At 47.4% G+C, this 55,000-nt stretch overlaps 1 protein-coding gene across 1 annotated transcript; it reads left to right on the top strand.

Annotated features, from left to right (window-relative positions):
• The first annotated feature begins 17,355 nt into the window (after positions 1–17,355).
• On the top strand, positions 17,356–19,343 carry LOC137543907 (E3 ubiquitin-protein ligase TRIM21-like). The gene has a single exon (XM_068264978.1). It carries the CDS (start codon positions 17,365–17,367, stop codon positions 18,970–18,972), a length of 1,608 nt encoding a protein of 535 aa, XP_068121079.1. The 5' UTR covers positions 17,356–17,364; the 3' UTR covers positions 18,973–19,343.
• The last annotated feature ends 35,657 nt before the right edge of the window (positions 19,344–55,000 follow it).

Below are 55,000 nucleotides of genomic sequence, written 5' to 3'. Positions count from 1 at the left end.
GGCAGAGGATGAATCTTTCGTACCCATGGGGTACCGGGAATTCTCCATATTTGCCCAGAAAAACAGGAACATTAAACAGGGCCACCGTTCAGGAGGCATACTAATCTGGTATAAGGAGGAGCTCACAGAGCACATCAAAGCAATCAAACGAGGAGACAGCCACATCTGGATCAAAATAAACAGCTCCATCCTCACCTCTCAGTCTGACATGTACCTGTGTGCAGCATACATCCCCCCAACAGAGTCCCCTTACTACAAACCTGACATCTATGAGGTCCTACAAAGAGAAGCCAGCCACTTCCAGTCTCAGGGCAGAGTGCTCATCTATGGAGACCTCAACGCTAGAACAGGCACAGAGAAGGACTATCTGACCTCTGAGGGAAACACATACATACTTGGAGGAGAGAGCTACTACCAGGAACCAATGCAGACAGCAAGAAACAGCTATGACAAGACAGTAAACAAAAGTGGGAAAGCCCTGTTGAACCTGTGCCGGAGCCTCGGCCTATACATAATGAATGGGCGAACCAGGGGTGACTCTCTTGGGAGATTTACTATGAACTCACATGTAGGCAGCAGTGTGGTAGATTATGCTGTCACAGACACAGACCCCATAAATATCAATGCCCTCATAGTCACCCCTGAAACACACCTGTCAGACCACAACCAAATCCTGCTGTACCTGAAATCCACCGATAAACCAACCACACAGCAATCTCACCAGAACGGTCTCTACAAGCTGCCACCATCCTTCAAATGGCCCAAAGAGTCTGCCATCAAATTCACCAACATGACCAACACTGCCAAAATCCAAGAACTGCTGACAAACTTTCATACCAACCTATATGAACCAAACAAACAAGGTGTCAACCATGCAGTGAAGGACTTCAGCAACATCTTATATAACATGGCAGTACTCGCCGGCCTCAAGCAGACCAACTTTAAGAGATCCACAAATAAACAGTCCAAAAAATGGTTTGACAGTGAGTGCAAGGCTCTACGTAATTCTCTAAGGGCAGCCTCTAACCAAAAGCACAGAGACCCCAACAACCAGGACCTAAGGGAAGCCCATGACCACCTACAGAGACAATACAAAGACACCCTCAGGCGGAAAAAACAGAGCCACATCTCCCACAAACTCCAACAGCTGGAGGACTCCCTCCAAGACAACTCATTCTGGGAGACCTGGAACCACATTGGGACAAAGCCCAAGAAAAGCCCTCTACACATCCAAAATGGCCACATCTGGCTCCACTACTTCAGGGACCTCTACAAAGACATCCCAGAAAATGCCCAAACCCCGGAACAGAAACAAATAGCCGCAAAGCTGAAGGACATGGAGGAGACAATCAAGGACTTTCAAAACCCCCTGGATACACCAATCACGATGGAGGAAATAAGAGAAAGAACAAAGCTGATAAAATGTAAGAAGGCTAGCGGTACCGATGGCATCCTGCCAGAGATGATCAAATACAGCCCCCCGGACATACATGAGGCACTCGCAAGACTTTTCAACCTTATCCTGAGTGCGGGCTCCTTTCCTCAGGCCTGGAGTGAAGGCCTCATAACACCCATCTACAAGAATGGGGACAGATACGATCCAGCAAACTACAGAGGAATCTGTGTCAGCAGTACACTGGGGAAACTGTTTAACAGCATCATCAATAAAAGGATCCTCTCCTTCCTCACACAGCAGGACGTACTCAGCAAAAGCCAAGCTGGGTTCATGCCAAACCACCGCACAACCGACCACATCTACACACTGCACAGCCTCATCATACCCATGTCCACAGCTCACGCGGCAAAATACACGCTTGCTTTGTTGATTTTAAGAAGGCGTTTGACTCGGTGTGGCACCCAGGCCTTTTCCTAAAACTCCTAGAGAGCGGAATAGGAGGTAGAATCTATGATGTCATCAAGAGTTCATATACTGGGAACCAATGCAGTGTGAAAGTGGACGGGAAGAGAAGCGCGTTCTTCAAGCAGGGTCGAGGAGTCAGGCAGGGCTGCAGTTTGAGCCCAACGCTCTTTAACATATTTATTAACCAACTGGCTGTAGCCCTGGAATCCTCCCCAGCACCAGGCCTCCTTTTGCATGACCACGAGGTGAAGTTCCTGCTGTATGCAGATGATCTCCTGCTGCTCTCCCCAACAGAAAGGGGCCTACAGGACAGCCTGGCAGTACTGGAGAGTTTCTGCACCACATGGGCACTGCCCATGAACCCAAAGAAGACAAAAGTGATGGTGTTCCAGAGAAAAAATCTAAAAATGCCCACCTCCTCATTTATATTAAATGGCTGCCCACTGGAGACCACCAACAGTTACACCTACCTGGGGCTGGAATTAACCAAACTGGGAGCTTTAAACCAGCAGTAGAGGCCCTGAAGGAAAAAGCCTGCAGAACGTTTTATGCCATCAGAAGGCAACTTTACCACCTAAAACCATCGGTGAGAGTCTGGGTAAAGATATTCAACAGCATCATCACCCCAATCCTGCTCTATAGCAGTGAGGTATGGGGCCCGGTCACCTACCCTGACCAATCAAAATGGGACTCCAGCCCAACAGAAATCTTCCATCTAGAGTTCTGCAAGTATCTTCTCCAAGTCCATCGCAGCACTTCGAACTCAGCTTGCCGGACAGAGCTAGGCAGATTCCCACTATGGCTGACTATCCAGCAGAGGGCGCTCTCATATTGGGCGCATATACAGAGCAGCAACCCCAGCACTTACCACCATAAAGCCTCACTGAGCCAGGGTGGGGAGGCCATACCACGCTCTCTGAAACAAAACGTCAAGAGCCAGCCCAGCCAAGACCACCAACACAGGCTGACAAAAGCCCAAATAAAAGGAATGATAGAAAGCTGCAAGGACCGATACATAGAGGAATGGAGAAGTGACATAAAGAACTCCCAGAAACTCACTATCTACCAATCACTACAGAGGGAGTACACAATGGCCCCATATCTGGAGAGGCTACACCACCACAAAGATAGACAGGCCTTGAGCCTGTACCGTCTGAGCGCCCACAACCTGGAGATAGAGACAGGATGACACAGACAGACATGGAAGCCCCGGGAGGAGAGACTGTGCAGGCAATGTGACCAGGGGGTCCTGGAGGATGAGGCCCACTTCCTGCTACACTGCAGCAAATATACACCGTTGAGGACCGCCCATTTCCAAAGACTCTCCGCCCACATTGCAGATTTCACCTCCACAGATGAGGAGAGGAAACTCTATATCATACTGGGGGAAGAGGAAGAAACTGTGCAAATAGCTGCCCGATATGTCACGGCCTGCCACCAACTGAGAGGAACATGATAACACATGGACTGTATAACCCCATACTCCCCTCCCCTATGGACTGTATGCCTATACCCCCCTCCCCTATGGACTATATACCCCATCCCCCCCATACCATCCCGTACATCCTCCTATGGACTGTATACCCATGTCCTTCCCTTATTCCCACAATCCCCCCCCCCCCCCACGTTAATGTTCTATTTTGCTTTGGCAATGCTAAATGTATTTGGTAGAGAGAGAGAGAGAGAGATTTTTTGGGTGTCATTTCGGGGCACCTAAGGCTACCTAATACTAAGGGGCACCTGTAGCTACCTATGACAGGCAAGGGAAGTAAGGGAGAAGTGAGAGCTGAGTCAGCCAGCACACTAGTGGTGCAGTTCGGGGGTTTGTAGGTTCAGGGAGGGCGGAGTCTAGGGTGCCAGGATATCTGTGCCTATAGGGTACGGGGGTGAGGTGAATCCAGGCCTGAAACTACAGGTTTACTTTAAAGGGAAACTGCAACCAAGGATTGAACTTCGACCCAATTAGTAGCTGTTACCCCCTTTCCCATGAGAAATCTTTACATTTTTTTTGCGATTAGATTATCAGGGATATCTGTATGGCTGATATTGTGGTGATACTCCTCCCCACATTGTGATGTCATGACCATGGCCCTGACAGTTTGGTGTCTGTTGCATATTGTGGGAAATAACGGCTTTTCCAACTGCCAAGCAAGCATTGCCTGCCTCTGTGCATAATGAACATTCTGTACAGATCACCTGGCAGAATTAAAGATGCCACCACCAGTGATAAATGTCAGAATGTAAATCAGGGAAAGGAAAGATTGTACAATGGGCAAACACTGACTAATAATCTATAAATTCATATTGTAAAATATAAGCAATTTGATTCATTATCATTATGTTATTTTCACTACAGTTCCTCTTTATGTATCTCAAATAAAAAGGGTACAAACTGGAATTTTCGCTGTTATAATGATCTGGGATACATGTGTACAAACATTGTTTCTATTAGTTGTATGTTTGTATGAATCAGGTAACTGAATAAAATGTATGGTTTTATGTAACTGACCAGACCATGAGTCCAGAAGGCATCACTCTTATCTTTAGCCATTGTTGAATTCACATTTTTCTTCAACTTACAAAATTCCCATGTTGAGCACGTTCTTCTTTCTGTAACCTGTTATACTGGCCGGGACTTGGGCAGAATACATTGCACAGAACACCACAAGCAATCGCAAGTCCCACCACACATGCGTGCTAGACCTCGCTTCTGTCATCCCAGACCACCTGATCTTTAAGTGGACCTCTGCTGTAAATTCCCACGTGAAAAAGAGCAGAATGACACTATTGTCCTTTTTTTTATTTAATGCAGCAAGGCCACACTATGAGGCTCCTCCCACCCACAGTTGACACAATCACTTAGCAGTCTTTGGTAGGGCGGAAAACTGCCATGGCAGGTTTTCAGAAAGGGGGTGTGGCACATGTTTTCAGACATGTTTACCTGCTACTCTGCTATAACTTCTGTTGCCTGAGCTGATAGTGTGGGTATTGTTTTTACACCTATGGTCTGCTTTAAACTGAGAATAGGAATGTGGGACTCCAGGAAAATCCTAATGGCCAGTTTTTAACCTCTTTGCGACCGCCTAACGCCAATTGGCGGTCGCAAGGTGGCAGCCCCAGGGCACAGTGGCAAGCATGGGGGTGCAGCACAGGGGCAGGCATGATGCCCATGGTGCTGTGGCACCCACGGCACGAGCCATGCCTGCACCCCTCTAAATACGCCTCTGTATGGCACTATGGATGAAGTGTCGGTGTAGTGAAATCATGTGGTGAGGAGGGATATGTACAACCTGTCACACGCCACTGGTGGCCGGACTGCACAATGCCTTCCAATGTATTTCAGTACACAGACCGTCCAACCTCTGGACACAATCTACGAGCTGAAACCATTGGAATTTTGGCAGCAGATAGACTAGAAGGAGGCGTGCAAACTATATAACCAAAATACTAGGCTGCCACCATCTCTTTTTAAATGGGAAAGAGAAGCACACTCCGACTGACTCTAAGACCTGTGGATAAAACGGTTAAGACACACTCTATTTTATTTGGCTATCTGAGCAGTAGTAGCGACTCTTCGGAAAGCTAGGAATCGTTCTGTGTGGCTGAATAGTAGGTGTACCCGAAAAATCAATTACTTTTAGAAGTCTTATTAAAAAACTAGTAGAGCCAAGCCCGTTTAAAAACAGGCTCTAGGGTCTGTTTCTCGCCGCCACCCACCGCCTGTTACCGTGCGTGCACCTGGTGCACCAATGCGCACGCGCGCACCTGCCACACGCACACCCGGCCTCTCGTTCGCTCACACGCCCGCCCGGCTCCCTGGCCCCGTCCTCCTGTCTCTCTGAGGCTGGGTCCCTTCTGCGCACATGTGCAGTAGCAAAAAGCATGGACCAGCTACACAGAGACACAGGGGTTTTATTATAGAGGATGCATTATAAATAATTAATATATACAGAAAATCATTAAAATCAACAATTAAAGAGCCAAGTAAGCCAGTATAAAATAAAAAAGGGAAGAAAATACGAATACTTAAGTTTCAGGTGAAATATGTCCGCTTTGGAAAACAAGTTAAAGTTCTTTGTCCCACATTGGAAGAACTGAGAAACAGAGAAACAGCCCTCGGTCCTCCAGCTTGTTCTGGTCAGGATGGAAAATGGGAGAACTAGGGAGGAGTCCACGTCGAGTTCTTTTACATTATGCAGGAGAACAGAGGCGCCAAAAGGATAAAAGGAAGCTAAATGAGCTTAAAGACCAAATTCTTTGTAAATAGAGGAGGTAGCGGTGGACTTACCTCCTCCAAGTAGGTACACAACCACTGTAGTAAAGACAGTCAATATATTTTATTTATGAACTCCAAATATGCAACGCGTTTCGCAGGCTTGATCCCGCTTCATCAGGCAATAACAATGGAGCAACAGCATATGTGGTCAGTAGAAGAGTCAGGAACTTCTTCTACTGACCACATATGCTATTGCTCCGTTGTTATTGCCTGATGAAGCGGGATCAAACCTGCGAAACGCGTTGCATATTTGGAGTTCATAAATAAAATATATTGACTGTCTTTACTACAGTGGTTGTGTGTCTACTTGGAGGAGGTAAGTCCACCACTACCTCCTCTATTTACCAAGAATTTGGTTTTTAAGCTCATTTAGCTTCCTTTTATCCTTTTGGCGCCTCTGTTCTCCTGCATAATATTGAGTCCACCCTGGGTGGAGGGTTGAACCCCCTTTTTCTCATTTACAGAGAGCGACTTATTCCTGAGTGGGGTCAGGAAAATCCCCCCCTACCTGCCTTTACAGTGGTTGCCTAATGGTAACCCTGGTTTGTGAGTATTAATATTTACTCTATCTAGTAACCATTTACCAGTACATATTACACTATTGGGGCTCTTTGTGTTCCTTGTTTTTATAGAGTTCTTTTAAATGACCCACATTTTTGGGTGGGGTCTCAGGATCAGCCCCTGGGCTGGACAGGGTGCAGTTAACATTCTGAGTGGGACGTTTGCATCCACCAAAAATATGACATTTTCATATTCCAGCTCACGCTTCCCGCACACAAATATCAACCACAGATTCATAGTCCTCAGCATATGACAATTCTTATGATATCAAACTTGGATGGCGTCACATGTTCTGGCACCAAGCAGCTGAATAACTTGGTGGCTGAGTATGTCAGTGCCACCAATTTAATATTAAAATATTCACCAGATACGGACCAGCAGAATGATATATTTTTCATATCTCTCATATAAACGGTATTCCTTAAAGAGACACTGAAGCGAAAAAAAAATATATGATATAATGAATTGGTTGTGTACTATGAATAATTACCAGAAGATTAGCAGCAAAGAAAATATTCTCATATTTTTATTTTCAGGTATATAGGGTTTTTTCTAACATTGCATCATTCTATAATATGTGCAGATTACACGACACTCAGCATTCAAAATGAGTCTTTCAGAGCAGTCTGTGAAGTAATGAACTCTCCTCTAGCAGAGAAAAAGAAAACAGTTCAATTACAGTTGGGATAATAAAAGTCAGATAACAGCCCTCTCCACGACTAAGGTAGTCGGAGAGCTTAATAGCTTTTTTGCATAGAGATAACAACTGGAGTTTCTCAACACTTCCTGTACTGGAAACAATTAGACTGATGTATCTGATCTTAATTTTTTTTTCTTAGCTATACTACACATACAAATCATAATATCATCAATTTTTTTTTCGCTTCAGTGTCTCTTTAAAGGAGTTGTCAGGCAAATTTGAATAAAATAAACGCTACTTACGGGGGGCTTCCTCCAGCCCCAAGCTCCCAGGACCTCCCTCACCGCAGCTCTGCCCACAGCCGTTCGCCAGAGCTCCGACCCGGTCCCCGGCGATGACGTCAGAGCGACCTGGAGGTCGCTCTGTACTGCGCCTGCGCGATCGGCGCAGTCAATAACCGACACGTGGGCCGGTGCGGACTGCGCAGATGCAGAACTACTACCAACTGCGCAGTCCGCTCCGGCCCACGTGGCGGTGATTGACAGCGCCGATCGCGCAGGCTTAGTACAGGCCGATCTCCAGGTCGCTCTGACGTCATCGCCGGGGACCGGGTCGGAGCTCCGCAGAGCTGCGGTGAGGGAGGTCCTGGGAGCTTGGGGCTGGAGGAAGCCCCCGGTAAGTAGCATTTATTTTATTCAAATTTGCCTGACAACTCCTTTAAACAAGCAAAAATCATATGCTCCATGTATTCCTAAGGCTGGTTGAACGGCTCCGGTGTGTCTGTGAGAGACCAGATTCTGAATAGAGTGGGGCTGAACCTCCGATTTTAGGTTCGCGAACCGGGTTCGCGAACTTCCGCGTAAGGTTCGGTTTGCGTAAAAGTTCGCGAACCGCAATAGACTTCAATGGGGATGCGAACTTTGAAAAAAAAAATTATGCTGGCCACAAAAGTGATGGAAAAGATGTTTCAAGGGGTCTAACACCTGGAGGGGGGCATGGCGGAGTGGGATACATGCCAAAAGTCCCCGGGAAAAATCTGGATTTGACGCAAAGCAGCGTTTTAAGGGCAGAAATCACATTGAATGCTAAATGACAGGCCTAAAGTGCTTTAAAACATCTTGCATGTGTATACATCAATCAGGTAGTGTTATTAAGGTACTGCTTCACACTGACACACCAAACTCACCGTGTAACGCACCGCAAACAGCTGTTTGTGTAGTGACGGCCGTGCTGGACTGGTGCGCACCATGGCGAGAGTGCAGTGGTGGGTTCACTGAACAGGAATACAGTGGCGGGTTCACTGAACAGAACAGGTATGCAGTGGCGGGTTCACTGAACAGTACAGGTATGCAGTGGCAGGTTCACTGAACAGGTATGCAGTGGTGGGTTCACTGAACAGAACAGGTATACAGTGGCAGGTTCACTGAACAGAACAGGTATGCAGTGGCGGGTTCACTGAACAAAACAGGTATACAGTGGCGGGTTCACTGAACACAACAGGTATGCAGTGGCGGGTTAACTGAACAGGTATACAGTGGCGGGTTCACTGAACACAACAGGTATGCAGTGGCGGGTTCACTGAACAGAACAGGTATACAGTGGCGGGTTCACAGAACATGTATGCAGTGGCAGGTTCACTGAACAGGTATGCAGTGGTGGGTTCACAGTACAGGTATGCAGTGGTGGGTTCACAGAACAGGTATGCAGTGGCAGGTTCACTGAACAGGTATGCAGTGGTGGGTTCACTGAACAGGTATGCAGTGGTGGGTTCACTGAACAGGTATGCAGTGGTGGGTTCACAGTACAGGTATGCAGTGGTGGGTTCACAGAACAGGTATGCAGTGGCAGGTTCACTGAACAGGTATGCAGGTATCCAGTGGGCTCACTGAACAGAACAGGTATGATGGGCTCACTGAACAGAACAGGTATGCAGCCAGGAACAAGCTAAGCCTAACTAATCTTTCCCTATGAGAGACAGTCTGCAGCAGCTCGCCCTACTCTCACTAACGCAGGCACACGAGTGAGCGTAATGGCCGCCGCTGCCTGCCTTTTATTAGGGGGGGAGTGGCTCCAGGGGCTAGTGTAGCCTAATTGGCTACACTGGGCCTGCTGACTGTGATGTAGAGGGTCAAAGTTGACCCTCATGGTGCATTATGGGGCGAACCAAACTTCCGCAAAAGTTCGCCTGTGGGACCCGAACGCGAACCACTGAAGTTCGCATGGAACCGTTCGCAGGTGAACCGTTCGGCCCAACTCTAATTCTGAATAGGCCCCCTGCTGTGTTTATCATGTCCATAAAGGAAGTCAGCAACACTTTGCCATTTGGGGTTGCTGGTCCCTGAAGGAACTCCTTTTGAACCAGATAATTAAAACAAACATGCCTTATCAGAGAGCAAACTTGTCTCATGAAAAGAGCTCTGCTAGCAGCTGAGATGGCCAGATTTCACCAAAGGAAAAACCCCAAGGCTGCAGTCTGCTATACCTAAACATACAATTTTGATCTAGCCTGTTAACGACAATTGGTGCAGAAAAACCGATTGCGATTGCGTTTTCTCATGGCTCTTCCGACAGGTTTGCACGTGGCACTTTGCACTTTGCACGTGTTTGCACTTTGCACGTGGCACTTTGCACGTGTTTGCACATGGCACTTTGCACGTGTTTGCACCCTTTTTAAAGCAATTTAAAGGGCACTTCCGGTTTTTCTATCCAGATATCCGAATCCGGCCAGATATCCCGGATACAGGGGTCGGATATCCGATTCGGATTGGAAAATTTTCAGCTCGGATATCCGACCCAGATCGGATATCTGGGTATCCGGATCCGGATCCTACCCGGATTTTGAAAAGTGGTGTCCGAGCACCACTGTTGATGTTCAAGCGTCTTGATATAGAAGCAAAAAATAGTATGCGTCACATCATCACAACTGAGACGATAGTTCTTCTGCCTTTGGCTCTACAGGATTGTACTTCTGAGTGCAGAGACTGTGCAAATCCACATTTTCATGAAATCCTCAAAAGTAACTGTCATTGGATACGTTTCTTGTTAAAACCACACACACATAAAAGTTGGGGCAGCCAACAGATGGCAATGATACTGTTAGTTTTAGTGAAAGCCTTGTTTACATTTTTATTTTCTACTATTTTTCTATGATTGTTTTTGGATTGCGGAACAAATCACTTGAATATACATTAGTTCTTATGGGGAAATTTGCTTTGATATAAGAGAGCTTTGGATTACAAGCAAGTTTCTGGAACAAATTATGCTTGCAAACCAAGGTTCCGCTGCATATGGAATAGGAAACCTTTGCAGGTGTTTTACACAAATTAGCTGAATAGAGTCTGAGAATATTGAACATTTTCACAATATTCTAATGGGCTGAGTTTTTGATTTTGGGGTTCTCATAAGCTGTAAGCCATAATCATCATCATTATAACAAATAAAGGCTTGAAATGTCTCGCTTTAAATGTAATGAGTCTATTTCATATATTAGGTTCACCTTTTAAGTTGAATTACTGAAATAAATGGACTTTTGCACGATATTCTAATTTTTGGAGTTTCACCTGTACAAACGAGCTTCAAAAAAACCTTTTATTAAAATTCTCTTAAATGTATTACTGTTCAATAGCCAAATTTATTCTTATTATGATGTACCGGTAAATTTTTAGTGGGTCATGAAAATACTTTCCCACTCAACCAGGTGTTAGACCCCTTGAAACATATTTCCATCACTTTTTTGGCCAGCATAATTTTTTCTAATTTTTCAAGTTCGCCTCCCCATTAAAGACTATGGCGGTTCGCGAACATTCGCAAGTTCTCAAACGTTTGCAGAGGTTCGCGAACCTAAAATCGGAGGTTAGGCCATCTCTACCTCTTACACTGTAGTTTCCTCGATTGGTTTTGGTGTTCCGTATCCATTATTATGTATAGAGTGCTTGGGGGGCCGCAATGCAAAACTTGCACTGGGGCTGTAAGAGAGCGCGGAAAAGCCACCACGTGTACTGGCGGCAAGGCGGCTGATTCCGCGTCCAGCGCGGCGGTTTGTCCGCAGCAGCATGCGTCCAGCGCGGTGGTTTGTCCGCAGCAGCGTGCGTCTGGTGTGGCTGGGTCTGTTAGTTCACATAGACTGAGGAATACGCGCGCGCGGAGAGGCAGAGCCTTTATGACAAACAGAGAGGGATCAGCTGACCAGGTTGGTCAGCTGACCTCAAGGCAGGTGGCTATTGGTTGATCACATAGGGGTGGCTCAGAGAGCGCTGCTCTATATATAGTCACTGCTGGTCAGTCTCAAGTTGTCTGTCGTTGCGAACACTACGTGAAAGCACTCAGACCTTAGTCAGATCCCACAGTGTGTTAGAACCAGGAGGACCTGGGAATTCACACTGAGCCAGATTACTTCTGTGTGTTATTGTATTATCATTCTGTTATACTTCAGACTAGTTCCAGGGTGTTGAGACCACGGACCTCACACCCAAGACTAGGGACTCTGTGTTATCATTCTGTTATACCTCAGACTAGTTCCAGGGTGTCGAGACCACGGACCTCACACCCAAGTCTAGGAATACTCTGTACTGTCATATTATACTCCAGACTAGTTCCTGGGTGTAGAGACCACGGACCTCACACCCAAGACTAGGCATTGTTGATATCCCTTAAAGATTAAACGTTCCGCACCATTACATCACGCTCGCTGGTTTGACAACTCTATAAAGGAACTAAAGAAACAGGGACGCAGACTGGACCGAAGGTGGCGCAAACATCAGTCTCCTGATGACAAACTTTCCCTAATTGCTCACCTGAAAAAATATCAAACGATGATTAACAAAAACAACAACAACAAATAACATTTGTAAAGCGCTTTTCTCCCGTGGGACTCAAAGCGCATAAGCATGGCTCCGACCATCGTGGTACAGGGGAAGAATTTTATAAATCTGGAAATGCCAGGCTAAACAGGTGGCTTTTCAGTCTGGATTTGAATAGCTCCAGGGATGGTGCTGTCTTTACTGGGTGTGGTAGGGAGTTCCAAAGAGTAGGGGCAGCATGACAGAAGGCTCTGTCTCCAGATTTTTTGAGGTGCACTCTGGGAGTGACCAAGTTTATAGAACTTGCTGATCTGAGGTTGTGAGGGGTGTGGTGCAGCTTCAGCAAGTCCTTCATGTATCCAGGGCCCAGATTGTGCAGGGATTTGAATGTCAGCAGTCCAATCTTGAAGAGTATTCTCCATTCTACTGGTAGCCAGTGCAGTGAGCGAAGGATCGGTGTAATGTGACAGTGGCGAGGCTGGTTTGTTAGCAATCTGGCAGCAGCATTCTGCACTAATTGCAGGCGACGCAGGTCTTTTTTGGGGAGGCCAGCATAAAGGGCATTGCAGTAGTCCAGCCGTGATGTGATGAAGGCGTGGACTAGGGTTTGAAGATCCTCTGGGGGAATCAGATGTTTAATCTTTGCAATGTTCTTCAGATGAAAGAAGGAAGATTTAACTACAGATGAAATTTGGTTTCTGAAACTCAATTCCCCATCGATTAGTACGCCAAGGCTGCGCACAAGGTTGGAGCTGTTTATGTCTGAATTCCCAATCCTGATTGGTGTTGCTTTAGGATAGAGCTGTTTTGATGGCGAGCACTGGCTTTGGACAAACAGGACCTCAGTTTTGTCAGCATTCAGTTTCAACCAGTTATCATTCATCCATGCCTGAAGCTCAGCTAAGCAAGAGTTTATTTTTGGGGTAGGGTCTGTTCCACCAGGTTTGAAGGACAGGTATAGCTGTGTGTCATCGGCGTAGCAGTGGTACGTCAGGCCATGTCGTTGGATAAGTGTACCGAGTGGCAACATGTAGATTGCAAACAGCAGAGGGGATAGGATTGATCCTTGTGGCACTCCGAATTGTAGAGGTGCAGGTTTGGACATTATAGGTCCTAGGGATACTCTCTGTGTTCTGTCAGTCAGGAATGATCTGAACCACTGGAGGACTGATCCACTGATGCCACAGTACTCCTGCAGTCTGTTAAGCAGGATTTCATGGTCAACTGTATCAAAAGCAGCTGAGAGATCCAACAGGATTAGGATGGAGCATTCCCCTCTGTCCCTTGCCATGAGCAGATCGTTGCAGACTTGGATGAGGGCTGTTTCACAGCTGTGGTGTTTCTTAAAGCCAGATTGTAGAGGGTCCAGGATGTTGTTTACTGACAGCCTGGTTTCAAGTTGCAGATAGACAGCCTTTTCAATAACTTTACCTAAGAAGGGGAGGTTGGAGACAGGTCTGTAGCTGCTCATAGCATCTGGATCCATGGAAGGTTTTTTGAGAAGGGGCTTGATGATTCCTTCTTTTAGAGAGGTAGGAAACCTCCCTGCTTGCAGAGAGCAATTTACTATTTTGTGAAATGCTGGACCAAGCAGGTCAGGGCATTTCAGCATATGTTTAGTTGGTCCAGGGTCCAGGTCGCAGGTTGTCTGGCGGAGACGACAGAGGGTGTCTGAGATCTCTTCCTCACTAATACTTTTGAAATCAGTCCAGGGTGTTAGGTTGTTTTTGCAGCTATTTCCATTAGTTGCATGAGTCTTGGGTGCTGTGGACTGAATGAGAGACCGAATAGAAGATACTTTGTCAGCAAAGTAGCAGGCAAATTTCTCACATAGCTCCTTTGAGGGAGTTATAGTGGGTTTTAGACAGGATGGATTACATAGTCTATCAACTGTGCGGAATAGTTGGGCTGGTCTGTTGGCGGCCTTTGCGATCTCCTGTGATAGGTAGGAGGATTTTTTCTTGGTGATCGCATTTTGGTAGCTTTCGCGGTGAGAGACAAGGGTGTGTTTATCTTTTGAATTCTGAGATTTTCGCCACTTCCTTTCTAGTCTGCGCACTTCTTTCTTTAGGTCCTTTAGTGAGCTGTCAAACCACCGTGCATGGTGAAGTGGTGTAGATCGTTTGATGCGAACTGGAGCGAGGGCGTCATAGGCAGATGACACTGCATGGTTGTAAATCAGGACCATGGAGTCTGGGTCTGCGCAATGATTGGTTAATGCGTCGAAGTTGAGGATATTCTGAACGTGCTGGGGTGAGACATCTTTCAGTGAACGGTATTTTATGAGTTCTTTCCCTCTGTGTTTTATCGCTGGTGCTGTCAGAGAGAAGTGGATGGTGTGGTGGTCTGACCATACCACTGGGTTTATATCCATGTGTGATATTAAAAGTCCGGAATGAAATATAAGATCCAGGGTGTGCCCTTTCGTATGGGTGGGGAGGTTGATAGCCTGAGAGAAACCCAGTTCATTCATTATGAGAAGTAGTTCACTTCCTAGCTGTCCTTATTCCTGTCTCACGAAATTGCAAATGCAGCCAACAGACCTGCCCAACTCTTCCGCACGGTTGACAGTCTCTGCAATCCATCTTGCAGGAAATCCAGCATCAGACCTTCACAGGAACTGTGCGAGAAATTTGCCCACTTCCTCTCAGACAAAGTTTCCTCCATAATATCTACCATTCAATTCACAGCCCCAGAAACCCATGCAGAGCCATATAACAGGTGCAAAAATAGCCTACCACCATGGTCTGATTTTAAGGTAATCACTGAAAAAGGCATCTTGGATATCCTCTCAAACCTTCGCCAGACTACCTGCGATCTGGACCCTGGCCCCACTAAGTTCATGTTGAAATGCCCTGAACTATTTACACCGGCATTCCACAAAATAGTCAACGGCTCCTTACAAGAAGGGTGGTTTCCCTCTACTCTGAAAGAAGCAATCGTCAGGCCTCTACTCAAGAAACCATCCTTAGACCCAGATGCTCTAAACAGCTACAGACCTGTCTCAAACCTCCCCTTTCTGGGAAAAGTTATTGAAAAGGCTGTCTACCTCTAACTTGAAGCCAGGCTCTCCAGAAACAACATCCTTGACCCTCTTTAATCTGGTTTCAGGAAATATCACAGCTGTGAAACAGCCCTCACCCAGATTTGCAATGATCTGCTCATTGCAAGAGACAAGGGTCAATGCTCCATCCTGATTTTGCTCGACCTCTCAGCGGCTTTTGACACAGTCGATCATGAAATCTTACTCAACAGGCTACAAGAGTACTGTGGCATAGATGGCATTGTTCTCCGGTGGTTCAACTCCTTCCTGGCTGGCAGAACACAAAGGGTAGCCTTAGGGCCCTTCCTCTCCAACCCTGTACCACTAAAATACGGTGTACCTCAGGGCGCAATATTATCCCCTTTACTGTTCACCATATACATGCTGCCACTTGGAGAAATCATACAAAAACATGGCCTGACATATCATTGCTATGCTGATGACACCCAGCTATATTTGTCATTCAAACCTGATGTCACAGACCCTACTCCACAAATAAACGCATGCTTAGCTGAGCTTCAGGAGTGGATGAATAATAATTGGCTAAAACTTAATGCTGACAAAACTGAGGTTCTTGTTATCGAGGGCCAGGGCTCAACAGCAAAGCAGCTCCAGTCTCAACCAACACCGCTAAGGATAGGGAGCTCAGACCTGAACAACTCAGACTGTGTGCGCAGCCTGGGAGTACTGATTGATGGGAAATTAAGCTTCAGGAATCAAATCTCAGCTGTTGTGAAACATTCCTTCTTTCACCTAAGGAATATTGCAAGGATTAAACACCTAATTCCTTCAGAGGATCTTCCAACCCTAGTTCATGCCTTCGTCACATCAAGGTTAGACTACTGCAACGTCCTCTACACAGGCCTGCATAAGAAAGACTTACGCCGCCTGCAATTAGTACAGAATGCCGCCGCAAGGCTGTTAACGAGCCAACCCCGCCATTGCCACATAACACCAACCCTGAGCTCACTCCACTGGCTACCGATAAAATGGAGAATTCTGTTTAAGATTGGCTTACTGACATTCAAATCCTTGCACAACCTGGGCCCTGGATACCTGAAGGACTTGTTGCAACTACATCACACCCCCCAAAATCTTAGATCAAAAGGACGTAACACCTTGGTCACCCCCAGAGTCCACCTCAAAACCTTTGGAGACAGAGCCTTTTGTCATGCTGCCCCTACACTTTGGAACTCCCTGCCACACCCAATCAGGACAGCCCCATCCCTGGAAGCATTTAAGTCTAAACTGAAAACCTACCTTTTCAGTCTGGCATTCATGAACATCTGACTATCTCCTCTGTAACACAACCCAGCCTGAAACCCTGTATTAATCTGAGACACAGCTATGCGCTTTGAGTCCTATGGGAGAAAAGCGCTTTACAAATGTTATTGTATTGTATTATATATCTGTTATGACCTATTGCATTCCTGACTATCCCTCTGCTTTCTGATTCGGTACCTCGCATATCTGATTTCCTGTTGCCAAACCTTGCACGCCTCGGATACCGAATCAGTCTCCTGTCTTTGTACTTTATCTGTCTGTGTGTTGCTGACCTGGCTTGCCCGACCTCGAGAGCTATCTCCCTGTTTATGAGATAGTCTCCAGACCTGGTAGTGACGTCCACCTTCAGGTGTCACTCATTCACAGGTCCCGCCTACCTTTACCCTGGGACTCCACCCCTTTGGAGTTCACAGGCTATTGGAAGGCCTCTGTACTTTCCAAAAGGCAGTATCGCCCGTACTGCCAAAGACCACCTGCTCCTCGGGTGGTCTTACTCAAAGTTATTACTGTTGCTCTAAACACTCACACTTTACAGGTGTCCAGAGGTTAGTTATACTTGGATTATCGGTGATTCTGCAGATCATCAATAATCAGGTATATATCTGTATTCTTGGTGATACTGCAGATCACCAATAATCAGATTCTCTCTGTGTGCTGACACCGATCGTTACAGGGGCCCATAGCTTCTTAGCTACGCCACTGGGTGATCATGAAAAAAAGGAATGGAAAGGGTTAAAGAGTGCCATGGAGCAAGTATGATTGATATATGAGGAGTCAGGCTTCTGGGTTGGGAAAGGCTCTCAGCCAGTTCTTAGCCTCGCCTTCACAGGTATCTGTGATAACAGGTGGACTTTGACCGCCTACGATGTTTGCTCTTACATCTGTCTTCTGCTGTCAGCAATGGCTTCTGCTGATGTGAGAGCGGAGCTGAAATGTTCTGTCTGTCTGAACATTTATACAGATCCTGTCAGCCTGACATGTGGCCACAGCTTCTGCCGGGTCTGTATTGACCATGCGCTGGATACACAGGAGGGTTCCAGGAGTTATTCCTGTCCTGAATGCAGAGCAAGGTACCGTGAACGTCCTGCACTGCAGAGGAACTTTGCTCTGCGAAATGTGGTGGAGAATGTCCGGTCTACCCAGCCAGACCAGGAGGAGAATACAATCTTTTGCACTTACTGTGTTGACTCTCCTGCACCTGCTGTGAAGTCCTGTCTCTTCTGTGAGGTTTCTCTGTGTGATAAACACCTGAGGGTCCACAGCAAGGCTCCACAACATGTTTTATGTGACCCCACCACCAGCCTGGAGAACAGGAGATGCTCCACCCATCTGGAACCCTTGAGATATTTCTGTACTCAGGATTCTGCCTGTATCTGTGTGTCCTGCAGTCTGGCTGGAGAACATCGGGGACACCAGGTGGAGACCCTGGAAGAGGCCTTTAAGAAGAAGAAGAACAAACTGAGAAATGATCTACATAGACTGATCAATGAAGAGGGAGAGATGGAGGAAAAAGTGCAGAGTCTGAAGAATCAACAGAGAGAAGCACAAGAAAAAGCAGCTGGTGAAATAGAGAGAGTTGCTGCCCTGTGCAGAGACTTCAGGAGATGGCTGTTAAGTTTGGAGAAAAGAGCCCTAAGTGACATCACTAAGCAGGCACAAGTCTATGATGAGGTCATTCGGAAGCTGGAGATAAAGAAGGAGGAGCTGACTAGGAAGATGCGTCACATTGAGGAGCTGTGTCACATGACCGATCCACTGACTGTCTTACAGGAACCAGACACAGGTGACTTGTGTGACACTGAGGAGGAGACACGGGATCAGCAGCTCCATGATGGGTGGGATGTGGTGGAGATGCAGATCTTACACACATTACACACAGGGTTATCTCATTTAACGAGAGGGGTCAATGAAAGCTTCAACACAAAGAAAGCTGCAGGCCTATTGCTGGATATAAACACGGCCGGTAACTGGGTATGTATATCTGAAGACAAGATGAAGGCCTCTAGAATAACAAACAAAAGACGTCCAGACCCAGCACAGAGATTTAAGGATAAACCTCAGGTGTTGAGCAGCCAGAGTTTCTCCTCTGGGCGACATTACTGGGATGTGGATATTGGGGGGTCAGGGAGCTGGAGAGTCGGGGTGTGTTACCCCAGTACTGACAGAGTGGGGAAGCAGTCAGACATTGGATATAACAAGAAGTCCTGGGTCTTGCAGAAATATTCGGAGTATTGGGTTTCTAAGATTCTCCCCCCGCAGGGCGTGCACAGACGCCATTCCGAGTATGAATATTCTGTGATACACGATGGGGAAGAGATCCCATTGTCTGGCAAGATCCCCAGTAAAAGAGTCGGGATCTATCTGGATTATGAGGCTGGGCGGATCTCTTTCTATGCCCTGTGTGACCCCATCAGACACCTCCACACCTTCACTGCCGCCTTCACTGAGCCCCTCCACGCTGCTTTTTATGTAGATAATGGTTATATAAAGATATGTGGGGAAAACTAAGGATGTTTATAATATGAAGATTAGCAGGGGCAGTTCTTCCATAAAGCAACGTGAATCATGTGCTTCAAGGTGGCAATTAGAGGGCGGCAAGAGGCGGCTCCCCTCCCCTAATCTCCCCCTCCTCACGCTCCCTGTCTCCCCCTCCCTAGATGTGCAGTGCTGCCTCACCTGCTCTCAGCATTCCAGAGATGGGATCTCCATCCCCCCTGTCCAGTGTCCTTTATCCATGGGTACAGTGGTGCCTCATACTAACTGTTACATGCTGCCGGGTCACATGAGGTGCCACTGTAGTCACAGAAGAAACAGGACTTCAGGTGTGGCTGGTGATCCAATCGCTAATCTGCTGAGAGCGGGTGAGTGATGCAGCGCCAGTGCAGCACATACTGCACATAATTGCAGCCACCAAATAGGCTTTCTTTGGGTGGTACATTTTTTTTTTTTATCAAAATGCATTTTAACAAGAATATTAAGAAAACATTTTTAAAAATGCATTATTTCTCAGTTTTTGGCCATTATAGCCAAATATAAAATAAATATATTATATTTATTTGCCCATTTGTCTTGGTTATTACACCATTTAAATTATGTCCCTATCACAATGTATGGCGACAATATTTTATTTAGAAATAAAGGTGCATTTTTTCAGTTTTGCGTCCATTACTATTTACAAGCTTATCATTTAAAAAATGTTCGTAATATACTCCCTTCACATGCATATTTCAAAAGTTCAGACCTTTAGGTAACTATTTATGTTTTTTTTTTCTTAATTGTGACTTTTTGTAATGTAATGTGTGTTTATTGTATTGAAAAATGTATGTAGATGTAGTTTTACTATTTGGCCACAAGATGGCTACATTGAGATATTTTTTTTTGGGTCCTTCTCGCTTCCAGGAAGCACTAGGAGGACGGGAAACTTTCTTTTTTCTCAGAAAGACCGCGGCGTCTGATGGGAGGCCGTCGGTTTTTCTGCTGGGGACTTAGATCGATGAACAGGAACCATGTTCCTATGCATTGAACGCTACCGGGGACGGGCACGTGCGCGATTGTGTGCGCGAGCACGCCAAAGCACGCATCGGCAACACAGCAGCTGCCTGGACGTTAAGATCACATCCAGGTGGCATAAATGGTTAAACTAACTTTTCAGCATGTTACAATTGAAAAAGTACCAAAAGTTGGCGAAAAAGTCCTATCAAAATTATATTGAGTATTTTCTTGCTTGCTGGTGGGTTGAAATGTATTTTATCAAAAGGTATAAAAATATCACCTAGGAGAAAAGTCAGAAGTGAATTGCATTTGGGCCCTGCTCTATAAGGCTTCCTCTTCTAATCACTCCTTGCCAGACTGTTCAGTGGCTACTTCCTGTTCTATGGCCTTTCCTGCTGTCTTTACCTGATATTTCTATTTTGACCATTCTGTTTTCCTAGTGAATTCGAACTGAATTTGCTGTATATTTGTATATGTATTACATTTGTTTTTTTTAGTTTGTTAGGGCCCATTCACACTAGAAGCGTTTTTCTGAGCGTTTTGTGATTGATTAGTGGTTTTTAAAATCGCTCCCATTCACTTTCATTAAAATCACATTAAAAATCGTGGAAAAATCACAGCGATTTTAAGTGAATGGGAGCTATTTTAAAAAACACTAATGACTCGCAAAACGCTCAGAATAGCGCTTCTAGTGTGAATGGGTCTTTGGGGTGTGGTGTTGCTGCTGGATTATGATTTATTGTGGTATTTGTTGATTGCTGTTCTACGCAAGTAAACTGTTTTCTTTTATAATTAAAGTGCACTTTTCACAATAAAGCCTTATTTTCACAGTATTTTGGCATCTGTTCTCCAGTACTTACTGCAAGGAGTGGCCATCTGCTTGTTTCCTGTGCAGCCCAGTAACACCTGCAGAATGATATTTCTGGGCAGTCCATACTCACCAAACACTAAGTCCATGAGGACAGGCCCTTTAGGTATGGGGAAAACAAGCAAGTCACTTGATAAATGTACATAAGATGTACAATATATCAATAAAATAGATGCACTGGGTCTAGTGACACCTCAGTAAGGCAATGCAAATGATTGAAAAGACCTGACTTCTAATGGAGGTCTTTGCTTATCCCCAACACTTCATTGTCTCAGTGTGGTGTAGCAAGTCCACAGAGTGGTCGTTGTTGTTGTTGTTGTATTATTATTTTTCTGTGTTATTACCAACTCTGTGTTACTACTATCTCTGCGCCAATCAATGTGCCAAACCCAATTCCGGGCACGGTCCAACCGTGCTTGGCGAAATAAATTCTGATTCTGATTCTGATTCTGATTCTGATTCTGATTCTGGTCAGCGTATAAACCTTACTGAATAAGATATGAATATACTACATGGCTTCCAGGCGTACTTTGATCAGTGCACACACAGGACCATTCTAAGTCAGAGTACATTCCATATCCCTAATACACAAACTGGGAGGCATACAGAAAGGTGCTAGGTGCTATATACAAAAGTGCTGCAATATGAACCCTGACATGTTTCACCAAATGGCTTTATCAAGGAATGTCCAACTGTCCTTACTCACTAGAGAGATTTCAAATTGCCAGGTGACAGAGAGTAATTTCAGCTTCAGTAAACTTTGAGAATTCATAGTATAGTCACAGTTCCTAGTATTAAAGGGAAGGTTCATGCAAAAATAAAAATACCAATCCACTTACCTGGGGCTTCCTCCAGCCCGTGGCAGGCAGGACGTGCCCTCGCTGCCGCTCCGCAGGCTCCCGGTCTTCTCCGTTGGTGCACCCGACCTGGCCAGGCCGGCTTCCAGGTCGGGCTCTTCTGCGCTCCAAAATGCGCCTTACGGGGGCGCGCTGACGTCATCGGACGTCCTCCGGGCTGTACTGTGCAGGCGCAGAACTACTGCACCTGCACAGTACAGCCCGGAGGACGTCGATGACGTGAGAAGCACGTTGGAGCGCAAGGAGAAGCCCGACCTGGAAGCCGGCCTGGCAAGGTCAGGTGCACGACCGGAGAAGACCGGGAGCCTGCGGAGCGGCAGCGAGGGCACGTCCTGCCTGCCACGGGCTGGAGGAAGCCCCAGGTAAGTGGATTGGTATTTTTATTTTTTCAGCAAGTAGCGCGGATCTTCCCTTTAAGTAGCTAGAGATGACCCCGGTATTAGGTCGCCACATGTGGCCCCAATATTGTAATATGTTGAATGTTTTGAGATTTTAATCAAATGATATAAAATATTTGATGACTTGATTTCTGCACTTGGCTAAGGGCCCATGCCATTTACAGAATTAAGATATTGGATATGATGTCATGAGATTGAGATATCAAAGCTATTGTTTAATATAGTGATAATTATACACTATTGGTTAATGGATATACAGTCAGTATATAACTTGGTTTTTCAGTAGTTGGCTGAGCTTAGCGTGTGTCTTCCTTTTGGAGTTTGGGGTCACAGGTGTCAAGACTAGGAGAGTAAATATAGTACTCTGGCAAGCCAGAAAGCTTTAGGTTGCAGGAATTCTCCCTGACTTTGATTGACAGGTGGTGGTGTTGTTGGGGGAGACGGTGTTACTCCACCCTAAACTATTCTAAGTTAAGAGAAAGGCTTCAGTCATGACATAACCATATGTAGTAGACCTCAAGGATTACATCATAGCATTATTGCTGATCCAATTAAAGAGGCGGATGCTATTTAAAATAGTAGGAGGAGTATATGGAAATGTATAATGACATGTCCTAACAAGGAACTGTACCTAGTGTCAGATAAGGCAAGATTGTATCATCTGTTGTGTATTTAAGAACCAGCAGAAAAGTCTGCACGAACTCTCATTCTCATTCTCACTTACTCTCACACACACATACACACCCATTCATTCACTCATTCTCTCAAAGAAGAATACTATAAACAATAGATTCTGTATACAAACTACATAGCAATTTATTCATTCTGTTTTTATATCTTTTGTAACTGATTTCTGATGTACAAAGAACTATGCCTTATTGAATATTGAACATCAACGAAAATTCAATAATGATTAATAAAAATCCACATCCACATTTTACCATCTCCTGAGGACTTTGTTTTTTAAAAGAACAATCTTTCAATCCCACTATATTTATATTTCAAATATTAAGTAGCCAGAGGTGCCACCAGTATCAGATAGCCAGATGTTCCCCTAGTATTAGGTAAACACAAACACTGGTTCGCACGACAGCCAGGGGCCCCCTGTCTCTCTCACTGGCTGGGGGCCCCTAAACCGAAGCCTCCCACCTGAATGCTAATTTATGCAATTCCTGCTAGATTTGGTATGGCAGGCAAAGGGTGTATGACCGTACACCTGATTGGCTGACTGGCGCCTGCTGACCAGATAAAGTTAGGAAATTGCTTGAACTGGTAGTAAGCAATTGTGTGTGTTTCTATTAGGTAAACAGTAAGAACTCCCAAAATTAGACAGCCATTTGTGTCCCAAGTATTAGGTAGCCAGACGTGCCTCCCAATATTAGGCAGACAAAGGTACCCCCAATATTGGGTAGCCAGATGTGCCCACAGTACTGGGTAGCCACAGTTGCCTTTCAGTATTGGGTAGCCAAAGGTGTCCCCCAGAATTGGGTAGCCAGATGCATTCAGAGAATTAGGTAGCCAGAGGTGCCCCCCAACTTTACATGGCCAGCTGTGCTCCATAGTATTACATAGCCAGCTGTGCCCCTAGTATTACATGGCCAGCTGTGCCCCTAGTATTACATAGCCATAGCCAGCTGTGCCCCTAGTATTACATGGCCAGCTGCGCCCCTAGAATTGCATAGCCAGCTGCCCCCCTAGTGTTGCATAGCCAGGGTTGCTTCCCCCCACCCCAGTATGAGGTAGCCAGGGGTGCTCCCCCCAATATTAGGCAGCCAGGAGTGCCCCCCCCCCCCTCAGTATTAGGTAGCCAGGGTGCCCCTTAATATTAGGTAGCTAGAAGTCTCCCCCAGTATGAAAGTAGCCAGGGGTGCTCCCCCCAATATTAGGCAGCCAGGAGTGCCCCTCCCCCCTCAGTATTAGGTGGCCGGGGTGCCCCTTAGTATTAGGTAGCTAGAAGCCTCCCCCACTGTTAGTCAGCAATGCCCCCCCCCCCAGTAACTCCGCCAGTATCTGGTAACTCATGCATCTGGCAAGAGGAACAGCAGAGAAAGCTAATTTACCTGTCTAGGGGTGTGATCTTCCTTCCTCCTACAGTATTCCTGTCTCCACGGTTCCAGCAGTGTCTCTTTTCCCCCTAACATGTGACGAGAGATGCCGCTGGAATCATGGACAAGGCCGGATTGTACTTTGTAATCAGCTGTAATCCCCTCTGTGTTTGCCTATGCAGCTAAAGTGTCAAAAAAAGAGAACCTGAGACGAAAAGTGTCTCAGGTACCATACTTACCTGGGGCTTACTTAAGCCCCCTTAAAGAGGAACTGTAACGACAAAACGGCCCCTGGGGGGTACTCACCTCGGGTGGGGGAAGCCTCAGGATCCTAATGAGGCTTCCCACGCCGTCCTGCGTCCCTCGGGGGTCTCGCTGTAGCCCTCCGTACAGCCGTGACGCAATATTTACCTTCCTGGCTCCTGCGCAGGCGCTCTGATGCCTCTCGGCGCCGAAGTAGGCGGAAATACCCGATCGCCGTCGGGTCTGCTCTACTGCGCAGGCGCAAGTTTCCGGCGCCTGCGCAGTAGAGCGGACCCGACGGAGATCGGGTATTTCCGTCTATTTCCGTGCCGAAAGTCGCCACAGCGCCCCCGCTGGAGCCAGCAAAGGTAAATATTGAACTGACAGTCGGCACAGTCGCCGGCTGTTCGGAGGGCTGCGGTGAGACCCCCGTGGGACAGAGGACGGCGTGGGAAGCCTCATTAGGATCCGGAGGCTTCCCCCACCCGAGGTGAGTACCCCCCAGGGGAGGTTTTTGTTGTTACAGAGTCTCTTTAAGGCCAGTTGTCCCTCGCAGTCTCCCTAGGTGGCTCTGGTCCCCCCTAAGTCAACCTGAAAGCCTGGCCGAGTTGTGCTTCATCGTGCATGTGCGGCCCGGCAAGGCATGATCCCCAGTCTTGCTCCCATCCCTGGGAGCATTCTGCACCTGCATAGTACTACTGTGCAAGCGCGCAATGCTCCCAACCGCTGGAGCAAGATGCATGGGTGACGAAGCGCAACTCGGCCAAGATTTTGGGCTGAATTATGGAGGACCAGAGCCACCCAGGGAGACGGTGAGTCGGCCTTAAAGTGGCTTAAGGAAGTCCCAGGTAAGTATGGTTCCTGAAATGCTTCTCGTCTCAGGTACACTTTAAGGGGTAAAAACCAGAACGCGAACCCGTTAAGCAATCTTCTCCCATTCCTGCCTGTCTAATTGGAATATTAACAGTACCAGTATATCCATAACAACATTAGACAAGGCAGTTTAACTAGCAGAAGGATGCACCTCCACATCTGCTTTAAAGAGAAACTCCGACCAAAAATTGAACTTTATCCCAATCAGTAGCTGATACCCCCTTTTACATGAGAAATCTATTCCTTTTCACAAACAGACCATCAGGGGGCGCTGTATGACTGATATTGTGATGAAATTCTCCCACAAGAAACCCCTCCCACAAGAAAAGTTCGAACTTTTGGCAGTTTCCTGTCTGTGAACCTTGCTGCATTGTGGGAAATAGCTGTTTACAGCTGTTTCCAACTGCCAAAAACCATGCAGCAGCTACATCACCTGATAACAGTAAAATTTTCACTGGAATTCCTCTTTAAGATGCCCATTAACAGTACAATTTTTCACTAAATGCGATCTCTCTATGCAATTTGAATGATGGTAACTAATCAGAAGGCAATTGTCGATTGTTCATACTTACTGAACGATTCTTTCTCCAAACGCGATCATAAAATCCAACTTTTGGATTGATTTTATCTTATTTAGCAATCGACCAAAGAATCGTTCCTTATTGATTGCCTTCATAAACGGCAAATTTTCTGTAAAATTCGATCGTAAAAATTGCATCGAAAGATCGCATTTGGAACAATTATACAGTTTATGGGCACCTTTAGGAAAACCAGACCAAACAGCCTTTGCAAAATTGGCCAGAATGATTGACTAAAGTCAACAATTTTACCCAAATAAAACATTAATCTCAACATCTTGAACTCCATTTGCGTGGAGTCCTGCTGCAGCTACAGCAACTGGCGGCTCCTGCAAAGCCTGTTGCCCAGTATTCCTCCACAGTGACCTGCTCCTGTTCCTACTTCTGCTAACACCCGGTCTTTGCAATCCTCAAACACTCCCTCTTCTTCTTTGAATAGTGCCAGGTCTGTTCGCCTCTGATCTCACTTGGTTGCTGTACCACTTTCAGTCTGCTTTTATTTCTGACTTTTGCTGCCAGCGATGGCGTCTGCGGTCTGCTCACTCTGCTGGTGTGAGAGCGGAGCTGGAATGTTCTGTCTGTCTGAACATTTATACAGATCCTGTCAGCCTGACATGTGGCCACAGCTTCTGCCGGGTCTGTATTGATCGTGTGCTGGATACACAGGAGGGTTCTGGGAGATATTCCTGTCCTGAATGCAGAGCAACATACGACACACGTCCTGCACTGCAGAGGAACATTGCTCTGCACAATGTGGCGGAGAATGTCCGGCCTACCCAGCCTGATCAGGAGGAGAATACAATCTTCTGCACTTACTGTGTTGACTCTCCTGCTCCTGCTGTGAAGTTCTGTCTGCACTGTGAGGTTTCTCTGTGTGATAAACACCTGAGAGTCCACAGCAAGGCTCCACAACATGTCTTTTGTGACCCCACCACCAACCTGGAGAACAGGAGATGCTCCATCCATCTGGAAGCCTTGAGGTATTTCTGTACTCAGGATGCTGCCTGTATCTGTATGTCCTGCAGTCTGGCTGGAGAACATCGGGGATACCAGGTGGAGACCCTGGAGGAGGCCTCTAAGAGGGAGAAGAAGAGACTGAGACGTGAGCAACAGGAACTGATTACAAGGAAAGGGGAGACAGAGGAAAGGGTCCAGAGACTGAAGACTCAACAGAGAAAAGCACAAGAAAAAGCAGCTGGTGAAACAGAGAGAGTCACTGCCCTGTGCAGAGTCCTCAGGAGACAGCTGGAAGATCTTGAGAAGAGAGTCTTGAGCGATATCACTAATCCGGTATATGCCTACGATCATGTCATCCGGCAGCTGGAAAGAGAGAAGGATGAGCTGACCAGTGTGATATGTCATATTGAGGAGCTGTGTAACATGACTGACCCACTGACTTTCTTACAGGAACCAGGCCCAGTTGACATTTTGGTCTTCTTCCGTGGAACGTTAAGTGATGAGGATCTCCATGATGGGTGGGATGTGTTGGAAATGCAGATCTTTGACACCTTACACACAGGGTTATCTCATTTAATGAAAGGGGTCAATAAAAGCTTCAACATAAATAAAGCTGCAGATTTTCGGCTGAATAAAATCACAAACAGTTATCAGGTACGTCAATCAGATGATTGGATCTCACTGGAGGACACTGAATCCAGATCATCAATCCACAATATTCCATTGTTTCGAGATAGATTTGAGGATTTTAATTGTGATTTTGGCTGGCTGGAGAGTTTCTCCTCCTCTCCTCCTCAGAGACAATACTGGGATGTGGATGTGGAAGGATCAGATTGGTAGAGAATTGAGGTGTGTGTTACCCCAGTATAGACAGAGATGGAGACCAGTCAGGGTTCGCCTATAACAAGAAGTCGAGAAAGAGGGACGGGAAAGGTTCTGGTCTTGAATATTCTGTTATTCATAATAGGGAAGAGATTCCATTATTGCATTTGATTTTTACAGACAGATTCAGGATATATGTAGATTATGAGGCCGGGAATATCGCTTTCTATGAGTCATGTGAGCCGTTCAGACACCTCTACACCTTCACTGCTGCCTTCACTGAGCCCCTGCGTCCTGTATTATGGGTGGGGGACACTAAGAAGACTTAAGAATTATGTGTATAAAAAAGCAGAGATGAGGTACAACGCAGTGTGACGAATCAACGTTTATTCGTCCTAAAAAAGTAGTTAGAGCCTTATAAAATATTCCCTGTTGCCACTATTAAAAAAATGACATCAGATAGGGAAAGGCTTGGTTTATAAAAAGACCAGGGAAGCCTGGGGTTAACAGTTCCTCTCCCTGGTCAAATGTAGCAAATGCTCTTATTACCTAGTTTTTTCGCACCTCCGTGTGACAAAGGGTCCTGGGCATTCAGGGACCCCCAACCAGGCAGAAAGAGGGAAATCTCACACCTCCACTGCCTAACCCCGACTTGGTGGCTCCTCAGCTCCGTACATGAAAAGAGCAGCCACAGGAGGTCCTGCTAACATCCTGCAGAAGCCACTTAGAGACTACAGCTGGCTTTCTCAATGACCTCAGGAATCCCAATATTCATATGTTCTCCATATTTCCTTCATAATTCCTGGCATAGCAGATCTCCCTGCCCATGACATCTGCACAGGTTATGGGATTCCACAGGGCGCTGGTTCTGACAGGTTTACGGACCAATCGGGCTGCCAGATCTAGCGTAAGATTGTTTTAAAATAACCCTCTAATACCCCAGGGGTCTGATCCCCCAAGTTTGGTATCAACGTTCTTGGTAAATTCTGACAAACCTAAAAATGTTATTAGATTTAACATAACTTGTACGGTTTGCAGATGAGCACACTTATCATGATTCAGGTAAATTCTTGCCTCTATGAGAGGGGCAGAGACCTCCTGTTCCAAAGAGGTGTGTGATCCACGCCCCCTAACCCCTCCTTGCTGGAGTAGGGGCTATAACCACACAGAGCCCAGAAAGCTCTGGGTCCTTTTACCTTCAATCTGATGCCTAGTAACATCCTGGCAGCCCGCAATGACACGGGCCAAAACCTCCATCTTTGAACTTTCTAACAAAGGCCTGTTGGCCACATGGCAACCGCCATTTTGGGACTTTCGCCAAAGACTTGCGATTGCCGCATGGACTACCAATAACGGTATTTGAACTGTATATAATCAGACATCCTGTTCCTTTTCTTGCCTTCTCTCTGTCAATCAATCTGTTCTAAAATAAGCTGTGTGTATGTAGTTTAGAAATAAACTAACGATTTTATCGTTCAGTCTTGTGCCTGTTCTGGTCATCTGATTGCTGCTATAACGAATCTGCCCTCTGAAGAATCAGTCATACTACCGCATCGTTTTATGATTTGCTTATAAATTGTTTGCTAGCTAGGTTGTAAATAACCGTTTCTTCCTTCTAGGATTAGCTAGTACCAGATTTCCTGTGCGAAATCGATAACGTTAGTTTCTCGATTGTAAATACAATTCGAGATTGCATCATATAGGGACCCAGTAACCTTTCTTTAACGTCACATTGCTCACAGTCTTTAAGCCGTCGGAAGTGACTATTCCCCGAACGGTGACTTGAGCGTGTTGAACGTGATTGGGCTGGCTACCGTATTATGATAGCGGGAGTCTCTTTCCTCCCTGAACTTGAGAGAGTGGTGGCAGTTATTACCCGATTTCCAGCGCGAAATCGATATTTTTAGTGTACCAATTGTATATACAATCAAAATTGTACATGTATGGGCACCTCCAACCAATCTTAACCGTTTACTACGCACACAGTGAATTTGCCTCCAGCAGCCTCTAGTGCATGAGACCTGCATGGCAACAGTGGCCTAGTAATACGGGATTGGTGGATGTTTGTCCCATTACATATTGTCGGCAGCTGCGCGACCAATCTTTATTGTCAGTCTGTTCACCGTACTTCCTGCGTATGCTAACGGGAGCAGATTAGACGGGATTGGCACGCTCTGTCGCCCTTTTCTTCTTACCTCTGACGATCCAGCAACCGGTCTCGTTGTCCGTCTGCGCCCGTACTTCCTGCGTACGCTAACGGGAGCAGATCTCGACGGGATCGCGGGGCTGGATTGTCACACGCAGTACTGAGATTCATACTATATTTAGCCAATAGGATGAATTAGTGGGTGATCTGTTTATATTATAATACAGGATTCTCTGTCTCCCTCCCACCAGTGGCGTACCTACCATAAGGCTGCAGGTGATCACAGCACAGGGTGCAGCCATGGCTAGGGGTGCCACTGTGGTGATCACAGCACAGGGTGTAGCCATGGCTAGGGGTGCCGCTGTGCTGCTCAGTCACTGTGTTCTTCCACCTGGGACCTTTTCTCATAGTTTGGGCAACATTCTGGAAAATAGCAGGCAGTGCAGGAGACTGTACTACTTCCTGCACTAGATGTAGCACCCCTCCCCTTCCTGTCCCGTGGGCAATGTGTCTCCTCTCTCTACACACAGCCTGCAGTGATGAATGTGCAGATCAGCAGGGTGAGTAGAGAGAATGATTGCTGTGCTGCAGCTGGAACATTAGCAGGGAGCGGTTGCAGGATGTGTTTAGTGCTTCAGAAGTTGCCTGTCATTAGTAGCCATGTGCACTGGCTGTTGTAATACCAAAATGCCTTAGACTATTGAGTATTTATTTATCCTGATCAGAGTAATTAATGAACAATGCAGGGCAGTCTGCTATTGCAGAAGTCAGTTATACAGGTGCTGACAGATGACTTCTGTAGTGAGCAGAGAAGCAAGCTCCAGGCAATTTAGATTAGCATGATTGCAGGTAATCATATCTCTTTTTCCAGCTCCCCCTCCCACCCTGTTGTCTTCCCCCATGACCCTTTCCTCTTTTAACAGCATGTCCCTGCCAAACAGCACTGTCTGCAGATGTCTGCAGTCTTGGTGGGAGGTCCTTCTGCCATCTCTCCTCTCCTACCAGGCTCTCTGTCTTGTGCCTCTACCTCCCCCCATGCATCCTCTTCTTTCGTATGTTTCATTTTTCTGACTGTCCTCCGAGGAGCTCACAATCTAATCGTACTATAACCATAGTCTAATGTCCTACCATTTTATTATTATGTATTTATATAGCACTGACATCTTCTGCAGCACTTTACAGAGTACATAGACATGTCACTAACTGTCCTCAGAGGAGCTCACAATCTAATCCTACCATAGTCATAGTCTAATGTCCTACCACATTACTATTATGTATTTATATAGCACAAACATCTTCTACAGCACATTACAGAATACATAGTCATGTCACTGACTGTCCTTAGAGGAGCTCACAATCTAATCCCTACCATAGTCATAGTCTAATGTCCTACCACATTATTATGTATTTATATAGCACAGACATCTTCTGCAGCACATTACAGAGCACATAGTCATGTCACTGACTGTCCTCAGAAGAGCTCACAATCTAATCCTGCCATAGTCATAGTCTAATGTCCTACAATATTATTATTGTGTAGTTATATAGCACTGACATCTTCTGCAGCACATTACAGAATACATAGTCATGTCACTGACTGTCCTCAGAGGAGCTCACAATCGAATCCTACCATAGTCATAGTCTAATGTCCTACCATATTATTATTATATATTTATATAGCACTGACATCTTCTGCAGCACATTACAGAGTACATAGCCATGTCACTGACTGTCCTCAGAGGAGCTCACAAGCTAATCCTACTATAGTCATAGTGTATTGTCCTACCATATTATTATTCTGTATTTATATAGCACTGACATCTCCTGCAGCACATTACAGAGCATATAGTCATGTCACTGACCTTCCTCAGAAGAGCTCACAATCTAATCCTGCCATAGTCATAGTCTAATGTCCTACCATATTATTATTATGTATTTATATAGCACTGACATCTTCTGCAGCACATTACAGAGTACATAGCCATGTCACTGACTGTCCTCAGAGGAGCTCACAAGCTAATCCTACCATAGTCATAGTGTAATGTCCTACCATATTATTATTATGTGTTTATATAGCACTGACATCTCCTGCAGCACATTACAGAGTACATAGTCATGTCACTGACTGTCCTCAGAGGAGCTCACACTCTAATCCTACCATAGTCCTAGTCTAATGTCGTACAATATTATTATTATGTATTTATATAGCACACTGACATCTTCTGCAGCACATTACAGAGTACAGAGTTTCATAACTGTTAGCTCCACATCCTGATGACTCCTTTTCCCCAAAAATCCCCTTAAATTTGAAGCCACATGCTCGTCGCCCCAACCCATCGACCCTCCCATCAAAAAAATTGGTTGTTGGGGGTGGGGGGAGGAGTGTCTGTAAATACTCAGCACCGGGTGTTAAATTCCCTAGGTACACTACTGCCTCCCACATCAGTGATTCGCTGTAAAACCTATCCTATTACCAAAATATGCAGTAGCCTAGTCAATAGCAGGTTAGCCACAACACTCAATAAATCATACACGTGAAGAAAGGAGGGTTTAATTGTTTAATCTATGCAAAAGAGCTTCTCTGAGCTATTAGACCGACTAGATCAAATACAGTCCTGTTTTCTAAAGCACTTAAACTGCTAAGAAACAGTGAGAGGCGGCTTGAGATACATTTTTACTGCAGGAAAATTCAAAGGGTCATTATTTCTGCTTTGTTTATTAGCTTAAAAGACAGAGTGTGGTTTTAAATCTGCAACTTTGACAGAATGATGCAATGTTATTTTAAAAAAGCTGTAAAAGCGAAAATAAAAATATGAGACTCATAACTGTGCTACTAATGTTCTATTCCTTATCCATAGTACACATACAATTCATTATACAATATATAAACATCAGGTTTTTTCCGCTTCAGGTTTTCTTTAATATAGCATGTAAGCAATACAGGTAATTTTCCAGACTTCAGCTAAAATAAATGCCTATACAGCACGGTGGGGCAACAGGTGAGTGCAACAGCTCTAACACAGGAGCGTAACAATAGACCCAGCAAGGGATGCAGCTGCAGGGGGGCAAAAGCCACAGGGGGCCCTGTCCTGAGAGACTGACAACTAAGGGAAAGGAGAGAAAAATCTTTCTGCTCTCTGCACAATTGTTGCAATCACTCCATCTGCTCAGCCACTGATAAAGAATCATATAAAGTTTTGCAGACAAAGATTTGTAGACAGTCCCTATTCAGTGGGCAACAGGCTCTTGTGTACAGCACTCAGCCCCCGACCTCTCTACCCCTCCCCAAGTGCTGTGTACTGTAGTGATGCTGGAGGAGTCTGCAGAACCCCGCCCCCAGCCTCTCCACCCCTCCCCAAGTGCTGTGTACTGTAGTGATGCTGGAGGAGTCTGCAGAGCCCCGCCCCCAGCCTCTCCACCCCTCCCCAAGTGCTGTGTACTGTAGTGATGCTGGAGGAGTCTGCAGAGCCCCGCCCCCAGCCTCTCCACCCCCTTCCCAAGTGCTGTGTTCTGTAGTGATGATGGAGGAGTCTGCAGAGCCCCGCCCCCAGCCTCTCCACCCCTCCCCAAGTGCTGTGTACTGTAGTGATGCTGGAGAGCCAGTTCTGCTCCATCAGAAATGGACAGAGTGAGTGTAATAAGCTGAGGCTGGGAGTACACACGTCTGTCGGTTTTCTGTATGCGATGGCTATCATTTATAAAAGCATGTGTGGTAAAACAAAATCTGGGCGGGAAAATACCGCATTCTGTATTTTCGACTTTTGTGTACTAATTCATAAACATTTTCACAGCTGCAATAGAAATGCAGTGCTTTCCTGAAGCCCGGCTGTCGGTAACATTGTTACATTCCTGTTTTCCCTGTAGAGACAGCATTACAATAAAAGAGGCATCCCCATCTTCCTTTTAGATGCGCATGTATTGTTATACTGAATCTGCTCTTTAACTGTCTATTATATATTAGTCTTTCTTCACATACTTAAAACGGAATATAACCCTGCATTTCAACTTTGCTCTAAAACATTATTTACAGCATATTATATGCAACCAGCATTTTTTTTTTACTAGACCAGCATTGGAAGGGTTACACACAGAGCTTTAAAGTTCCGTGGAGAGAAATGCACACGTCCAAAGCTTAGATAGATACATTTAACCCCGTTGGCGGTATGAAAAATACCGCCAGGGGGCAGCGCAGCAGTTTAAATTTTTTTTTTTTTTTAAATCATGTAGCGAGCCCAGGGCTCGCTACATGATAGCTGCTGCTCAGCGGCATCCCCTCACCCTCTTCGATCGCATTCGGCGATCTCCGATCAGGAAATCCCGTTCAAAGAACGGGATTTCCTGGAGGGCTTCCCCCGTCGCCATGGCGACGGGGCGGAATGACATCACCGACGTCAGCGACGTCGGGACGTCATTGGGAGACCCGATCCACCCCTCGGCGCTGCCTGGCACTTATTGGCCAGGCAGCGCACGGTGTCTGGGGGGGGGGGGGGCGCGCGCCGCACCGGATAGCGGCGATCGGGGTGCTGGCGCAGCTAGCAAAGTGCTAGCTGCGTCCAGCAAAAAAAAAATTATTTAAATCGGCCCAGCAGGGCCTGAGCGGCACCCTCCGGCGGCTTACCCCGTGTCACACACGGGGTTACCGCTAAGGAGGTTAAGTAAACACAATGTAACAAGTGAGGAATGTGACTCACTCTCTCTGGCTGTCCTCCAGCTCCTGCACAGTCAGAGAATTCACCACTTGTTACATTATGTTTACTTAAATGTATCTATCTAAACTTCGGATGCGTCTGCAGTTCTCTCCACGGAACTTTAAAGCTCTGTGTGTAACCCTTCCAATGCTGGTCTAGTAAAAAAAAATGCTAGTTGTATATAATATGCTGTAAATAATGTTTTAGAGCAAAGTTGAAATGCTGGGTTATATTCCGCTTTAAAGGGCCACTATCGCGAAAAATAGTAAAATTCAAGATACATGTAAAACACATGCAAACAAGAGGTATGTGTGAGAGAACGCGGAAAAGCCGCCGCGTGTGCTGCTAAGGAGGCGGCTGATTCCGCGTCCAATGCGGCGGTTTGCACGTGGAGGCATGCGTCTGGTACCAGGGCAGAACCCGGAAAAGCCGCCGCATGTAACAACAGTAAGGCGGCTGGTTCCGCGTCCAGCGCGGCGGTTTGCACGCAGCAGCGTGTGTCTGGTGTGGCTGAGTCTGTTAGTGCACACAGGCTTAGGAATACGAGCGCGCGCTGAGAGGCAGAACTCTTATACTGGGCAAGGAGAGATCAGCTGATCACGCCGATCAGCTGACTCCAGAGCAGCTTACTATTGGTTGATCAATTAGGGGTTGTGCTGGAGAGCACTGCTCCATATGTGGTTACTGCTGGCCAGTAGAGATGGGCCGAACCTCCGATTTTAGGTTCGCGAACCGGGTTCGCGAACTTCCGCGGAAGGTTCGGTTCGCGTTAAAGTTCGCGAACCGCAATAGACTTCAATGGGGATGCGAACTTTGAAAAAAAAAATAATTATGCTGGCCACAAAAGTGATGGAAAAGATGTTTCAAGGGGTCTAACACCTGGAGGGGGGCATGGCGGAGTGGGATACACGCCAAAAGTCCCCAGGAAAAATCTGGATTTGACGCAAAGCAGCGTTTTAAGGGCAGAAATCATATTGAATGCTAAATGACAGGCCTAAAGTGCTTTAAAACATCTTGCATGTGTATACATCAAACAGGGAGTGTAATTAGGGTACTGCTTCACACTGACACACCAAACTGTTCACTGAACAGAACAGGTATGCAGTGGCGGGTTCACTGAACAGAACAGGTATACAGTGGCGGGTTCACTGAACAGAACAGGTATGCAGTGGCAGGATCACTGAACAGGTATGCAGTGGTGGGTGGGTTCACAGAACAGGTATGCAGTGGCAGGATCACTGAACAGGTATGCAGTGGTGGGTGGGTTCACAGAACGTGTATGCAGTGGCAGGATCACTGAACAGGTATGCAGTGGTGGGTGGGTTCACAGAACAGGTATGCAGTGGCAGGATCACTGAACAGGTATGCAGCCAGGAAAAGCTAAGCCTAACTAATCTTTCCCTATGAGAGACAGACAGGCTGTCTGTCAGCAGCTCGCCCTACTCTCACTAACGCAGGCAGCACACGAGTGGCCGTAATGGCCGCCGCTGCCTGCCTTATATAAGGGGGGTGGGGCTCCAGGGGCTAGTGTAGCCTAATTGGCTACACTGGGCCTGCTGACTGTGATGTAGAGGGTCAAAGTTGACCCTCATAGTGCATTGTGGGGCGAACCGAACTTCTGGAAACGTTCGCCTGCGGGAGGCGAACGCGAACCACCGAAGTTCGCCGGGAACCGTTCGCCGGCGAACCGTTCGGCCCATCTCTACTGGCCAGTCTCAGGTGGTCTGCCGTTGCGAATAGTGGTGCTCAAATACCCCTTTTTAAAATTCGAGTTTGGTCGAATTCGAATAGTAAATTATTCGAGGTCAGTCGAATATTCGAGTCGAATAAATTTTACTATTCGATTCGACCTCGGACTTCGAGCTCACTATTCGAGTCGGTATTCGAGCTCATTATTCGAGCTGACTATTCGAATTGGCCTTAAATAGCTTCCAACACTTGTTTTGAGGGTTAATGATGCAAGAAACATATTTTTTTCCAAATGACAACAGCAAGTGATTATGTGGGGATGTTCCTTTAAAAAAAAAAAAAGGTGAAAAGAGAAGTTGTGTCCAGAATTTTGTTCAGTACTGTATATACTTCTTCTTCTTCTTCTTCTTTATCTTCTATATCTTCTTCTTCTTCTTCTATATCTTCTTCTTCTTCTTCTATATCTTCTTCTTCTTCTTCATCTTCTTCTTCTTCTTCTTCATCTTCATCTTCTTCATCTTCTTCATCTTCATCTTCTTCATCTTCTTCTTCATCTTCATCTTCTTCATCTTCTTCATCTTCTTCTTCTTCATCTTCTTCATCTTCATCTTCTTCATCTTCTTCATCTTCTTCATCTTCTTCATCTTCTTCATCTTCTTCATCTTCTTCTTCTTCTTCTTCTTCTTCTTCTTCTTCTTCTTCTTCTTCTTCTTCTTCTTCTTCTTCTTCTTCTTCTTCATCTTCTTCATCTTCATCTTCTTCTATATCGTCTTCTTCGTCACTTATTTCTCTTTTCATTTTTTTTTTTTAAAGAAATGCAGCTATTTTTGAGCGTAACAACAAATAGCTGGTGGCGCACGCATGTTGGAAGCGCCATTGTATGTGCTCCCTGGCAGTGGAAACACACAGACAGCAGGAGGTAAATTTAGCAGCAGGAGGAGGAGGATGAGTGTGTGGCAGCATGCAGTCAATGAGGCAGGCAGCGTGACATAATAGCCCTGGTACCTAGCGGTGATACCATGGCTGTAAATAAACACAACAGGAGGTCCCAGACAGCGGTCGTGCAGCCCACATTGTGTCCAATACACAACTGGGACAACACAGTTTTCAACCCGGGCACCTCAGAAAAATTAAACCTTTTTTTGTAATGGTTTTGTAGTTTTGGTTTTACAACCAATTACACAGATATATAGCTATTTTTTGACGTAATAGCTGGTGGCAGAGTGGCAGCAGAAGGTAAATCTGTGTACCCTGGCGGTGGGAAACACAGACAGACAGCAGCAGCAGCAGGAGGAGGAATGGAGGAGAGTAATTATGTGAGCAGCTATTGTTTGACGTAATAGCTGGTGGCAGTGTGGCAGCAGAAGGTAATTCTGTGTACCCTGGCAGTGGGAAACACAGACAGACAGCAGCAGCAGGAGGAATGGAGGAGTAGTGTGAGTGTGGCAGCAGGTAGGCAGCGTGACATAATAGCCCTGGTACCTAGCGGTGATACCAGGGCCGTAAATAAACACAACAGGAGGTCCCAGACAGCGGTCGTGCAGCCCACATTGTGTCCAATACACAACTGGGACAACACAGTTTTCAACCCGGGCACCGCAGAAAAATTAAACCTTTTTTTGTAATGGTTTTGTAGTTTTGGTTTTACAACCAATTACACAGATATATAGCTATTTTTTGACGTAATAGCTGGTGGCAGAGTGGCAGCAGAAGGTAAATCTGTGTACCCTGGCGGTGGGAAACACAGACAGACAGCAGCAGCAGCAGGAGGAGGAATGGAGGAGAGTAATTATGTGAGCAGCTATTGTTTGACGTAATAGCTGGTGGCAGTGTGGCAGCAGAAGGTAATTCTGTGTACCCTGGCAGTGGGAAACACAGACAGACAGCAGCAGCAGGAGGAATGGAGGAGTAGTGTGAGTGTGGCAGCAGGTAGGCAGCGTGACATAATAGCCCTGGTACCTAGCGGTGATACCAGGGCCGTAAATAAACACAACAGGAGGTCCCAGACAGCGGTCGTGCAGCCCACATTGTGTCCAATACACAACTGGGACAACACAGTTTTCAACCCGGGCACCGCAGAAAAATTAAAGCTTTTTTTTTTTTTAATGGTTTTTTGGTTTTTGGTTTTACAACCAATTTAGCTATTTTTGGACGTAATAGCTGGTGGCAGAGTGGCAGCAGAAGAAGGTAATTCTGTGTACCCTGGCAGTGGGAAACACAGACAGACAGCAGCAGCAGGAGGAGGAATGGAGGAGTAGGCGAGCAGCTATTGTTTGACGTAATAGCTGGTGGCAGAGTGGCAGCAGAAGGTAAATCATCTGTGTACCCTGGCAGTGGGAAACACAGACAGACAGCAGCAGCAGCAGCAGGAGGAGGTATGGAGGAGCAGTGTGAGTGTGGCAGCAGGTAGGCAGCGTGACATAATAGCCCTGGTACCTAGCGGTGATACCAGGGCCGTAAATAAACACAACAGGAGGTCCCAGACAGCGGTCGTGCAGCCCACATTGTGTCCAATACACAACTGGAACAACACAGTTTTCAACCCGGGCACCTCAGAAAAATTAAACCTTTTTTTTTTTTAATGGTTTGTTTGGTTTCGGTTTTGCAACCAATATAGCTATTGTTTGACGTAATAGCTGGTGGCAGAGTGGCAGCAGAAGAAGGTCATTCTGTGTACCCTGGCAGTGGGAAACACAGACAGACAGCAGAAGGGCAGTACACAGCAGCCCACTGTAGGTGTAAAATGTGTGGCTGCAGGCGACGTAATAGTCAAAGTGAACCAGGCTGGCTTAGTGAGCAGGAGCCAGGAGGTGGTAAAGGGTGGTAAGGCACATTAACGATGGTTCCGGCAGCCAGTTCATGTCCCCCTCTCGCCGACAACAGGGGCCAGGAACTCGCCTTCCACCCACGCCTGGTTCATCTTGAGAAACGTCAGTCTGTCCACAGACTTGTGAGACAGACGTGAGCGTTTCTCGGTGACCACGCCACCAGCTGCACTGAAGCAGCGCTCGGACAGCACGCTGGAAGGGGGGCAGGACAGCACTTCCAGGGCGTACTGCGCTAGCTCGCTCCAGATCTCCATGCGCTTGACCCAATACTCCATGGGATCAACAGGGGCATCGCTGTCAAGCCCGCTGTACGACCCCATGTAGTCAGCCACCATGCGGGTCAGGCGCTGGCTGTGACCGGAGGAGGATGCTGCTGCATGCATCTCCTCTCTAGTCACTGCTGCCGGAGCCTCTACAGTCCTGTAGAGCTCGTGGCTGAGAGACAGCAGGTCTGTGGGGCGCTTGCTGCTGCTGGATGCAGGCACCTGCTGCTGCCTCTGTGCTGGCTGCTGGACAGTGGGGGTGGAAGGCTGGGGGAAGGCTTCCTCCAAGCGCTCAACAAGGGCCTGCTGCAAGCTCCTTATTTGTTGCGCTGGGTCTCCTCCTGCAGGCGGCAGGAACTGGCTCAACTTCCCCTTGAGGCGTGGGTCCAACATCATGCTGATCCAGATGTCCTCCCTCTGCTTCATCTGGATCACCCTGGGGTCCCTGCGCAGGCACGCCAGCATGTGCGCTGCCATTGGGAAGAGGCGGGCCACGTCTGCTGGCACATCGACGTCAGTGCTGTCCTCATCCTCCTCCTCTGCCGCCTCATCCTCTCTCCACCCCCGCACCAACTCAGCTGCGCTGTGCTGATCCCCCTCATCAGCAGCCAGGTCAGGGACCTCCACCAAGTCCTCCTCCTCCTCCCCCTCAGAGGTGGACGGCGCAGCTGGTTGCCGCTCCTGCTGGTCCAAGGCTGCCGCTCCCTGTTCCAGCAAACCATCGAGGGCCCTGTTCAGCAGAGAAACCAGGGGCACCCACTCGCAGACCATAGCATGGTCCCTGCTCACCATGTTTGTGGCCTGCAGGAAGGGAGCCAGCACAAAGCACACCTGCTGCATGTGCCTCCAGTCATCATCGGGGACGATGGACGGGATGTTGCTGGTCTTGTCCCTTCTCCGAGCTGCGGAAACAGTGGCCAGGGCAAGGTACTGGTTGACAGCGTGCCTCTGTTCAACCAGACGCTCCAACATCGCCAGGGTGGAGTTCCAGCGAGTCGGAACGTCAATGATCAGCCGATGGCGTGGTAGATCCAGCTCCTTTTGCACGTCTTCCAGGCTCGCACAGGCTGCAGCCGAGCGCCGGAAGTGACGCACAACATTCCTTGCCGTTTCCAGCAGTTCGCCCATCCCCTGGTAGGTGCGCAGGAACTTCTGCACCACCAGGTTCAGCACGTGGGCAAGACAGGGGATGTGGGTCAGGTTTCCCCTGTCTATGGCAGCAACCAGATTGGCCCCATTGTCGGACACCACCTCTCCGACTCTGAGGCCTCTGGGGGTCAGCCAAATCCTCTCCTGCTCCTGGAGTTTGGCCAACACGTGGGCTGCCGTCAGCTTGGTCTTGCCAAGGCTGACCAAGTGCAGCAGCGCTTGGCAGTGGCGGGCCTTCACGCTGCTGCTGAGGCGGGGGGTTTGGCCAGGTGTGGCGGAGGATGGCAGAGGATCGGAGGAACCCGCTGCAGTTCCCCTGACCCTGCGGGGTGGCACCACCCACTGTGTTGCTGCTGCTGCTGCTGCTGTGCCCGCTGCTGCTCTCCCATCCTCACCCCCTTCCACCAAGCTGACCCAGTGGACAGTGAAGGACAGGTAGCGGCCTGTCCCGAAGCGGCTGCTCCAGGAGTCCATGGTGACGTGGACCCTTTCACCAACCGCGTGCTCCAGCCCTCGCTCCACATTGGCCATCACAAAGCGGTGCAGTGCTGGAATGGCCTTGCGGGAGAAAAAGTGTCTGCTGGGGAGCTGCCAGTCTGGGGCTGCACAAGCAAGCAGCGCCCGCATGTCGCTCCCCTCCTGCACGAGCGTGTACGGCAGGAGTTGGGAGCACATGGCCCGTGCCAGCAAGCCGTTCAGCTGCCGCACGCGACGGCTGCTGGGAGGCAGAGCCCTAACCACCCCCTGGAAGGACTCGCTCAAAAGGCTCTGGCGTGGCCTTTTGCTGACACGGGAATCACCAGACACAGCGGAGGAGGCCACTGAGGACTGGCTGCCAGAACAGGCCTCAGTGTCGGCGGCAGGAGTTGCAGAGGGGGGAGGAGCAGTGCGTTTCCGCACTCCTGCTGGTGCTGCTGGAGGAGCAGGAGGGCGGGTGGCTGCTGTTGCTGCTGCTGAAGGCTGTGCAGTGATGGGTGTGGTGCCACTGCCAGCACCAGATGCCTTCAGCCTCTGGAACTCCTCATGCTGGTGGAAATGTTTAGCCGCAAGGTGGTTGATCAGCGAGCTGGTGCTGAACTTTAAGGGGTCTGCACCTCTGCTCAACTTCCGCTGACAGTGGTTGCAAGTGGCGTACTTGCTGTACACAGTGGGCATGGTGAAAAAGCGCCAGATTGGTGACAGAAACATCCCCCTACGGCATGGAAGCGCTGCTGCCTGTCTCCCTGTGGTGGTTGGGGGGGGGGCTTGGGTGCGGCTGGTGGTGGTACTGGCTGATGCTGCTGCTGCTGCTGCTGAGCCTGAGACACCAGCAGGCTGTGGGTCGCTGCCAATGCTTGCAATGATGCGCCTCCTTGCAAGGCCCACAAGCGCATCCTCCTCCTCCTCCGAGCTGCTGAGGACGACATCCCCTGGAGGTGGTGGCACCCAGTCTCTGTCTGTCACCGGGTCATCAACATCATCCTCCCCCTCCTCAAACATGTCCTGCTGGGATGATGACCCCCCAAACTCCTCTCCTGATGCATGGATGGGCTGCTTGACTGTCGCCACAGTCTTGCTGTCCAATCCCTCATCCCCCAAAGTGCCCATCAGCATCTCCTCCTCAAAATCGCCAACAACAGCAGACAATTGACTCATCATGCCTGGGGTCAAAAGAGTGCTGAATGAGAGGTCGGCGACTGACGGTGAACTGGCCTCCTCCCCAGACCCTGCTGGGCGGCTGCTGCGAACAGGGGTGGTGGTGGTGGTGGTGGTGAGGGTGGAGGCCTCGGATGCAGAGCTGATGGCGGGCTGCTCATCCTCCGTCATGAGTTGCACCACAGTGTCTGCATCCTTTTCCTCAATGGGACGTTTCCGACCCGGCTGGAGGAAAATCGGAGCAGGTGCTACACGCTGCTGCTGCTGTGTCTCTGCAGCGTGAGTTGCAGATGCTCCTGCTGGGCGGCGCCCAAGGCGTCCACGGCCAGTGGCTATGGGAGGAATGTTAGCCACTGACGCTGCTGCTGCTGCTGCGGAACTGTGCATGGTGGCGCGCCCGCGGCCGCGGCTTGCCACAATGCTGCTCCCTCTCCTCCTGATTCCCTTGCTGCCCTTCCCCTTGCCCAAACCGCGCTGGCTGCCACTTCCAGACATCTTCAATGTTTTGGGCGTATAGACAAAAGTTTTTTAAAAGGGCGGGTGAAAAGTGGGGTACTTTAATGGAGTGGGTTGGTTGGTGAGGTGACTGAGTGAGTGTCCCCTAGTACAGTAAGTAAGTAGTAACAGTCAGGAAGTACAACTAGCAGTTACAATAATCAGTAGTAATCACAATTAAATTTAGTGTGTGTACACTCAGACAGTGAGTGCACGCAGGCAGGAGCTAGTAGCCTATGAACACAGTGACTGAGTGTCCTAGACTCCTAGTACAGTAAGAGTAAGTAGTAGCAGTAAGAAGAACTAACTAATTACAATAATCAATCAGCGATCAGAAGGAAATGGAGTGTGGGTGTGTGTACACTCAGACACTGAGTGCACGCACGCAGGAGCTAGTAGCCTATGAACACAGTGACTGAGTGTCCTAGACTCCTCCTAGTACAGTAAGAGTAAGTAGTAACACCAGTAAGTAGAACTAACTAATTACAATAATCAATCAGCGATCAGAAGGAAATGGAGTGTGGGTGTGTGTACACTCAGACAGTGAGTGCACGCAGGCAGGAGCTAGTAGCCTATGAACACAGTGACTCAGTGTCCTAGACTCCTAGTACAGTAAGAGTGAGTAAGTACAAGTAGTAACAGTAAGTAGAACTAACTAATTACAATAATCAATCAGCGATCAGAAGGAAATAGAGTGTGTGTTGTGTGTGTACACTCAGACAGTGAGTGCGCACACGCAGGAGGTAGTAGTAGCCTATATGAACAGTGACAGTGAGTGTCCCTACGGGTACAGTAAGAGTAAGTAGTAAGTAAGTACAACTAACAATAATCAAACAGTAATGAGAAGGAAATAGAGTGTGTGTACACACAGACAGTGAGTGAGTGCACACACGCAGGAGCTAGCTAGTAGCCTATAAACAGTGTCAGTCAGTGAGTGTCCTACTCCTAGTACAGTATAACTACAATACTATTAGTAAAGGACAGCAGAAATACTGGTATAGAATATGAGAGAAATAAACAGAGGACAGCTGCCCACAGAGGCAAGGCCCCCCTGAGGCCTAAACCTGTAAGCTTGCAGCAGCTGCCTGTCTCTAATGTAACACACAAGCTACTAACTAAAATACAATGTCTATCTAACTAACAACAATATAGGTGTATATGGCAGGTGTAGGTGAGCAAAAACGCTAGGTAAATGACCACAATAGAGCACTTGCTAAGCCAAAGCACAAAGGAGCAACTCTCTCTCTGTACAAGTCTCAGGCAAGCATGGAGAAACGGAACATGGCGGCCGCTATTTATAGGGTAGGGGCTGGCCAGGGTCCCCCTCTGTGATTGGCTGCCGTCAGAGGGCCTGGGAGCCCTCTGATTGGCTCTAAGGACATCAATCTGGGCTATGACGCTATTCGAGCTCGGTACCGAGCTCGAATAGCGCCGGGTGGCTCGAATAGCTCGAATAGTGAATGGGCTATTCGAGTGTACTCGGATAGCCCATTCGAATAGCTCCAGCTATTCGGAGCTCGAATACCGAGCTCGAATAGCTGAAAAAGAGCTCGAATATTCGAACTACTCGAATATTCGAGCTCTGCTGAGCACCACTGGTTGCGAACACTACGTGGAAGCACTCAGACCTTAGTCAGATCCAACAGTGTGTTTGAACCAGGTGGACCTGGGAATTCACACTGAGCCAGATTCCTTGTACTGTTATTCTGTTTATGCTTAGACTAGTTCCAGGGTGTAGAGACCACGGACCTCACACCCAGACTAGGGAACTTGCGTTATCTATCTGTTATCCATCAGACTAGTTCCAGGGTGTAGAGACCACGGACCTCACACCCAGACTAGGGAACTTGTGTTATCTATCTGTTATCCATCAGACTAGTTCCAGGGTGTAGAGACCACGGACCTCACACCCAGACTTGGGAACTTTTGTTATCCATCTGTTATACTTCAGACTAGTTCCAGGGTGTAGAGACCACGGACCTCACACCCAGACTAGGGAACTTGCGTTATCCATCTGTTATCCATCAGACTAGTTCCAGGGTGTAGAGACCACGGACCTCACACCCAGACTAGGGAACTTGCGTTATCTATCTGTTATCCATCAGACTAGTTCCAGGGTGTAGAGACCACGGACCTCACACCCAGACTAGGGAACTTGTGTTATCCATCTGTTATACTTCAGACTAGTTCCAGGGTGTAGAGACCACGGACCTCACACACAGACTAGGGAACTTGTGTTATTTATCTGTTATACTTCAGACTAGTTCCAGGGTGTAGAGACCACGGACCTCACACCCAGACTAGGGAACTTGCGTTATCTATCTGTTATCCATCAGACTAGTTCCAGGGTGTAGAGACCACGGACCTCACACCCAGACTAGGGAACTTGCGTTATCTATCTGTTATCCATCAGACTAGTTCCAGGGTGTAGAGACCACGGACCTCACACCCAGACTAGGGAACTTGTGTTATCCATCTGTTATACTTCAGACTAGTTCCAGGGTGTAGAGACCACGGACCTCACACCCAGACTAGGGAACTTGCGTTATCCATCTGTTATCCATCAGACTAGTTCCAGGGTGTAGAGACCACGGACCTCACACCCAGACTAGGGAACTTGCGTTATCTATCTGTTATCCATCAGACTAGTTCCAGGGTGTAGAGACCAAGGACCTCACACCCAGACTAGGCATTGTTGATATCTGTTATGTGTCAGGGAGAGACTCACCTCTTCAGCGGCGGCCAGTATGGACGCCGCTCGCAGCGCTGACGTCACCGGATCCCCGAACTTCCGGTCGGCATCAGCTGGCGGCGCCGGCGGCCGTCACAGCCACAGGTCATCATTGCAGGGCCGGGCAACGCGCTCACGCACGGAGCGTCAGGCCCTTTATGCCCTGAGGAGAAGGTTGCCTTGATCCGCCCTGTTGAGGCACGCTCCGCCCCTTGCTGACATCATCCGGGGGGTGGGGGTTCCTGGAGGAACAATCTGCATTTAAGCAGCAGACTGTCAGTACTCTTTGTCCGCTGTAGCGATCACACTCTGTGCTAGCTCTCGGATCCACAGTATACTTATATATTGGTTACGCCAATATATAGGTACTGGAAGAAATATACCATTGTATTTACCTGTGTCTTTGATCTTTTGCCTGTCCTTGACTCTGAGTTTGCCTAATCCTTCTGTACTGCTGCCTATCTGATTTCCCGTTGCCTACCTTGCTGTGCCCTCGTTTACTCTCTTGCCTACCGTCTCTGTACCTCGTATCTCTGATCTCTGTTGCCGAACTCCGGCTAGCCTTCTAGACTCCGCCTCCGCCTCCTGATTTTGTACCTCGTATTTCTGATTACCTGTTGCCGATCCTTGCTTGTCGACCATCCCCGCCAGCGGGCCCTTGCCGCTGGACGGTAGTCTGTGTTCTGTGGGCCCTCGCCACAGAACAATACGCTATTATTGTTTGCACCAATCATTACACCCCATTTTGGGTGGACAGAGGTTAGCGTATATATCGGATTATCGGTGAGACTGCAGATCACTTATAATCAGGTATATCTGTATTTCTGGCGATACTGCAGATCTCCAGAGATCAGTCACTCTCTGTCCTCTCTAGTTGTTACGGAACGTGACAGTACAGCGGACCAATTAATATGGAAGCCCTGGTCCAGCAGGTCAATACTCTGACTACAGTCGTTGCTCAAGTGGACCAGACCATTAAAAACCAGCAGGTCCAGATCAACCGACTAACAGAGACTGTGCAAAACTTGCAGGCACCAGGTGTTCCCGCTCCCATAGCACCTGTCGAACCTAAGATGCCGTTACCGATACCATTTTCAGGGGAACGTTCCGATTTCCGAAATTTTCGGGATCGCTGTCAGTCTTATTTTTTGATGCGTCCTATCTCATCTGGTTCAGAATTGCAAAGGGTCACGCTTATAAAGACCCTCTTACAGGGCAACTCACAGACCTGGGCCTACAGCTTACCCTTAGGTCATGAGGCCCTTACCTCTGTTGAGAACTTTTTTAATGCCATGGCGGTGGTATATGATGATCCAGATATAGCCGCCACAGCTGAAATGAAACTCAAGAGACTCAGACAAGGTCAGAACTCTGTTGAGACTTATGCGGCAGAGTTCCGCAAGTGGTCGTTCTCCACCAGGTGGGAGGCACAGTCTCTTTTAGATAGGTTTCTGACGGGGTTAGCTGACTCTGTATCTGAATTAATGTTAAGTCACCCTGAACCCAGAACTCTGGATGAAGCCATAAGCCTTGCTATTAAAATTGATCGAAGGGTACGTTTTCATAAGTCATCTAGACAACGACCCATTATGCGACTTCAAACTCCCATAAGTCTTCCCAGCTCTCCTTCCACTGATGAGCCCATGCAGTTGGGTCATTCTAAACTATCTGAGACAGAAAAGTTAAGAAGAAGAAAGGAGGGTCTATGTCTTTATTGTGGGGAGAAAGGTCATATCGCATCTGTTTGTACCAGGAAGGCGGAAAACTTCTCCGCCTAGGGTTAGTCGGAGGTACTACCCTGGGCGAGAATTCGATACCTCCCAGAGATAAAGTGTTATTACCTATTTCCATTTCCTGGAATAAACAGGTCAGTTTACTGCAGGCTTTTATTGATACAGGCGCTGCAGCCAATTTTATGGACTCTAGTCTAGCTTTAAAGATGGGCATACCAGTCATCCCGTTAGAAAAACATATCATAGTCACGGCCATTGATGATTCGCCATTACAGGATAGTTTGCCGGTCTCCGTCACACCTGAGTTGACATGTACTGTGGGGATCTTACATTGTGAGAGGTTACGATTCTATCTAATCAGAATGCCTTCTTGTCCTATTATTTTGGGCCTACCATGGCTACGTCTGCATTCCCCACAAATAGATTGGGCCTCCGGGCAATTATTATCCTGGTCACCATACTGTCAGAAGCACTGTATTTCCCAAATACCTCTCCGTGCCACTCAGTTAGTTCTTCAGGGACTCCCTCAGCCATATGTATCTTATGCCGACGTGTTCTGTCCACGATCTGCTGATTCACTGCCACCTCACAGACCGTATGACTGCCCGATTGAACTCAGACCTGGAACCATGCCTCCCAGGGGTCACCTTTACAATCTCACTGGTCCCGAGAAAGTGGCCATGAGGGAATACATCCAGGAGAACTTGGAGAAAGGGTTCATTAGACCCTCTAAGTCACCCGCTGGGGCAGGGTTTTTCTTTGTAAAGAAAAAAGATGGTGGCCTGCGGCCTTGTATTGACTACAGAGCTCTTAACGCCATTACAATTAAAAATCGTTACCCGCTCCCCCTGATCGATGATCTCTTTAATCAGGTCACAGGTGCCCAGATATTTACCAAGTTAGGTCTCAGGGGAGCTTACAATTTGGTCAGAATTAGGCAGGGGGACGAGTGGAAGACAGCGTTCAACACTCAGGACGGGCATTACGAATATACGGTCATGCCTTTTGGTCTGTGTAATGCTCCCGCTGTCTTCCAGGAGCTGGTCAATGACATTTTCAGGGACGTTGTGGGGAGGTTCGTGGTCGTCTATCTAGATGACATCCTGGTCTTTTCTCATGATATCAAGGAACATCGGTCACAAGTTCAGTATGTTTTGCTCAAATTACGTGAGAATTCATTATATGCTAAATTAGAAAAATGTTTATTTGAGGTCACAGAGGTTCCATTTTTAGGTTATATAATCTCGAGTTCCGGGTTATCTATGGATAACAGCAAGGTCACGGCGGTTTTGAACTGGCCCCAGCCAGTTGGACTGAAGGCCCTACAACGATTTTTGGGGTTTTCTAATTATTACAGAAAATTCATAAAGGGGTATGCCGCCTTGATAGCCCCTCTTACTGACATGACCAAGAAAGGGGCTAACACCGTCAATTGGTCTTCCGAGGCCATTTCCGCTTTTCAAAACCTTAAGACAGCGTTCTGTTCCGCCCCCATTTTGCATCACGTGGATTCTTCCAGACCATTTATTGTGGAAGTAGACGCATCTGAGATTGGGGTTGGGGCAGTCTTGTCACAATACACCGGGTCACAGGGAAGACTCCATCCCTGCGCTTTTTTTTCGAAAAAAATTTCCGAGGCAGAGAAAAATTATGATATTGGCAATAGGGAATTGCTTGCTGTGAAGTTGGCATTTGAAGAGTGGCGACACTGGCTTGAGGGGGCAGAACATGTGATCACAGTTTATACAGATCATAAGAATTTGGAGTATCTGAAGGGGGCCAAGAGATTGAATCCCAGACAAGCACGGTGGTCTTTATTTTTTTCCCGGTTTGACTTCATTATCACATTCAAACCGGGAAATAAAAATGTCAAAGCAGATGCCCTCTCCCGATGTTTTGACATAGAGTCGGTATTGCCCTCTGAACCAGATCCAATTTTATCTGAGAAAGTGGTGTTGGCTTGTGTAGATTCGAGGGAGGATCTTGCCTCTGTTCTTCTTCCTCATCAACCAGACAGTCCGACGGGGAAGCCACCTGATCTGATGTTTGTTCCGTTACAGTTTAGGTTACAGGTGTTGCAGTTGTTCCATTCATCCAGACTGGCAGGTCATCCTGGAATTGACAGAACCAGAGAATTGTTATCCAGGAGTGTCTGGTGGCCCAACTGGAGGAGGGATGTCGAGGAATTTGTTGCCTCTTGTGCAGTATGTTCACGGAGCAAACCCTCACATATATCCCCAGTAGGTACCCTCCAACCCCTGCCCATACCCTCTGAACCCTGGACTCACATATCCATGGATTTTGTGGGGGAATTGCCTTCTTCAGATGGTAACACGGTGATTTGGGTCATTATTGACCGATTTTCTAAAATGGCTCATTTTGTGCCATTGAGAAAATTTCCCTCCGCCAAGGAACTGGCTGAGCTATTCGTAGTCCATGTCCTTCGCCTTCATGGGGTCCCGGAGAATATAGTGTCTGACAGGGGGGTGCAGTTTATCTCGGAATTTTGGAAAGAATTTTGCAGAGTACTAGGAATTACGCTTTCATTTTCATCTGGTTATCACCCTCAGACCAATGGTCAGACAGAGAGGGTGAACCAGTCACTGGAACAGTATCTCCGGTGTTATGTGGCAGATAACCAAACAGAATGGGTACGTACAATACTTACCATACGCCGAATTTGCCCATAACAATCTCCGGAGCTCTTCCTCACGGTTTTCACCCTTTCAGATTGTTAATGGGAGATCTCCCAGGTTTTCCCCCTTTCCTGTTAGTTCTTCTCCTTTTCCTGCCCTAGAAAACTGGCAGGAGACACTAAAATCCCGATGGAAGGAAGTAAATGCCAATTTAAAGAAGTCGGTTTCACTCCAGAAAGTACAGGCTGACCGAAAGCGGTCACCTGAGTGGGAGTTCTCTCCCGGGGATCTTGTATGGATTTCCACTCGGCATATCGCCTTACGGCAACCTTCAGCTAAGCTTGGGCCTAAATTTGTGGGTCCATATCCAGTAGCTAAAAGAATCAATAAAGTTTCTTATCAGATAACGTTGCCTCAATCTATGCGTGGGGTGAGAACATTTCATGTGTCATTACTAAAACCTGCGGTGCATGTGGACCCTGGTCCTCCTCCTGTGTTAGTGGATGGTGAGCCTGAGTATGAGGTCGAGAGAATACTGGATTCTCGATTTCTTAGGAGGTCTCTCCAGTATCTGGTTCATTGGAGGGGATACGGTCCTGAGGAGAGATCATGGGTACCAGCTCATCATTGCCATGCACAAGAACTCATACAGGAGTTTCATGACTCCCATCCTGATAAACCTTCCTTAGCGCGTTCGGAGACCACGCCTCAGGGGAGGGGTAATGTCAGGGAGAGACTCACCTCTTCAGCGGCGGCCAGTATGGACGCCGCTCGCAGCGCTGACGTCACCGGATCCCCGAACTTCCGGTCGGCATCAGCTGGCGGCGCCGGCGGCCGTCACAGCCACAGGTCATCATTGCAGGGCCGGGCAACGCGCTCACGCACGGAGCGTCAGGCCCTTTATGCCCTGAGGAGAAGGTTGCCTTGATCCGCCCTGTTGAGGCACGCTCCGCCCCTTGCTGACATCATCCGGGGGGTGGGGGTTCCTGGAGGAACAATCTGCATTTAAGCAGCAGACTGTCAGTACTCTTTGTCCGCTGTAGCGATCACACTCTGTGCTAGCTCTCGGATCCACAGTATACTTATATATTGGTTACGCCAATATATAGGTACTGGAAGAAATATACCATTGTATTTACCTGTGTCTTTGATCTTTTGCCTGTCCTTGACTCTGAGTTTGCCTAATCCTTCTGTACTGCTGCCTATCTGATTTCCCGTTGCCTACCTTGCTGTGCCCTCGTTTACTCTCTTGCCTACCGTCTCTGTACCTCGTATCTCTGATCTCTGTTGCCGAACTCCGGCTAGCCTTCTAGACTCCGCCTCCGCCTCCTGATTTTGTACCTCGTATTTCTGATTACCTGTTGCCGATCCTTGCTTGTCGACCATCCCCGCCAGCGGGCCCTTGCCGCTGGACGGTAGTCTGTGTTCTGTGGGCCCTCGCCACAGAACAATACGCTATTATTGTTTGCACCAATCATTACACCCCATTTTGGGTGGACAGAGGTTAGCGTATATATCGGATTATCGGTGAGACTGCAGATCACTTATAATCAGGTATATCTGTATTTCTGGCGATACTGCAGATCTCCAGAGATCAGTCACTCTCTGTCCTCTCTAGTTGTTACGGAACGTGACATTATGACTTATTGCTTTCCTGACTATCCCTTTGATCTCTGATTCGGTACCTCGCATATCTGATATTCCGTTGCCAGACCCTGCTTGCCTTGGATACCGAATCAGCCTTCTGTCTTTGTACTTAATCTGTCCGTGTGTTGCCGACCAGGCGTGCCCGACCTCGAGAGCTATTTCTCCTCTTAAGAGATAGTCTCCAGATCAGATAGTGACATCCACCTTCAGGTGTCACCCACTCTCTGGTCCTTCCCATCTCCAGCCTGACTCCACCCCTTGGAGAGTCTCAGGCTGCTGGAAGGTTCCTGTGCCCTCAAGAGCAGTATTCCTTTACTGCCTAATATCACCTGCCCAGCAGGTGCATTACTCAAAGTACTACTTTTACACCAAACACTCACATACCTATAGGTGTCCAGAGGTTAGTAATATATCTGTATTATCGGTGATTCTGCAGATCATCAATAATCAGATTCTCTCTGCGTGCTGACACCAATCGTTACAGAATGCTTCTTCCAAAGTATAATGTGGTATAAATCACTTTTGTCCCATGTTGCTGTCACCTGCAGTACACATCCTACACAATCTAATTGCCACAGCTTAGAAGAAATTCAAGAAACTTTACACATGTAGGCTTTCTGATGTGAACTACAGGTACCCAAGAGGTTAAAAAACACAGCCTGGGGTATTTATGGGAAGTCTGGTTTGTTCCAATCGCTCTGCTGCTGTCTGGGAGATCTGTCTCTATTAACTTTGTTGTTATCGCTCTTATCGCCTCTTCAAAGCAAGCGGCATTATCCGTGTCATTACCGCCTGCTCTAATCTTTATGAATTGACATTTACTGGCATGTATTGAGTTAATCACTGCTTTAGGTGGTAATTTTCCTCACTGCTCAGGAATTTGAGCTTTTCATGCGGTAACTGTCACAGGGCCCCTGGTGGTCAGACCACAAATTGCCTTCCAATCGGTTTCAGCACACAGACCATGCAAGCTGAGGTCGCAATCTGTGCGCAGGAACCAACGGAATTTGGGCAGCAGCCCAACTAGAAGGGAGCCTGTGGGTTACGGTACTGACAACTTACACACTATTTCAGGGTATAACTGCCACCACCGCTGTTATCATGGGACAGCGGCACCTACTCACTTGCTGAGCCTAGATCTACAAATAAAAACGGTTAAACTGCTTTTATGAATTGACATTTTGCTAAGTGCTCGGTAAAGTTAGCTGTTTTTTGGGTAATGCTTTATGAATGTTTGTATGAAAACATGCATATTTTATCACAGAAGCTAATGTACTTGATAGAGATATTGGCTATCATTCCCAAGTGTGTTCGGTAAAAAAAAATCAGGGCGGGAAAATACTGCATTCGGTATTTTAGACTTCTGTGTGCTCATTCATATTAATGTTTACAGTTGCGATAGAAGTTCTGTATTTTCCCAAACTAGGCTGGCGGTAACTAGAGGTGGGCCGAACGGTTCACCGGCGAACGGTTCCAGGCGAACATCGGGTGGTTCGCCTTCGCCGGCGAAGGCAAACTCTCCCGGAAGTTCGATTCGCCCCATAATGCTCTATGAGGGTCAACTTTGACCCTCTGCATCACAGTCAGCAGGCGCATTGTAGCCAATCAGGCTACGCTAAGCCCTGGAGCCCCCCCCCCCCCCCCCTTATATAAGGCAGGCTCCGGCGGCCATTAGCCTCACTCGTGTGCCTGCTAGAGACAGACTAGGGACAGCTGCTGCAGACTTGTTCTCCTAGGGACAGATTAGTCAGGCTCTTGCCTTCTTAGCTTGCTTAGCTGAATCTTATTGCTATAATAGCGCCCCAGAAAAGCTCTTTTCAGAGCTCATCCTGCTGTGATCAATTTTTTTTTCTGTGTTTGAAACTGACACTTGTGGTGTTTAGACAGCATTGCTAATTCATACTGTGTGTCCCACTGCCAGCAGCAGCAGCACATTCAGTGACTAGTACTACCTGTGTGTGTGATACACTTGTGTTGTTTAGACAGCATTGCTAATTAATACTGTGTGTGTCCCACTGCCAGCAGCCCACCAGCATTCAGCAGCACATTCAGTGACTACTACCTGTGTGTGTGATACACTTGTGTTGCTTAGACAGCATTGCTAATTCATAATGTGTGTGTCCCACTGCCAGCAGCCCCCCAGCATTCAGCAGCACATTCAGTGACACCTGTGTGTGTGACAGGGAGCTGCACATTGTACTACCTACTCAGTACTGCATTTACCTACTACTAGTACCTGTTGTGTTTAGTTAACCCACCTCATCACTGCATACACCTACGTTTGTGTTGAGTGAACCCACCTCGCTGCACATAACTACCTTTTGTGTTGAGTGAACTTGCGTCACTGCATATAACTACCTTTTAAGTTGAGTGAACTCACCTCACTGCATATATAACTACCTTTGGGTTGAGTGAACTCAGCTGACTGCATATAGCTACCTTTTGTGTTCAGTGAATTCACCTCACTGCATATAGCTACCTTTTGTGTTCAGTAAATTCACCTCACTGCATATATAACTACCTTTGGGTTGAGTGAACTCAGCTGACTGCACATAGCTACCTTTTGTGTTCAGTGAATTCACCTCACTGCATATAGCTACCTTTTGTGTTCAGTGAATTCACCTCACTGCATATAGCTACCTTTTGTGTTCAGTGAACTCACCTCACTGCATATATAACTACCTTTGGGTTGAGTGAACTCAGCTGACTGCATATAGCTACCTTTTGTGTTCAGTGAATTCACCTCACTGCATATAGCTACCTTTTGTGTTCAGTGAATTCACCTCACTGCATATAGCTACCTTTTGTGTTCAGTGAATTCACCTCACTGCATATATAACTACCTTTGGGTTGAGTGAACTCACCTCACTGCACATAGCTACCTTCTGTGTCCAGTGAACTCACCTTACTGCATATATAACTACCTTTGGATTGAGTGAACTCACCTCACTGCACATAGCTACCTTCTGTGTTCAGTGAACTCACCTCACTGCATATATAACTACCTTTGGGTTGAGTGAACTCAGCTGACTGCATATAGCTACCTTTTGTGTTCAGTGAATTCACCTCACTGCATATAGCTACCTTTTGTGTTCAGTGAATTCACCTCACTGCATATAGCTACCTTTTGTGTTCAGTGAATTCACCTCACTGCATATATAACTACCTTTGGGTTGAGTGAACTCACCTCACTGCACATAGCTACCTTCTGTGTCCAGTGAACTCACCTTACTGCATATATAACTACCTTTGGATTGAGTGAACTCACCTCACTGCACATAGCTACCTTCTGTGTTCAGTGAACTCACCTCACTGCATATATAACTACCTTTGGGTTGAGTGAACTCAGCTGACTGCATATAGCTACCTTTTGTGTTCAGTGAATTCACCTCACTGCATATAGCTACCTTTTGTGTTCAGTGAATTCACCTCACTGCATATAGCTACCTTTTGTGTTCAGTGAATTCACCTCACTGCATATATAACTACCTTTGGGTTCAGTGAATTCACCTCACTGCATATATAACTACCTTTGGGTTGAGTGAACTCACCTCACTGCACATAGCTACCTTCTGTGTTCAGTGAACTCACCTCACTGCATATATAACTACCTTTGGGTTGAGTGAACTCAGCTGACTGCATATAGCTACCTTTTGTGTTCAGTGAATTCACCTCACTGCATATATAACTACCTTTGGGTTGAGTGAACTCACCTCACTGCACATAGCTACCTTCTGTGTCCAGTGAACTCACCTTACTGCAT

The sequence above is a fragment of the Hyperolius riggenbachi genome, unplaced genomic scaffold (genome assembly GCF_040937935.1).
Source record: "Hyperolius riggenbachi isolate aHypRig1 unplaced genomic scaffold, aHypRig1.pri scaffold_375, whole genome shotgun sequence".
NCBI classification, from domain to species: domain Eukaryota; kingdom Metazoa; phylum Chordata; class Amphibia; order Anura; family Hyperoliidae; genus Hyperolius; species Hyperolius riggenbachi.
Note: the sequence above shows the minus strand (reverse complement) of the source record. Positions and strands in the feature narration are given on the sequence as shown.

What these genes read in the sequence shown, in the direction of transcription:
- LOC137543907 (XM_068264978.1), top strand. Translation starts at nt 17,365, where the DNA reads ATGGCTTCTGCTGATGTGAGAGCGGAGCTGAAATGTTCTGTCTGTCTG.